At 26.9% G+C, this 63,389-nt stretch overlaps 5 protein-coding genes across 6 annotated transcripts; 4 read left to right on the forward strand and 1 right to left on the reverse strand.

The window, feature by feature from the left end:
* Positions 1 to 5,232: 5,232 nt before the first annotated feature.
* LOC135121030 (cAMP-dependent protein kinase catalytic subunit 1-like) lies at positions 5,233 to 11,804 on the forward strand (the record flags this gene model as incomplete). Its single annotated transcript, XM_064045339.1, has 10 exons — positions 5,233 to 5,322; positions 5,406 to 5,555; positions 6,621 to 6,694; positions 7,330 to 7,393; positions 8,554 to 8,586; positions 9,185 to 9,320; positions 9,541 to 9,601; positions 10,587 to 10,680; positions 11,382 to 11,480; positions 11,640 to 11,804. Coding segments are annotated over 10 exons (966 nt in total), but the record flags the coding sequence as incomplete, so codon positions are not given.
* A 1,394-nt stretch (positions 11,805 to 13,198) lies between these two features.
* Positions 13,199 to 19,555, reverse strand: LOC135121020 (copper-transporting ATPase 2-like). 2 transcript variants are annotated; one of them, XM_064045331.1, is made up of 24 exons: positions 19,493 to 19,555; positions 19,361 to 19,423; positions 19,214 to 19,285; positions 18,538 to 18,638; positions 17,421 to 17,569; positions 17,174 to 17,307; positions 16,904 to 17,007; positions 16,471 to 16,593; positions 16,273 to 16,414; positions 16,122 to 16,211; positions 15,758 to 15,897; positions 15,425 to 15,531; positions 15,232 to 15,366; positions 15,041 to 15,182; positions 14,890 to 14,989; positions 14,734 to 14,825; positions 14,564 to 14,669; positions 14,359 to 14,507; positions 14,181 to 14,300; positions 14,040 to 14,120; positions 13,810 to 13,983; positions 13,590 to 13,752; positions 13,461 to 13,534; positions 13,245 to 13,399 (listed from the first exon to the last, which is right to left on the reverse strand). In XM_064045331.1, the coding sequence occupies exons 1-24, from the start codon at positions 19,530 to 19,532 to the stop codon at positions 13,313 to 13,315; spliced, it is 2,688 nt and encodes an 895-aa protein (XP_063901401.1). In that variant the 5' UTR covers positions 19,533 to 19,555; the 3' UTR covers positions 13,245 to 13,312. The 2 variants fall into 2 exon arrangements, with proteins under 2 accessions (XP_063901400.1, XP_063901401.1); XM_064045330.1 differs by having other exon boundaries at positions 13,199 to 13,534.
* A 3,478-nt stretch (positions 19,556 to 23,033) lies between these two features.
* On the forward strand, positions 23,034 to 33,917 carry LOC135121031 (serine/threonine-protein kinase 4-like). The gene is made up of 13 exons (XM_064045340.1): positions 23,034 to 23,107; positions 23,166 to 23,287; positions 23,383 to 23,456; positions 25,569 to 25,677; positions 26,136 to 26,225; positions 27,455 to 27,627; positions 28,529 to 28,690; positions 29,653 to 29,757; positions 30,544 to 30,591; positions 30,714 to 30,851; positions 31,664 to 31,844; positions 32,593 to 32,624; positions 33,747 to 33,917. The coding sequence occupies exons 1-13, from the start codon at positions 23,034 to 23,036 to the stop codon at positions 33,915 to 33,917; spliced, it is 1,479 nt and encodes a 492-aa protein (XP_063901410.1).
* Positions 33,918 to 34,949: 1,032 nt separating this feature from the next.
* Positions 34,950 to 35,760, forward strand: LOC135121011 (uncharacterized). Its single transcript, XM_064045326.1, has 4 exons — positions 34,950 to 34,976; positions 35,035 to 35,359; positions 35,423 to 35,639; positions 35,692 to 35,760. Coding segments are annotated over exons 1-4 (612 nt in total). The 5' UTR covers positions 34,950 to 34,975.
* An 11,666-nt stretch (positions 35,761 to 47,426) lies between these two features.
* Positions 47,427 to 52,324, forward strand: LOC135121032 (COP9 signalosome complex subunit 1-like). The gene is made up of 14 exons (XM_064045341.1): positions 47,427 to 47,501; positions 47,559 to 47,637; positions 47,695 to 47,828; positions 47,971 to 48,031; positions 48,198 to 48,300; positions 48,474 to 48,568; positions 49,263 to 49,343; positions 49,641 to 49,763; positions 50,242 to 50,333; positions 50,406 to 50,508; positions 50,555 to 50,623; positions 51,785 to 51,863; positions 51,946 to 52,016; positions 52,166 to 52,324. Exons 2-14 carry the CDS (start codon positions 47,605 to 47,607, stop codon positions 52,322 to 52,324), a joined length of 1,203 nt encoding a protein of 400 aa, XP_063901411.1. The 5' UTR covers positions 47,427 to 47,501; positions 47,559 to 47,604.
* Positions 52,325 to 63,389: the final 11,065 nt, after the last annotated feature.

Genomic DNA, 63,389 nt, shown 5'->3' on the forward strand with positions numbered 1-63,389 from the left:
TTTAAAATCTTCTTTAACACTTTTAATTAATAGTTCTGCCTCTAAAAGTTCCTATACTTAAAAGATATTTGATAAGGTTAAAAGCACATGAAGTTAAAATAACATTTAAAAGAGAAAGTAATTCATAGTCTTAAAAGGAATCAATAACGACGACTTGATTAAAAGCACACACCTCTCTCCAATCCATCTTTGGAATAATATTAGGAAAGTAATAACCTTAACGACGAAAAATAGCTATAAGTATTTTATTACTTTAAAGTGCTTATGCACTAATAATGACACTATTCCTGTGCCAATTCTGACCAGTTTAAGTTAATATGCTTAAACTGTCTCTTTTAAAATATATTAAATTCAAGAAAAAGTAAAAAGCATATAACTTTTTAAACGCTCAAAGAAAAATGAAAGAGGCACACAGCAATAATACATTAAGAGTACACAAAAATATCTAATTGCTAACCCTTTACGTTCATAAATCAATTACCAAATTAAGCACTAGTTTTCTTCATACCCTCAGTGCTGTATTTTCACACGAATTTTTTTTTTTTGTACTATGCATCACCTTCTTCATGTCTTTAGATAGTTTAGTAGGGTATTTCATATATAAAAACATTTCCTTCTGGTAATGTTTTTTTCTAAAAACCAGGTAATTTACTTTGAGCTTATAAAGAGGATAACTTAGTGATATGGCCATGGCGGACGCTAATCTAATAAACTTTTACTTCTCTTATCTCTGCCTACGCCGTGTTGGAGGCGCTATAGTTAGAGCTTAAGAACTCTTTGGGAGCCTGAAATAACATTTAAAAACAATAAATCCGCTACGAAACTGACTAGCACCAATTACTACGAAGTTCATAATTACACATGTTTTAATGGAAATTATCAAGTGCGAGATTAAATAAATTATGGTTATAGGATTTTTATTGTAAATTATATAAACTATAGAAACTAGGATATAAGCATATGCAAGTGGATTGTATAACAGTATTCTAGTAATAGATTATAAGGAAATGACCGCCCTATTAAGTTTCATATATATGAACTTTTAAACGTAGGAAGAATATACGTCAGCATGGGTGCTAGACCAGCTGAAACAAGATGCAATGAATTGCGATATCCAGTAATAATTAGTGAAGTTTCAAAAACTCTTGTAAACATTCTAGGTTCATGTGTATCTTAAAAATGAACTCTTTTTACTAACCCACTAAGATATACTAGAAGACAAGCTTTTAGCTTTTCCTAAAATTAAGCCTTTTTCTATTGGTTAATAGTTTATTTGTCTTCTCTCATGGCCTAGGTCTATACACGATCAAAAATGATGAGTGCGGTTACATAATTACTTAGTTTTTTGTAAGGTTTCGCATTATTGCATAGACTAAATAAACCGAGCGTTAGTTATATTTAACATGGATTAAAAATTTTTAATATTCATGCTAGTGGTCTACTAACTGCTAAAATTGTTATTTTTGATTTAAAATTATATGGAAATCAATCTTAGATACCACCTCCAAAAAAATTACCTGTCCGCTAAAAAGAACTTAGTCATTTTGAGTAGTGTTTTTATTGAATATATCACACTAATTTTTTAAAATAATGTTAATATTTAAATTAAAAATGGTGTAAGACTTTATATTTTTTAATTTTTATAAAGCAAGTTACTCTAAAGTACAACAAAAATATATAGCAATTAAAACTTACAGAAAAAATTAGAAACAATTAGTACGAGTTGGTGTAAGGCGGAATAAAAGATTAGAAGAAATATAGTAAATCTTTTCTTAGATAATAATGTTTGCTTAAATTTTTTTTTTAAAAACCATTTCAACGTTTTTTTTTAACGTACAAACGAGTTATCTTATCAAATCAAGTTGTAAGTTTTAAACATTTCTACAACGATATTTTATATACAAAGCTTATCTCTTAGTATTCTTTTAAGTTAATGAAAAAATAATTGGAAGGCTATTTTACTTTAATTATAAAATACGAATTTAAAAGCTAACGTAAAGTTAATCTAAATTGTTATGATAATAGTTGACAACACCTCTACGTATTGAAAATAGCAAATTATACAATATTTATTTAATTAAAAGTTTAATAGATTACAAACACTTTCAATACTATGTAACTATTAACATAGAAATGCTGATGTGGTTAAGACTTTTTTCACTAGTTATAAAGTGGTACTTTACAAAGATGACTTCTTTTATAAACAACCTTAACAAATCGTTAAATGACTGAAAAAGGAGTAGTATCATAAACTGTTAACTACTTTAACCTGTTTATATAATAAATCTTTTAAATCATTAACTACTAAGTACTAATAATAATAAAAAATTGTATATTTCATTTTGGGAACGAAAAGGGACCAAAAAGTTATTTCTAGGATACATGAGTAAATTATAAAAAATATTGTTATTGGTTAAGACAAGAAAAACGGGACCATTGAAGTTAATTGAATAAAAAGATTTTAAAGAAGAGTCATGAACTTTTAAGTATAATGAGACTTGCATATACTGCCATTATCATATAACAATACTTTGACTAGCTTTCGAAACACCAGAAACATAGTAGGAGGGCAGGACACTAACCGTCCTTGTTTTTAACAAACTTTTTTTTTACAAAATAAACCGGAAAGGTTTGAGGGCAACTTATAAATATTACTTAAATAATAGAACTTTTTTCTTTACAGAATCTGGTAGTAAAAAATGTTAAAAACCAGTTTTAGCTGCTGAGATTGAAAATTAGATGGTTTAATTGCCTTTATAGTTATAAGAAATACAGCTGAATAGAGTATTTGTTTCGCTCATGTAAGAACGAGGTAGGTTCTGGTTTCATTTGTTTGTAACACGCTTATCTTCGTGTCATGCCCCGGATTTCCTAGTTACCGCAATCACCATTAAAGTAAAGGGATGGGACAAACGTTGTAGGCTTTCTAACAAAACTAGACGCGATAGTGCACTAAAAAGCATAATTAGCATCTCTTCTATCTGATTACAGATTTTTTATTCTATTTGCAATTAATTATATCTAAATAAATCCCTAAACACTTTTAAATTTGATATATTTTAAAAGAATTTAATTTTATTTTAATATTTTATAAGCCTGCAAGGTGTAGGCTATTGATTTTTATGTATTATTTGCAGTGATTATGTTAAGGCCCAATAATTATATTTACAGTTGAATATTTTTTTGTATTGTACTAGTACTTACAATTGTCGTTAAAGAATTATTATGCAGCAAAGCTCTTGTGTTAAGTTTTTAAGTCTTCATCCTAGTATCATCTTACTTGAATTATTATCCAGACCCAGCAAATTAAAGAAACTAAATTATACTTTTAGTACTGATCTTTATTAAGTTACCAAGTTGTTAACTGAATTCAAACTAAATACGGAAACCTTTTTAGTAAAGATAAAAATGTAATGTCCAGAAATTAAACATTATTATTGGATACAAAGTTTACTAATTTAGTTTGTGATAACCTTTCTGCTTTTAAGGCATTTACTTTTTTATGCTAGAGAGCTGTCTCGTAAAGTAAAATAAGTCAAGAATTTTTATCTATTATATATAAAGTCCTAATCTTTCTCTGAACTACTTCTCTTTCTAGAGTTTCTTCACAAAATTTAAAAATTAGAGGGGTTTTCCTTATACTATTATAAGTCTTCACTGAAGATTTAGCCAAAGTAGCTGAATTTAAATCACGTTATGGTAAAATAATTGGATAATATTAAGCTTTTGAAGGTAAATGGTAATTTTTAAGACGTTTATAACACCTACTGAAGAAAAGCAACCACGTAAGGTAGAAATTACCTTGTACTCACACCTTCCTTAATTGATTTTAAAAAAATATATTTACAAGCTCTTTTGTCAGTTATAAATATATATAAGAGAAACAATACTTATAATATTCTCCTTTTTAGGTTGTTGTTAAAGCAAACACGGAATACAGCAACAAGTACTTCAAAATCACGCAGCCGAAGTTTTCTAATGTTTTTTCACGTTTAAAAGGTATAAAGTAAAAAGGAAACTTTTTTGTTATTTAAATATTTTTTATCCTTTGATATTTATAAAAATAAGGCACGTTGACACGGGATAAGTACAGAATTCAACTCGTTTCTGCCGGTGAGGATGTAATTGTTGCACAGGTTCTCGTTGATGCGTAAAAAACTGTTACAATCTTTTTTTTTATTTTTAGGAAATATCTTCGATGATATTATTTAAATATTTAAAAAGCGCTTGATATTAAGGAAATGAAATAAAAAATAAAATATTCTAGTGGGCTCCTATACGACACTTCGCTTGTTGGGTTTAAAGCGTTACGAAAACTTTTAGCTGGAAGCCCCTCTCTTTTATTCTTAACACTGGTGGCAAGGGCAGCCAGAAGCAATACTTTACTCTTTTTTTTAGTTATATACTATAAAAGTATGTTCAACTTAAACTTTTTGTTAAAGTTATTAAGTATTTTTTAGTTTATAGTGTTATTTTTACTTATACTATTCAGAGTTTTGTAATATTAATTGTTATATTGTTTGAATTGTTTGGGCTCCTGCTCCGGATATGAAAACAAAATAAAACCATTTTTAATTTTTAAAATGAAAGTGTATAAGTATATCTTTATTTCTCTATTCTTGCAACAACTGAATTCAAAGCCAGTTAAAACTTTTTTTTTACTTTGTTGGGCCAAACCTAGTTTACTTAGCTTAAGCAACTTTTTTTTTTATGATAACTAATAAGGCTATAGCCCCCTTTATAACAAATTTAAGCCACATCATTAAATTAACTCGTAAACTTTGACTTAATCTCTTACGACATTTTAATAAAATTGAAGCTTACGTTAAATTTCATAGTAAATTTTTAAAATTTATAATTTTACAGGCCGAATCTTTTGAAGAGATTAATGCAGACTGGAAAATTTTGAATAAAATTCTTCCTGAAGTCTTTTCCTGTAAAAGTAAAACTGGCGAATTTACAGAGTGCCTTAAGTCAGTGCTAGCTGAGCGCGGTTAGAGCTACCAGCAAATTTTTTAAAAAATTTAATTTTAAAAGTTTTTTTTTCCATCAACTCTTAGTTTTTCATTCAGCCGAATCTTCAACGAGTTCCACAAAAGATGATGACGAACGACAAGTTTTTGAAAAAAAATTAAAAAGTTTAGCCACAGAGAAGAAAAAACACGTGCTTTAATCCTTTAATTTATAAAACTTTCGAGATTTAATTTTTTTTTATAATTAATTTAAAAAAATTTTCAGGATAGAGCTAATCTTACTTTAAATGATTTTGAAGTCTTTAGAACGTTAGGTACTGGTTCTTTTGGACGAGTTGTACTTTGCCAGGTTAAATTTTTTTGTATGTAATTTTTTGATTTTTCAATTTTGCGCTTAACAACTTTTTAATAATGATAATAAATTAAAAACAGCATAAAGAAACAAACAAATACTTTGCGTTAAAAATTATCAGGAAAGAAGTTGTAATTCAGCTTAAGCAAGTGGAGCACACCGCGAACGAAATTAATCTTTTGCGCTGTATTCAGCATCCTTTTCTCGTTAGCATTCAATACTTTTTCCAGGTGGCTATTAAATTTTAGAAATTTACAAATAACTTTTTTTTTAATTTTAATTTGGTTTAAAATTTTCTTTCATTTTTTATTAATCTTGAATTTTTTACATAGTTTATAATTATTTTTTTAGTTACATAAACTTTTAAATTTTAATTTATTTTTTTTCTCCTTAGCTTTCAACACTTTTCAAGTAGCAATTAAAACTTATATAATTTTTTTTTTTAATTTTAAAATTTTGTACAAAATTTTCTTTGATTATATATTAAATCTTGAAATTTGTCTAATTTTCTTTGATTATATATTAAATCTTGAAATTTGTCTATTGGTTTATATTTATTTGATTGGTTTTTTTGAATTTTCTAATTTCCTTATTCTCGTTAGCATTCGATATTTTTTTAAGTAGCGATTGAAGCTAGAAATTTTACTTATAATTATCTTATTAACCTTGAAATTTTTATGTATTGGTTTATAATTTTGTTTTTGTTTTTTTTTAATTTTTCTAAAATTCTTTCCTCTCTTCAGCTTTCGATATTGTTTTTCAGGTAGTGATTAATTTTAATAAATTTACTATTTTACTTTTATTATTATGAAATTTGGTGTTCAAATTTTGTTATAATTAAATTTTTTAAGTAGAAATTTTAAAAATTTGGTTTTGGATTATGTAATAAATTATATTTATATATTTATTAAATTTTGAATATTTCATTTTCAGAGTCATATTTTTCTAAGGTAGCGAATTATTTTAAAAAATTTACTTTATTAATTTCTTTAACTTAAAATTTGTCAAAAAATTTCTAAATTTTTTTCATTATAAAACTTTTAATTTTTATGAATTAAATTTTAATTTTCTTTTTTTTTCCCTTTTTCTCATTAGTATTTACTATTTCCAATAAATAGCGGTTAATTTTTAAAAAAAATTAATTATAATTACTTTCTAATCTCAAAATTTTCTATTTAATTTTACTTGCAATTACTTTTTTATTCTTGGAAGTTTATAAAACTATTCTCATTTTTTAAATCAAGATTATATTTTTTATAATTATAAAAAATTTTAAATTTTTGTAAACTTTATAGGACAACTCTTCTCTTTATCTTTGCCTTGACTTTATTAATGGAGGCGAAATGTTTACTCACATTCATAAAAACAAGTTAACTTTTACTTATAAATTATTTAATATTAAATATAGTAACTTATTAATTGTTCACTTATTAAATTTCAATTTAATTTTTAAGAATCAATGTAGAAAGTAATGTTTTCAATTATAAAATTATACTTTTTGATTTTAATTAGTGGAAGAAGTTTATAAAAAAAAGCTAAATTTCTTATTTTATAGATTAATAAATTTATCAAATTAAATTGTTATTTATTCACTAAACAATTAACATTCTAATTTTCAAGGTTAAAGTAAATTTCGATATTTCAATTATTAATTTATTTTTTATTATTATTTGTTTTTAAAAAACTTTACTTCATTATATTAAACAGTTTTTTAAGTCATTTTTTGGAAAAATTTTTCTTTTACATAAAAATCAAATAAATCTTTTTTTTCGAAAGCTTTATATATAAGTAATTAATAAATTTCCTACTTTAACTTTTATAATTTTTTTTAATAAAAAGATCTTTATTATTTTATGGTTGTTTAAGCTATTTTTATTTTTTTTAATTATTTATTTTCTTAATAATATTTCGGGGGCGATTCATTTCAAAATTTCTTTCTTTAAAAATTTTTAAAAATTTACTACTTTTTGATTTATAATAATTTCATAATTTATTTTTTTATAGATATTTTTCTCATTCGATTGCGAGATTTTTTGCGGCTGAAATTGTGTTGGCTTTGGAATATTTGGTTAAATTTTTTTCGTATTTTTTATATAACTAATTCTCTTTTTTCCTAACTCATTTTAAATTTTGTCGATGTTCAAGAAATTTACTTGGAATTGTTAATAGTTAAATTAAAAAGTTGTACTACTTTAAAGAAAAAAAAAAAATTTATTTCAATAGTTTTAAAAACTATATTCTTAAAACTGGCTATATACACTTATTTTATTGGCCAAGTGTACCTAATACTTTACCTTGATTCATTCATTTCTAACAAAGGTCACGTGTTCGTGTTATAATTTGTTTGTTATGAATTCTAAAACTTTTTATAAGATTTAGAAAATGTTACTTTTACCAATTATTATTGTTTACTTTTTGTATTAGAAAAGTTTTACGTCTACTAAAAAAAAATATTTTTATCATTTCATAATATTATATTTATTTTTTATAAATTTATATTTTCTAAAATCATAAGCTATTCGTTTTGAATATATTTATTATATTTTTAAATATACTTTGATTATTATTATACATACAAAATTGTTGTGGTTTTTCATAATAATATTATCACAAACTAAACAGTTTGATAAATAATAAAGTTTCAAACTTTTATATTAAAAGATATAGAAAGGTATACATCTTAATAATAAAACTTGAATGTTACTATTTCTTTTATTTTTAATAATTAAAATCATTTTCATAATTATTTTATAAATTTTTTATAGAAATAATATTTATTAAAAAAAAATTAATATTTTTATTTTTTATATATTTTTTGTATTATTTTAATATAAAAAAATATTCTTAATAAAATTATAGTGAAAAGTTTATATTTATTCGGTACATCATTGGTTTATGATATTCAATTATAATAATGCTGTAAACTTATTGGCTCCGTTTTATTCATGCGATTTGTGGAAATATTCCCAAGTGTAATTCCATAAAGCAAATTCATTAGTCCATATACTGTTTCAAACGCTTTTAAATTGTAAAATAATAATAAAATAAAGTTTACTAATACTTTATTGGTTGTTGCATACGCGGCTACGCATTTGATTGGTAAATGAAAACAACTTGCATTGTTACTTATCTTTTAATTTTTCTTATAAAATTTTTTGATTTTTTTATTTAATTTATTAATTTATTTAAAAAAAAATTATTGGCTTCTAATTTTCATTATTATTATAGCATAACTTGGATATTATATATAGAGACTTGAAGGTACTTTTTTTCCTTATAAAATATTTTTTTATTTTAATTTTTTATTGGCCAACTTTAAAATATAAATAGATTTTACTTATTATTATAATTACGATTGAAAATATACCATACATCTAATATTAATAGTTTTACTAATTATTATTATAATTACCATTAAAAAAGATACTGCGGAAGTTATTAGAAGAAGTGAGTGTTATTATTTTTTAAAGTAAAAGTATATAAAACACTTGCAATAGAATTTCTTCAAAACAAAGCCACGTGCTACTCTTCGTGTGCATCGCTTTTGAAAAATTTAAAGCACACGGCGAGGCGTTTTGTTTTACTTTATATTATTATAACTATTTTAATAAAAAGTTTTTATTTTTCTTTTTTATTTTATTTATGAGCGTGTAAAATATTTTTTATTATATAGGCAAGAACTTCATAAGAAGTGAAACTATTCATTTTAAAAAAAATTATTTATTAAACTTTTTATAATCTTCAGACTTTATTAAAACTTTCATATAACATTTTATATAATTATTATGAAATAAACTTTTATAAAGGGTTACCAATCCACCTATTTTGGTAATTACTAACTCTTATTTGATATTTTTAGCCAGAAAATCTTCTTATTGACTCTCAAGGCCACGTGCGTGTGACTGACTTTGGATTCGCTAAAAGAGTGAAAGATAAAACTTGGACGCTCTGCGGAACGCCAGAGTACTTGGCTCCGGAAATAATACTTTCTAAAGGTTTTATTATTTTATTATTACTACTATTATATTAATTCATTTATTCATAAAATTTTTTTATTTCTCTTTTTTTTTACTATTTTTAAATATATATAAAAGTTTTAAAAGTTTTATTAAAGGTTTGTAGTAAGTATAAAGTTTTTTTTAATATCTATTACAAGTTTTTTATTTATTTTTTTTGCTTGTTGCTATTTTCCTTTGTTTTATTTTTATTTTTCAGGCTACACGCGCTCAGTGGATTGGTGGGCCGTTGGTGTTTTGATATATGAAATGCGCTCGGGGTTACTATTATTTTTATTATTACTAATTATCATTATTATGAAAAATATAAAATAGTTAAGATTATAGTTTTTTTAAAAAGCTTTTTCATAAATTTTATTATAAAAGTAGTAAAAATTATAAAAAAAAGTTTTTATATATCAAAACATTTTTAAAATGACTATTACCTATTATTATTATTATATATAAAATGATTTTTTTGTGCTTTTTTATTATTATTATAATTATTTTTATACAATATAAAATTCTTTTTAAAACTTTTTATATATTTTTTAATATTATTTTTATGTTAACTATTTTATATTATTATTAAGATGAAGTAAAAAAGTTATTATTATTCATAAGTTTGCTTTATTATTATTATAAAAGTACAAAAATATTATTTTAATAATTTTTTATAAAAAAATTATTATTTTGAACTTTTTATATTTCTAATACAAAAACTGTTATAAATAATAATTATTAATATAAAAACTAAAAAGTTAATATTATTATTATAAAAGTAATAAAAGGATATTATTTTAATTATTTTTATATAAACTATAAGTTATTATTTTTAACAAATAAACTAACAAAGTTATATTATTGTTTTTATTGTTATTTTTTAGGGATTCGTTTTTTGTTAAGTACATCCAAAAGCGGTTTATTTTTTTCTGTACACTCATTTTCTATATAAATTTTATATTTTATTTGTTTTTTTCATGTATAAAACTTATTTATTACGAAATAATAAGTATATATTTTATAAATTTTTCCAAAGAAAAAATTTACAATAATAATTACATTCCACATCTACAAACTTTAGTCTATTAGTTGTTGGGTTTAAGCACGCGCAAACTTTCATTATTTTTTTCTATTAAAAAATCCCATTATATATATTTTAAACTCCATCGAATAATTATGACACCAATTACAAAATTTGCTTGTGAATTCAATATAAAAAAATAACCTTTTCTTATTGGCTAAAAATATTCATTATTTTTAAAGACATGCTCCATTTTATGACCCCAACCAAATGGAAATGTATAGAAAAATAGTCGACGGAAGTCTAAGTTTTCCAGTTCATTTTCTAGCAGAAGAGGTATTATTATTATTTTCTATTATTATTTATTTATCAGTAACTTTTAAAATATTGTATAAACTGTATATAAACAAGCACATTTCTGAATACTTTTTTAGTTTTTTTTATACTGCTTACTTATAGTAATAATTGTTTTATATTTAAAACAAAAACCTTTGGGTAAAAAAATATTTTAAACAATGTCTTTGGATGACTCTTGTTGGGTTATTATTATTATAATGATTAATTATATTGAAGAAAATAAAAACTTTTTACTTTTATATAATATTTTTTTTATAATTTTATTGTTATAATCATTAAAACGGCTTATTGAAGCCTTCATTATTTTTCTTTTATAAAATCTTCTATTAGTTTTAATAGTTCCATAAGTTCCTTTGAACATTCTCGGTTAAAACTATTTTGTTTATTATTGTTAAATTGTTCTACGTCCGTTTTAATCTTTAATTGTTTCGTTGAAGTAGTACTACCAACAAAAAATTAAATATAAAACGTAATAATAATTAAATAATAATAAAGTAAATATACTAAAAATAATCATAATAAAAATAAATCTTTCAATCCAATTTTTAATTTTTTTTATTTTAAACCTTGTCACGCTCTTTCCGAAAGTTTTTTGTTATTCATATTTACTATGCAATTATTTGCTATAAATATTTATATTATATTTGATTAGCTGACGAATGCATTATTTTTTATTGCAGAAATCAATTATCCAAGGATTCTTAACCTGCGACCTTACGCGCCGCCTTGGAAGCATGAAAGGGGGAGCAGAGCAAATAAAAGAGCATCCTTACTTCAAAGTTTTATATTTACTTATAAATATTTGCTATTATTTTTATAAATTCTTTTAATTTTTTTTATGATTAATAAAAAATTAATTAATTCTGCTAATTTCTGTTTTGGTGAATTATGGTAAAAGTATAATTATTTTTCTCAAGTTTAATTTTATTTTTAAATAGGAAATGAACTTCAAAGCTTTATTGAATAATAAAATTCGCTCTCCTTATATACCTCAAGTCTCTGGAGAAGACGACGATAGCCATTTTGACCAGTACGACGAAGAAGATTTATTTTGGGATGAAGAGGGAAAGGATCCTTATGAAGATATTTTCAAGCAGTTTTGAAGTTAAACTGATTTAGAAAGAAATAGAATTTCTGTTAAAAAAAATTAAAAATAAAATTTAGTAAAGTTTATTGGGTTTTAGCGGAAAAAGTAAAAACAAGTTATTAATGTTTCTTTTATGTAAAGTTAATAAAAAAACTTAACAATAGTAAAAAAAGTCCTATAAAATAGAATCTCAAAGCATAATTTTTTAACTTAATAAATTTATAATAATTTTAACAAATGTGCGAATTTTCTTCATACAAAAGATTTTAGCTTGCGACTCTCAAATTTAAAAATGTGGTAGAAAAATTGCTTTAAACTATTTTAAAAGTGTCCTGCGTGAATTTTGGTAGCTCAACTTGTTAAAGAACCTAAAAATGTAAAAGATTTACTTTATTTTTTTATACTGCAAAGTGCAATAGTTTACAGCTTAAGTTAGTTGAAATAAAAGTGTTTTTTAGTAGAATTTAAAAATACTTTTGAGTTTAATGAAAGTAGAAAAGCGGAACTTATTGTACTACTTCAGTTTTTATTTGAAATATCATGAAATAAACTTTTTTTAGGTGTTATAAAAGGGCTAACAAAAGTCTTTCAAGTGAAACTCAAAAGGTATTAAAAACTTCTAGTAGTAAAAAGTTAGGAAAAAGGTCATTAGCGTTTAATAGCAAACGTTAGCATCACTATTTTCTAGTGGTAGTATATAAAAAAGACGTATACTTTATTTAAAAATAACAGCCAATTTTGTGACTAATTTCTTTAAAAAAATTAGAAAAAAAGCTTGTGTAATCTACAAAAGTATATTTAAGTCCAGTAAGTATAAAATGTTTTTAACAAGAAAAGGTTCCATCTTGTTTTTATTTTATATTAGAATAATGTCTGCTTGTTATTTAAAACAAAAAATAATTTAATATCTTTTCGCCAGGTTGCTAGACAGAGTGTTATGCAAGCAGGCTCTTAATTCTAACAAAAAAAATGTTTAACCAAATTATGGTATTAAATGGAATATATTGTTTTTTTAGTGGAATTTTAAGATTAATTTTATTCCTTTAAAATTCTTCAAAAAAACTATTATCTAAGAAATGTTCAAAACTATTACATTAAAGTTAATTATACACTATTCTATCTTCAACGAAAAAAATTACACAGTATTCGTAATACTCTCGTATAGTGCACTTAGAGACCTACAATTTCTCTAAAAATAACCATAAAAACAACTAGAACTAATTGTGAACTCGTTTAAATGGGATTCTGAAAAGATTTCAGTGAACCTTGTGTTAAAATATTTTATTTTAATACTAATAAAAAAAGTATTAATATATTGTTCAAAGATGAAGCCTATAAGATGAACTTCATAAGTCGAAAACGGCCATATATTAAAAAAAAACTTTTAGTTGTGTAATCCTTTATTTAATAAATGCACGCCCAATGCAATTTAATTTTGTTTACATTTTTACAACAAACGCATCTCTTCCACCGCCGTAGAAGAGTACCGTGCTAGCCGCCGACGTCGTTTAAAAGATAACTTGGTCAAAAAATTGGAGACACGGAAGCACGTGTTTTTCCACTGAATACCCAAATTAACAAGCCACTCTTGCAGAGTAGATTTGGCACGACCTACTGGGCGTTCCAAGTTAGGCTTTTGGTAGCTCTTTAGTAACAGTGAAGATCCTATTACAGTGAGCGATGAAAGTATCATGGCAAGCGTAGCCAAAACGGGATTCAAGGCTATCCCGAAAGGTGCCAGCAGCCCTAATAATAATTTAAAGAGTATGCCATTGATGATTAGCTCTGTAAAATTTAAAACCGGATGCAACGGGCACAGCAATGAAATTATACATGACCGCAAAAACAAAATTGTAGCGAATCCGGCGCACCGTCTTTGTCGAGATATCGATAGCGTAGATAATGCCTGCGAGAGAGGCGGTGGTTAGCACAATCTGGGCGGCCTCCACCGTCATATAAGTGCCCTACAATTCCAAATAACAGGTATGCAGGGCAAAATATGAAGCTAAATAAGGGTGTACGCTTGCAACGGCTATTCCCAAGTCGGCCTGCGCGAGGGCAGGAGAGTCGTTCAGTCCGTCACCAACCATCCCCACCACTTCCCCGGCTTCCTGCATTGCTTTAACTATCGCTAACTTTCGGCTCGGGAGGCACTCGTAATAAGTCTTCTGGCGGGGTATGCCGAGCTCACTAGCCTGAGTGCCACTACAGTACCGCGTTGGTGGGGGGAAACAAAGTTTAAACCACTTACAATTCGGAGAGCGGCCGTCTGGTTGTCGCCTGTCAGAAGACAAACTTGAATGTTCATATTCTGCAATGTTTTAATCACCAGCTGATAATGATAGAAAAAATGTTTACTCATTATTTATAAAAAAAATTATGTCACTCGGACTTTGGCTTCGGGTTTCACTTGATCCACCAGCGTTATAAGTCCGGCTATATCGTTGTCTATTGCTACCAGGGAAGTTATGAAGCCGTTATCTTGATACTTTTTGACTTTTTCGGATACATCCTGTGAAATTTGATACACATTATAATAATTATAATCTGTGGGTTGGTATAAAAAAAACTTCTTCAGACGTAGCAAAGTTTTTAATCCAAGCGAAACTGCCTATGCGAAGTGTCCTTTGGCCAACCACACAACTCAGCCCTTCTCCAGGAAAGCAGAGGGGGTCTTGGGTTATTACGGCTGTCTCGTCATCGGACATTGACATTGTATCTGACCATTCAGTAAGCGTTATTTTTATTATCCTGTCGAAGGCAACAAGCATGAACTTGCGTAGCTAAGTATAGACTTGGCGAGAACGTGGTTGGAGTTTTCTTCGGCGAGTCGTACAAGTTTTAAAAATTGTTTCTGGTTCATACCATTGAACACTACTATCTACCAATGAGCTCTCGAAAAGTAAATGCCCACCAATAAGTTAGTGATCCAATGATAAGCGTACCTCGCACACACGTGGGAGGCCCTCCGTTACTGTGCCGGTCTTATCAAAGCACAATGTCGTTACTCGATTGGCACCTTCTAGCGCCTCTCCACCTAATCACGTGCACAAAAGATAATGTTTTATAAATTGTAAGGAAGACAAGATGGAAAGTTCGACCTTTTATTAGTATGCCGTTTTCCGCCCCCACCCCAACCCCCACTGCGACGGCAGTTGGAGCTGCTAAGCCAAGGGCGCAGGGGCAAGCAACAACTAGGACCTCTCAAACTCATTAGTGGTCATGTGAAACTCGCTTATTAACCAAGCTTACGGAGATGGCGAATTGGAGAGAGTAACGGAAACTGGAGGAACCAAAGGGGATAGCGGCAAGGCCATTGTTGCAAAGAAAAAACCACACTAAAAAAGTGGCCAGAGAAAGCCCAATGATGCAGGGAACAAAGTATCCCGCAATGCTTAGTAAAAAGTTAGGGGGAAAAATTATATAGTATGCAAAAATAATACTGATCAGCCAAGCGCTGGATGGGTGCTTTAGAGGCTTGAGCCTCCTTTACTAACTTCACTATTCGTCCTAAAGCAGAGTGGTCTCCGACATTAGTAACTTTCAAATGGACCACTCCCAGTTGGTTTAGCGTCCCGCTAATTACAAGCTGCCAATCAGAAATTACATTAGATATAAAAAGGAAACGGTTTTTACCCAAACACGAAGTCCCCAACATTTTTCACAATAGGAGAACTTTCGCCGGTTATCAAAGACTCATCCACGGAACTGCAGCCAAAGACAACCGTGCCGTCTGCCGGTATCTACCTCATAAAAAAAATATTTTAAGCTCGTATACTCCCCAGTAAAAGTTTCTTTAAAAGAGCGCATAATAAAAATAGTTACAATTCCTTTAAAAAATATTAATGAAAAAAATGTGAATCTATTAACGACACCGCCTTTTATCTGAAAAACTGAAAAACATACGTAAGTTTACAATATTTTCTTTAAGTTTACTGAACTGCGCAGGAAAAATAGTAAGACGCATACCTGCTCCCCAGGAAGAACTTTCAAGAGGTCGCCACGCTGCACTAAACCAATAGAAATTGATTTTTCAGTGTTATGAATTAATAAGCGGGCGTTAATTGGCTGAGAGTTCATTAATTTTTTTGCGGCATCAGATGCCTGAGCTTTTAAGGCGATGCATTAAAAATTATGCAGTAAATGCAGTTGTAGGGTAAACAATAATATTATATAAAGTTTTTAAATTTATATAAAGGCGCAATTGACAAGAAAAACTATGAAATTAAAAAAATATTCTTTTAACTCTATTTGTGGCTGTTTATAAACACGCTTATGATTGGTGAAATATACAACCATGTGTGTGACGCCCTTTTCATAAAAATATAAACACCTTTTGCTGCACACTCAAGCCAGCGGCCAAGCGTAGTAAAAGTAAACAACATGACAGACATTTCAAAGAAAACTTTTTCTGTCCCCTTTCCTTATATAGTAATCATAAAATAATGGCAAACTATTTTAATTTAAAAAAACCATAAAAATACTGAATAGAACGGTCCAACAGGACACTGCCGCTGAATATAAATAAGCCACGAGCGAGCCGGTAGCAATGAGAACATCCATATTAGCGCGGCCGTGCTTAAGCGAGTTGTATGCAGAAAAAAAAACATTTTTTCCAGCGACGACCTGCGCCAACGAAGTAATAAGGATATGAAATTCACGTGAAATAATGAACTGTCCACCATAACAATGGTTGCAAAGGCCCAAATGAGCATGTTCATAAGAGAAATTCCGCTTATCGGTTCAATCATTAAAAAGTGGTAGAGTACAGCAATGCGGGAAAAAAGGTGCATAAGCAAAAAAGTCTATATAAAAAAAAAAATTATAATAAAAGTTTTTATATAAAAAGGGCACTAATGCAGTCTTATTTTCAGTATTATATATTTAATGTAACCAAATTTTTTACTAAGAATGATAATATTTACCCAAAAAAAGATATTTCATATACTTTAGAATGTAATCATTTAGAAAAGTACTCAATTTTATTTTTTTTATAAAAAATAATGAACAGACCTCTACAGATAACAAAAAAAAGTACCTCACAGTATTAATATTTATTCATAAGAAAATTATAAACAGTAAAAAATATATATACAAACTAAAAAGGAACCGAACTGGAATAAAAAAGGCAACGCTGATTAAAAAAGAGCGCCTCCATATAATGATCTCTGAGTCAGTAGAAGAAGTCTCTCCGTTTGCCTCAACACGTGCTCTGTAGCCTATAAGATGCCAAAAACTTAACAGTGGTAACCCCCACACGTTTCCAATAGGACAATAGTCAATGTCATTATTATTATTACTATTACTATTATTATTATAATTATTATTATCACTATTATTATTATAAACACTATTAAAAATACACAACATTCATTAAAAAAAGACCCCAGCTTTCCAAAAGATCTACGATATCGCGCGGACCGAGCAGTTCTTCGTCAAAGCGCACGTGGCCTTTGCAACTTGGATAAAAAAGAGTCACTTCGCTTATGCCCTCCACATTCTTCAAAAGTTTTTCAATGCTTTTATTATTTATTATTATTATTATTATTATTATTATTATTATTATTATTATTATTATTATTATTATTATTATTATTATTATTATTATTATTATTATTATTATTATGCTTACGCAGTAATACAGTTAGCATCAATTACGTCAAGGAGAGAAAAGTTTAGAACTCCAGCGCTGTTTTCCCTTATAAGTTCGACTCCAAAGCCAAGATTCCTTATAAGTTTGCAAAGCTCTGCTTCTTTTATAAATTTCTCGTTATACCAAACCTTTAAAAAAAATTAAAGTAAAAAATATATAAATAAGCTTTTTAATAAGTGAAATTTTAATATAAAAATCGTAGAGAGAAAAACTTTAAAAATTTTTATAATAAACTTTATGCATAAAAAGAAATTTAAAATGAAATTGAAACGTAAAATCTTTTTAATCTTTAAATTATAAACAGTTATTTAAAAAAAGTTATAAAGAAAATATTTGGAGTCTACTACTTTAAATGAATTATAAATTTTAAAGTAATTAATTTTTTTGAAAATTTTTTTTATCCAAGTAAAATTAATTGTCCAAAAGACGTAAATCTTATAAGTTATAATAATTTATATATTAAATTTTTAAAAAAAAAATTAACAAAACAAAGAATAATCAACAGCATTACGAAATTTAAAAATTGTGACAAAGAAATTCTCAATTTTAGTATTTAAAATTAAATTTATTTAGATTAACACTTACAAATATTTAGAAACACAAGTTTAAAAGACTTTAATAATAATAAATAGTATTATCATAATAAAGTGTGCCCCCAAAATAGCTGGAATTTAAAAAAAGAGTTACACTTTTCTATTAACTTATTAGTAATACATAAAAAAATAATACTAAAATAAAAATTTCAAAAATTAAAAAATTGAAAATTTAAAAATTTCTTTTGCATTTTTAAATTAAAACTGTACGAATCAAAATTTTAATAATTATCTTTAAGAATTATTTTTAATTTTCCTTTTATAAAAAGTTTTATATCCGACTCATTGTTATTATCAAAGTAATTATTGTTGTTATATAAATAATATAAATAATACTGTTAAAAAAATTAAAACTTAAAAAAGTATAAAAAATATAAAAAAAGGAAGAAAAAAAATAAAACATAATTTTCCAAAAGAAAAGTAGTTAAAAAGAAATTGAAAAATAAAGTTATCAAATATAATATCATAATTATATAAATAATAATGTAATTTTTTAAAAAAACTTCAGCATTTCCAGAAAGAAGATTCACGCGAATGTCATAAATTGAGATGTTATTCTTTAAAGTTTTTTCTATAGTTCCTACGCAGGAGGCACAGCTCATTCCTATTTTGATATTAATAATAGTTTATATATAAATTGAAAACATTCTTAAACATTTTTAAAGAGTCGTAATTTAAGAAATGAAAAGATCAATCTTGCTTTATTAGTAGTATATTTTTTAAGTTTCATTATTCTACATTTATATAACTTATTTTAATTAAAATTTTAAACATTTTTCGAATAATTGTTAGCATTATGAACTCGTGAATAGAAAGCTTTTAAATTAATTAACTAATTATAATAAAGTAATAATTATAAAGGAGTATAAACATATAATCACGATGATTATTTTATTAAAAATTATTATTTAATCCAATTATTAAAAATAAAAATCTTTTAAAATAACCTTTTTTTGCTAATCAATTCCATAATTAATTTATAAATATTAAAAATTACTTAATTCCTTATTTACAGAAACTTTTATAATAACTAGCTCTTTATAATATACTATAATCATAATATACAAATCAGGTAAAAAAATAAAAGATTCACATTTTTTTTGGTAATATACAATTAATTTTACTTAATAATATTAATAAAGTTTAGTATGAGCACGGCTTTACGCAGTACAGAAGAACCTGAAATAAGTAAACTGCATTTTTTAATTGGACCAGCAGTTATGAGAACCCCATTTGAATTAGAGGGGGAACCTTTAAATAGTAGAACATTATCGTTTTAGATTGAATGGTTTATATAAAAGTATAGTATAAAATTAAATAAAAAACCTTGTGCCAATAATAACTTTTTTTGTAAAGGTTCTTTATCAAGTAAAAGATTCTGCGGATTTCCTGATTTATGAAAGAGAGAAAAAATTAATAAAAAGCAACGTAATTATTAATTAAACTTATCTTAAATACCTGTAACTGGGGAGGAAAAGGGGATTGCTGTACACTCCATTATTATTTGTAACTTGAAATTAACAAGCTAAAGGAAAAAAAAAAAATTATTTAAATGAAAGAAATAGCACTACTGAAGTGTAAATAAAATTTTAAGGCTAGTTTACTTAAAAGCTTTTTTTTGTAAAAATAAATAGTAGGGATCGAAAGTAAAAAGGTTAAAAAATTATTGAGGATGTCTACTATCTACTACAAATTAAAACGTAACCTAAAAAATTTTCTCTGAGACAAATTTAAGTTTAGCACTCAAAAGCTTTATTTAACCCACGATATGCAGCTTTAGTCAAGGTTATAAAGCTTAACTAAAATTTTATATTTTATTTTAAAAACTTCGTAGATTTGTTAGTCAATTTATTCTTAAACATTATGAAACCTTGAATACTTATACGTTATTGGTCCTTCTTTTTTCGTGAAGATATAGTAATAATAACTATATACCCTTCTATTAACTCTATTTAAATTGGAGCGTTGTCAAAAAGCTTCTTTACAAAACTACTATTCATACTCTGTGGAATGAAAAAAATAAATGCGTTAGGTAGGAGCGTTATTTTAATTGATAAAACTTTTATAGGCTCTCTATATGGTAACATGGAAACATTCCGAGGGTAAAAGTTACTTGCGCGGTTTTTAACGTACAAAATAACCGTTTTATAGTGCCACATTGATCATGTAGTTACTAAATTTTATAAAGGAATGTAATATTCACAAAAGGTTTAGCCCCGAAGTAACTATAAATTTTTGTTAAGAGTGTAATAATCACGGGAAGTAATTGATTGCTTGTTTTATTTATTTATTTTTATAGTTAGGTACTTTCTTTACTGTAACAAAAAAGCAAGTATATTACTTCGCGTATAGCCACACAAGTTTTATAAATATTATACATAATGCTTTCAAGTAACTCAAAAATTATTTAGCGCAATTTATAACGTGGCGAAAATTAGAATAGCATATATAAAGCTTCTACTTATAAAAAAGGGACTTATAACTCTTTAAGAGCAAAAGAATATGTGCAAAGAGGAAAAAATTGTAGTTAAAAGAGTTTATTGAATTTCTTATCTTTTTTCTACTTGGTAAGGGTATGTTAGAATATACTTTTTTCTAATCAATGTATGATTAATGTTTAAGCAAAGTCACTTTAGTGTATACCTGAAAACAAGAAAATTACTATAATTTTATTTTCACTCGTTGACAGTAGGAAGTGTAAATCTATTATGCTATATTCTGTGCATGAACGCAAAACATTTCTTCAAAGAGGAAATTTTTTTAATTTAACTAAGTAATAAGTAAGCACCCCTATAATAAAAAAATAAATAAGCATATGTAAGTACATTATGCTTCTACTTGATACAAGCAAAAAAATCGGTAAAGTAATTTTATAGAGCGTCGCTGTCGTCCGTTTTTTAAATTTTTACAAAGACGTTTTTAATATATTTCTGACTCATTCTAATTACGATACTGCCTAGAAGTTATTATATATATTTATTTCTATTGGCCTTAGGTTCTGGCTGACTTTCTAAGTAGCTTATCATGTCCTTCTACTAGGTATTTCTCACATCGGGTATATAGCCGTCTCTCTCGAGGATATGCTAACCCTCATACAATTTACATAAGTGCGCTGCTATAGGTAGTTACCCATTAGTAACTTACAACGGGCATTAACTTTAGCCTATAAGCTTCACAACTTGCTCTAAGACAATTTAGAGTTAGAGTTTTCTGCATTTACATTTAATATCCTTATTCAAGCTTTGCTTAACTTGAATTTTTCTTTTTTATATTTTGTTCAATAAATTCCAGATACAAAATAACATAAAGGAGGCAAGAATAATATGCTTATGACTTAAGCCTGCACCTGTAGCTTAAATTTCTTTGGCAAATTAATATAGTTGCGAACAGTGCGTTTTCTAAATTACCCACATTAGTTGTAATTGCGTTTTTTAGCATTTGAAGGTATCGAAGGCTTATCACTTTAAAAGAAGGGTCTGATTTTGTTACATTTTTGTAACTAAACGTCTTTTGCTTAGCTTTTATAGATACTAGTGCCATTTTCCTCTGTTTCTTGTTTCTAGGTGCTATTTTAAGCTTTTGGTTATGTTCTCGCTGTGCACAGTTTTAATTAAGCGGGTCTTAACTCCGCTCTTGTTTCAAGCACTCATTAGTTTTACTAAATTGTTTTTTGTTTTATATCTATCCCTAGCTCTCAAACCCTTGCAAATTCCATTAACTCACGATCTCCGGGTCGTGACAAAATACGGACGATTTAGTAGATTTGTAACTATAATAACCGATGATCCATGCTCTGTTATGTAATACGGCATGAGTACCAAAACAATTTTTTAAAACTTTTTTTTTAAAATTTAACTATTATGTGCAGAGTTTAAAACAAAATAAATAATACGGTTCAGAAATGTTTAAAAAAAAAAAGCTATTTTAGTTATAAACAAAAATCTAAAGTTAGAGTTAAAGGTTTAGATTTACTTCGACCAAAACCGTCTAACATATTTTAACTAATGAAATTAAAAAAAAGTTAAAGAGGAAATAAATTCTAAAATTTTTCGCAATATAAAATTTTAATTATATACCCTTTCTTTCAAACTAATACGTTTTCTTATTGGGTTCATCTTACCTGAAACTTTTTTATTACTATCACTTGCAAAAAAAAAGTCGCTAGCTAATGCAAAACTGGCTTCAACAGGATTAACCACCATTCCACCTAATTTTTATCGAACTGGTTCGTGTGTAAAAAAACTACTACAGTGCTGCCTAATTTAACTTTGGTTAGCTTAGTATTATGCACTATTTTAGTAAAATTTGTAGCTATCTCTTAAACCTTGTACTCGAATAACTAGCAAGGAGCAACTAGTGGGCTAACTGGTTTATGGTCTAATTAGGTAGCTAACTTTAAAAATAACTGTTGGGTCGGTGAAATTGAAGGGATGTAGACTGCTACCTAGATTTTACATTAAATTTAAAAATGTTACCATTATGCTAATTTGTCATAATACTTAAATCGAGACAATCGTGGCCTTGCAAACATATCGAACTCCTTACGCAAATATTAAATATTATGAAAGACTTGAGTATAGCGAAGGAGATTTAACAATTTAAATAGTTTTCTAATAAGTTTTAATAGATATTTCGAATGATTAATATTGATTAAACTTTAAATAACCGCATCAATGGGTACCACAATCAATCTTTATGTAATCCATGACCTTTTGTTGGTACAGCGTCTAACAGCATATGACAGGGGGCAAACTTTTTCCTTCAGTCGGTCATATTCCTTAAAGAGTGTGAGAACAGTTGTTGGGGTTGAATTTAACCGCTTTTTGCCGCTATACAAATATAAATGTTAATTTTAGTCGTACTGACTAGAAAATTTTATTTTAAAAGATAATCTAATTTTATTACTATTTTACAAACGCTTAGCTGCTTTTCTTGTGACTATTTTTTCCATACTTTTGCATGACCAATACTATGGTTGTACTTTTTTAAAAAGCTCGATATGCCTCAACTAAAACTTAATGAAGAAGACAACCCGAGCGAAGTTTTTGAGTTAATTTCAAAGCTTGGTGAAGGGCACGCCTCTATAGTTAACTTTTTTAAGAAATTGAACTCAATTACAAAGTTTATATAGGACTTATGGGCGTGTGTACAAAGGGTTACACAAACAGACCAAAACTATTCTAGCAATAAAGCAACTTCACTTGACTCCGTTAAATTTAGAGAAGGAGGTTGAAGATAAACTTAAAGAAATTGGTTTATATGTATATATTAGTATAAAAATTTAATTCTCGTTTTGATTTACACTAAGGTACGTAACATACTATAAAATATGATTTATATCCCAATAGCCGTCATGCGACAACTTAAAAATGAATTTATCGTACAATATTATGGGAGTTACTACCACGATAACTTGCTTTGGGTAAATTTGTAGAATTTTTATAGCTTTATTAACTGTTTCGTAGTTGAAGTTTTAAATTAGATTTATTCAGAATTTAATATTTTTAATTAAAATTTAAGAAATTTGCAAGTCTTTGTTTCAATGTTTCTTAACATTTTTACTTACTGGTGTAAATTTAAATTAGAAATTATTAAGCTTATAAAGACGATGTAATTAATTTGACTAAAGCTTGATAGTAAAACTTTAGGCCTTTAGCTTGTACTTTTTGGATTTTATTTAAATTGTACAACAAAAGTATTGTAAGAGAAATTTTTTAATTAAAGCATTGAAATAATTTTTAATTTTTTTAATTTTATAATACTTTCCTACACTCTTGTTAAATTTTAAATTATACCATTCAATTGAACTTTTAACAAAAAACAAAACTGTAATTCTCTTTCTTACTTTAGAATTGTTTATTATATAATATTTCTAATTAACCTCCTTTTTATTTTTATTAAGTTTTAACAAGTTTCTTTAAAAAATTATTTAATTCTTTTTTTTTTTGTATTTCAGTTAAATTTTTCTAGTGCAACTCAAAATAATTTTTTACTTTTATAAAAAAGTGGACATATAAAACTTGTTTTTATGATGGGCTTAAGAGGAAATAATATAAACTTAAGTAAAAGTGATATTATTATTGATATTTTATTATATATTAATATATTCTCTTGCTACTTTATATTATAATTTAATATAAATAATTTCTAAATTATTACTATTATAATAAAATTTTAAATTAATTTTGCATACGTGTAGGCATTTTTAAAAATTTATTATATATGAAGAAAAAAAAAATATATTTTATACTAAGTTACTCAAGTTAAGTCTTTCACTAAATTTTTTTAATAAAGTTTAAAGTAATATTTTTACAATAAAGTTTAAAGTAATATTTTTATTATATTCAAATTATGAAATCTTTAAATTTTTTAAATAACTTTAAAATTCATAATTTTTTGAAATATTTTTGGTAGCTTACATTTTTTTTAATACAAAGTATTGGATCACTTTTGAACATGTTACATAATTTTTTTTTAACTTTCATAAAATTTTGAAAAAAATTATTTTCTATAAATTTATTAGAAAAAATTTTAATTTTTATTCTTTTTTTTTGTTTAAATCTAAAACTTAGAAAAAAAAATTTAATAAAAAAATATTTGTTGATTTTTAGACTCTTGCACTTTATATAGTTTATATAAACTTCTATAAAATTTTTAAGAAAAAATCAATTTATTATTATGAAAATTACTTATATTAAAAAAACTCGAGAAAGAATATATGTTATTTACAAATCTATGAATTGAACTCAAAGAGTTTTAACTAACTTTTATAATGGCCTTTTACGCCAACATATAAATAGATTATAATTTTTTATAAAACTTTATTACTTATTTATTACTATTAACATTATGAAGAGAGATTTTTATTTGTTATTTTTATTAATTTTTTCTTATACTTTATTTAAATACAACTTCTTAATTCTCATTATTTTATTTTAGAATTGCTCCCCAGTACAAATATTAAATTTTATACTTAATTTGTTTATAGTATTTAATAACTTTTCATTTACTTATTGTTATTAAACTAATTATTTTATATTTTCTTATTTTTAATTACTATTAAATTTTACTACTAGCGAAAATGAGGTTAATGGCTATTAAAAATTTTATACTATTATAAAATTATTTTTAAAATTATATAGTTTATTTATTTTTCGATTTTTATTTTTATTACTTATTGTTTCCATATTTCGCCAACAAGCAAAAAATAAATTCCTTTTTTTATTTATTATCAATAAATTTTAATTATTGTTTTATTATTTAATTTTACTAATTTTATATTCGCCTCACATGCGAAGATACACTAAGACTATTACTATTATTAATTTTTATATCATTAAAAAATATTTAATTCACTTTTATTATATTTTTTTAATTATTTAAATATACTTATATTAATTATTATTTTTATAAATTAATTTATGTTTAGTGTTTACAAGTTTAACTTTTTATCTCTCACTTCTTGCTAATTTTGCCTACGAGCAAAAAATAAATTATATATATATATACCTTTTTACATCCTGTTTATTGGCAGCTCGTGATGGAGTATTGCAGCGCTGGAAGTGTCAGCGATGTTATGCGCATGCGCAAGCGGGTCCTAAGCGAGCTGGAGATTCAAGCTATTGTTCATTATTCTTTATTAGGTTTATTATAATATTATTACTCCTTATTTTTTTATTTTTTTGTTAGACTATTTATTTATCGTTTATTTATACATTACTTATTTATTAAAGTTTTTTCCGACTTATTCTTTATATTATCTAGCATTTTCATAGATAACTTTACTTGATTACGTTATTATGGTATGTAGCATTTATTTTATTTTTTTTGTTTCATTTATTCTTATTTTAGTTTCTCATTAATTTTTTTATTAATTTATTTTCTTTACCCTAGCTTTTCTGTATTTTTTATAAAAATGTTTTAATATTTTTTTTAATTAATACTTTAGTGTTGCGGACAGTTGTGTTTTGAACATTCTATAGATTATTTAGTATTTTCTTTTTATTTTGTACTACTTTTTAAATTAACCCTATAATTTAAATTTCTACTAAAACTTTATTTATTTATAATTAGTTATTTCTCGTTTACTTATTTTTTTAAGGATTATCATATCTACATGAAAAGTTAAAAATACACAGAGACATAAAAGCATGCAATATACTGTTAACTGAAGAGGGAGTTAGCAAATTAGGTACTATTTTTACGTAGAAACCAGCTGTAAAAGTTGAAAAAATAAATTATATAATAATAATAACATTTTATATAAAGTCTCCATATACTAGGAGTAATTATATATAAAAATATTAAAATGTTATTTTACATAACTTGTATGGTAAGACTAATAAAAGACGAAAGCTTTTAAGGGAATTATAATAAAGTATACTGATTATTATAAACTATTAATTCTGGTTAACTAAAAAAAAATATATTTTAAACGAATTATTAGGGTATAAATAAACGTAGTTAAAAAAGAAAACTATATTATATTGCATTAAAATAAGTAAAATATTGTTAATAATTTTTCTAACTATAAAACGAAAACGAACTTTCAATTTTATGTTATTATTAAAGAATGTTAAACAAAATAATAAAATTAAATTATTTATTCAGAAGTGAGAAATTAGTAATAATAAATTTGAATAACGTTATTAAATTAGTTTTTACCCTATTTATAAAAATACATTATAGAAGTGAGTCTAAAACTATAATTTTTTTGTTATAAAATAATTAATATAAAATAGAAGACCAATAAAGCTATAATATAAAATTTATAACTAATTTATGCAATTTTTTTTAAAATTTTTTACTATTTTTAAATATTCAATATTTCTTTTTTTGTTATTATTAATATTCTTTATTTATATTTATCAAAGTTAACATTTTTTGTAGGCTTTTTTTAATAAAAGAGAAAAGCTGTTTTCTATAATACAACTTAAGTTTTTATTATTCGTTTAAAAATTAATTTAAATTTTTACTATTTTGCTAGGTTATCGTCCATTTTATAAATAATTAGAATCTTTTTTATAATTACTGATAATAATATAGTAACAAACTTTGTTGCTATTATTTAAAAATTAAAAGTATGTTAATTATAATAATATCAGACGTATTAAAAATAACTTTTTTTTAGTATTTTTCTTTTCGCTTTTAAGCACTTTTTTACGAATAATGTCTTTACTTATTACTAAATAAAATTTATACTTCCCAATTATATATTTTACTTGTATTAATAATTCATAAGAACTTATAATCACTATATTTATATACTAACTTCTATATGCGGTAATATAATTTTATTTTTATTGTTTGACTTATAATTTTTTTATTACTAGTTAGGGGTTTTATTGTTTATATTAGTTATTATTAATTAATTTCAAGTTTAATGAAATTTTGGTGACTATATATATTTTTTATTATTAGCGGACTTTGGCGTGACTGGAGAATTAAAGGACGCCACATGCAAGCGCACGACTGTTGTTGGAACTCCTTATTGGATGGCACCAGAAGTTTTTCAGGAATTGGGATACGACCATAAGGCGGATATCTGGTCACTGGGAATTACTTGCATCGAAATGGCGGAGGGCCGCCCTCCTGTTATTATATTGTTTAAATAATATGAATATTTTTATATTTTTAACTACCAGTTGTTACTAGAAATGTTATTTATTTTTTTTTTGTTATATTTTTAAATATTATCGATAAGATGTGTAGAAATTTTTCTATCCTAATATTTTGGCATTCAGAAAGTATCCTATCATTTATAATAACGTAAATAAATTATAACTTTTTATTAAAGTAAAATAAGTAGTAAATGAAAAAGTTGTTTTATATCCATTTATTGTAAATTAAAGACGTAATTTTTTATTTTTTCTAAATAAAATAATAAAAGTTAATATTTTTTGTTTTTTTTCTTCTATTATATTATAATTAGTTGTTGACTTTACTACATTAAGAAAATTTATGAATTAAAATTATAATAAATTCTTTTTTATATATTCTTTTTCACACACTCAATATCCTTTTATTACAGTTAGGAAAATATATAAATATTTAGTTACCAATTTCTTATTATTTCGTATACAAGTAAACTTTTTTTTAATACTTTCAAATTTGTATACATTAAACCTTTGAATTTTTTAAATTATCTTGGAATTTTTGACTTTTTTTGTTTCATTAACTGAAAACTATATATAGTAAAGCATTAATTTTTCCGAGTATTGTTTTTTTCCTTCTAAATATTGAAAGAATATTATATGTTACAATTAACTCATTTGTATTAAATATTGAAACTCTACATGAAATTTTACATATTAGGAAAGAATATAAAGAATTTTTTTATTATAAGTAAAGAATTAATTTTTAGTTTTAAGATGTTATAAATGTTTGTTAATAGTATAAAAGATTTGTACTTTACAATAATTTATTGACATATATTGTTAATAAATGATCTCTTTTTACAGATAATTTCTTTAAAAAAAATTTTTTTCTTTAAAGTTTTCCGAGTTCCATCCTGTTCGCGCGATGTTTATTATCCCCTCGAAGCCTCCTTCTACACTTCAGAACAAAGAAAAATTTTCAAAAGAGTTTAATGATTTTATTGCAAGATGCTTAAAAAAGATACCATCTGATCGTCCCGATGCTAAGGACTTACTAGAAGTAATAAAAAACTAATGATATTATTAATAATATTAATAATATTAATATTTATAATATTTTAACAAAAATATTTGCATTGATACAATTGTGACTGTGTTTTGATTTAACTTTGTTTCATAATTGCAATCATTTATATTTACTCTAACTTTACCCACCATTTGAAATTCTAATATAATGCAGTTTTTGTCAAAGTTTATCAATGTAAATATTTATATTATAGAAGAAATTAATGAACTTTACATAAATATAGTGATATTATTTAAACAATTTTTTAAATATTTATATATTATTTAATGAGGGATAGACTTAGTAGGGCTTTTACATAACAATTTTTTTTAATGAATACACCCCCAAAAGTTTTTTGTGACCAATTTATATTATAAAGATACAAATATGTTTATTTTTGAGATAATAAGATTATTAGTATTTTTGAATAATATATAATGTATAGTCGAATATAAGTTTTTCTGTAATAAGAGAAATGGTGAATAGTAAAATTAATTAAATTCCTAAAAAATGATATTATAAATAAAACGCATGTTTAGTATATCTTATTATTTATAAAAGCTATTAATGTTTATTACAAAAAGGTAGTATAAATATTTATTTTCATTAATAATTAAAAAAGTTAATTGAAACTAGTCATTAAATATATTAATAACCGTAGAATTTAGAATAATTTTGTTTACTAAGTTTTTTACAAAAGAAACAAATGTTTAATTATTAGGAGCTTTTACGTATTAATTAATATTGTCATAGTTTGGAAAACTTATGTGTAAAGTTAAAAAAAAAAATTAAGTTTTTAAGTAGTTATGATAAAAAAAACTGAATTTTTTTTTGAGATCTGAATAAAATATGTAATAATTATAATGAAGGCGAATTAGTGTGAATAACTGCATTATAAAAAGCATTTAATTTTTTCTTTTGAAAAAATATTCTGATTATTACGATTTTTTTTATAGGACCCATTTCTTCATAATCTTAATTTGAACGTGCTAATTGAAACTTCGCGAGAAGCCATGATACTTTTAGAAAGTAAAGGAAGTTATCTTAGCAGTGATGAATGTGTAGGTAGTTTGTTTAAAGACCATATGATATTATTTATAAGTTAATAATAATCTCTCAGTATATAACTGCGATAATACGAAATAATTACATTATTATTATGTTTTAGAGCTTAAAAAAACATTAAGTATAAGTTGATTTACAAGTTAAATTATTATTTTAACGATTTTTAAAATATTTTTTATGAAAATTATTTACATTATTTTTTTCACTCTCGTTAAGTGCTTATGCCTGTTTTTATTATTATTATGAGTTTATCAGTACTTTGCTAATTATTATAGTATTAATACTTGTAGTATTTTTAAGTTTACAATCGAATAAAAACTTAATTAAGTATGAAAAGTAAAAAAGATTAAAAACCAATAATTACTATAATTGGGAATATATATTTAAATGTATATAAGTAAATTATTACTTTTTCTTAAAATAAAATAGTTCATTTAATAATACTTTTCTTTAAGCTTTTAGCAGTCTTTGGAGTCTATTATTAATTATATAAGTACTATTCTGAACTTTTTATATGTTTTAGTATTTATTACATAATAACAAGAGGCTTTAAAGAAAGTATAGCTTTCATGGTAGATAACAATAACAAAACTTACATGTTTATTTCTACTAAATTTCTTTTACTATTATATTATTGGTTTAAAATTAATTTTTTTTATATAACTGCTATTTTATTAATTTTATTTAGTCTATTTTTAAAAAAAATTTTATAAAGGTTATTCATTCAAATTACTTATTAGTTTTTTATACCAAAAAAAAATTTTAAAAATGCATTTATATAGAGCGAAAGTGAATATTCGGATAATTCAGAAACCATTCACAAGAAAAGCGTAAATATATAATTATAATAAATGTAACTTTATAATATCAGTGTTATAGTTTTATTGGAATTTAATATATAATATATGTGTTATATACGAAACGGCTTTCACCAAAATTTTTATATTATAAGCTTTCCGAATCGTTGGACGACTTGGACGCCGGCACCTTTGTTCTCAATACCGATTCGTTAAAACCCGCCGAAAATTTTACAAGGGCAAAATCTTTTTCTATAAATGGAGATGAAGACTACGAATCCTACGAGACAATGGCATACTATTATATAAGAAACTTTTAGAAATATCCTAATTTATATAAATTATTATTATTCTTGATATTGATATTTTGAATACTGTAATAATGTATAATTTCACTAATTTTGTTCATTAGTATTACAAGATTATTAATTATCGTTGATCCATCTTCTAATACTAAATTTAGTGCGTCTTTAGTATGATTAGCACTTTTTTAAAGAGTTGCTAATTTTGTAGGAGTTTATTAATAATATTATCTGTACGAACGAAAGTAACCTAAAAAAGTTTTAATATTAGTTGTAAGAAAAAATTATCCTGCAATAACTTGAAATATAATTATAATTGATAAGAAGTTACATTTGAGTGTTTTAAGCGCATTATTATCATTTTATAGAATTTTATGTTATAATCTAGTTTTTATATTATTTTTTGTTTTTTTTAAACTTTTATTAAATATGATAAATTTTATATTTATTAATCTAATATAAATTTATTTACTAAATATTTTTTGGCACTGTTCTTGTTCTTTTAGTAAATTATATATAATTTTAGATAAAATTTATTTTAATTTAACTTTTCTGCTTTAAATATTAATTATAATATCTTAATCTTGTCTAAATATTATTTTTTAGTACATGAACTTTTACGATTAATAGAAACATTAAAAGGAAAGATTATTCCTAATATAATAATAATGATAACTATAAAATATAAATAATAGAGTATTATTAACAGGACTATTTAAGGCAAAAATAAAATTTACTTATAGCAATAATACTTAAAGTAAATATTGCAATTAATTATAATAAATAATGCCAACTTCTTATAGGTGATTAACCGTAGAGACTCCGGTTCCTCGCTTGAAACTGCTACGATTGTACAAAAAAATAATACAATTGTTAATAAAGAAGAGCGCTTGAGCGACGTGCAAAAGTTGCAAAGGAAGCAACAGGAGTATATGGCAGAAATTTCACGGGATATTCCACGTAGTTCCAAGTCCCTCACAGATGGTTGGATTTTTTTTTTAAATAAAATTTTATTTTTTTAAAATAAAACTGAGAGCGAGTATAATTCTAATTAATAAGAACATTAAATTATCAAAGCAGTAGATTTAATACGCAGAAGAATATATAAGTTACTATAAATATTATTATTAAAAAGTAACTGGGTAATTCGTTACTAAATACTTGAACTCTTTATTGTATAAAAATTGGCCGATCCTTTTGTTATTATTTAAAATTTATATATAATAAAAACATGAGTAATGGACCTAAAAAAACTAGCTTAAATTATATACCAGTCAACTTATAAAAATAGGGAGAAAAATAAATGATCTTTTAATAAATAATAATTTGAACTAAATAATAAATTTAGAAAAATACAATTTTTAATAAATAAATAAAAAATAGTGGAATATAAAAAATGCAAAATAATAAATTGGTTAATCAGTTTTAAGTTAGAACTTTAAAAAATGTTGGAAAGACTAATAATCTTAATAATATTAATAATGAAACCAAACAATATATTTGTTTAAGTTTCAGATATTTAATCATAACAAAAAGTTAAGATAAACCTGCAGTTTTACTTTACTAACTTACATTTTTTTAAAAAACTTCTAAAAAATTAATTTTATTTAAATGAAATGAAAGTTATTAGTAGTACTTATAATAAAGTTACTGATCACTTATGTAAACAATTTAAAATTTATATAATTTCTTTCTAATTTTATTTGCCTCAAATAATACTGCTGTTAATAAGGTGAAGATGACGTCTTTTGTCCATTGGAAGAAGTAGTTTTTTTTAACTTTACTAAACTGTTTATATATAATTTTAGTTTACATACAAATTTATCTTATTCATTTTTTCTTTGTTATTTATAAAAATTTAGACATAACATTTTTGGGTTTTTTATCATTTTTATATAATTATAATAGTTTTTATAAGTGATTATTATTTTTTATATAAAGTTTTATTTTCTATGTACTTTTGCTATTATAGTAAAATATTTGATCCCTTTTTCTTAATTTTAGTATTTTTACGTTAAGTTTCTCTAACATTAATATTAATAATTTACTTGCACGGATTATACTAATATTTTTATTATTATTATAATTTTAAATATAGTAATAATAAACTCACTAGAGGATTTATTTTTAAAGTTATATCATTAATAAAGTTTATAAAAATGTTGAAAAGAATTCTGCGGTGCATTTAAAATATTGTTATTCATAGTAATATAATTTATTAGTATTATAAAGCATAATTTTTTTTAGTAGTTTACAAAAAAGTTCTACCTAGAATAATTTTATTTCGAAACTTTTTTATTTACGAACTTATTTTTTTATAATTATTAAACACAAACTTTAAAGTCTTTAACGCATATTTATCGTGTTAAATAAAGTCTCAAAAAAACAATATTTATATCAAAATAATTATCTACTTAATATTATAAACAAAAATAGTAAACTTTATAATTTCACATATTATTAAAAACTTTAATGTTTTTAAAAAAAATTTATTTGTGTTGCTGTATTCTTTTTTAATTATAAGCTTTTCGTAATATTTTTTTATATAACTTAATAAAAATTTTTAGCAACTTTTACTTGTGTTTTGGTAGAGTTCACCGCGTTTAATTTATAATTACTTGGATTTTCTTAGTACTGGACATCATACTTTCATAGTGAAGTTTAAATTTATTTATTTAATATTTCTTCGTATCAATAATATTATAACTTTTAAAAAACTTCATAACGTATTTCAAAAAACAGAATGCCAAATGTTCAGTGAGTTTTTATAAATTTTTTTATTTAAATAATTAAATTCATTATGTATTCCACAGTTTCCTAATTATTTCTTACCTCTCATTATATATTAAAGCCCTTATTTTTTCAAATTTAAATATATTTATTTAGCTGCAAAAATTAAGTTTAGAAGCCTTAAAATTTAAGCTTTACTCTCTCTGCGCACATCGTGATAAAGAGTTAACGCTTTTAAAAAAGAAATACGAACTTGAAAGGGTTGCAATCATGACGACCATTCAAAGAAGGCAAAAAACCGATCAAAAAGAAAAAGATTCAAAATAGTTATTAATAAAATAATTTAAAGAAAATTCAGTTATATTGTTTTAAAAAAAGGAAGTGTTTATTAAATAATCAAATTTTTTTAGTATTATTGCAAAGTTATTAGAAATGATGCTCAATAAGAACACGTGAACTCAACAGTCGAAAAAGCAAGCAAAAATTGAACAAATATTTTTAAAAAACAAGTAATAATTTTTTTAATAACTATCAACTGTGTTTTTGCGAATCAGTTGTATAATATTTTATACCTGAACAACTACTTTATCAGTGTTCGTTAAGGTAATATATATAATATTATATACAGTATTAACAACAAAATTTTAAATTCTTCAGTTTTACTTTAACAAAGCAAAATCTCTCTTTTACACAAAAATTTCATCTATTACTTGAGCTTTGCCTAAAGTTATAATAGTGTAAGAGCTATTAAATCAATATAAACCACAAGAAAATTATATATTTTTATTTAAATAAGTATTAAAAGGTAAATGAAAATTGTGCCTTGAAAGTTTTTCTTAATAAAAAACAGTGTGCAAGTAAATCATACATAATTTTAGATTTTATATACTTCAAAAAAGAAACTACAACTTTCAAAAACCAAAAAACTAAAGCGACTTAGTATAATGGAAAAGAAAAGTGTAAGCCTCCATACGTAGACCGAAATAAAAATTAAAGAGCACAAATAACTATATGAAGCGTTGCATATACGTAAATATTAAAGAAAAGATGGGCTCTCACAAAGAAACTTCCATTTTTTAGAACTTATTTAGATAAATAAAGTGAGGGGAACAGCTCTCATAAAAGGAGATAAACATGGAAACCACGACAAAAATAATATATCTTAATAATAAAATAATTTTAATAAAAAGAAAAAAACAGACGCAGTGAAAAAACTAACGACGACTTAAAAAGTCAGAACTTAAATAGAACAGGGAAACAGGTCCTACCGTAAAGCAAAGAAAAATACATCACGTGTATCACCATAATTTTTTAAATTAAAAAAAAAAATCAGATTTCTTGCCCACGTCCACTCTTTTCGAGAATTTCACTTTTCTAGTAAAAAGAGTTACCGCTTTTTCTGTTACTAATTACATTATTAATTTCTATTAAATTTTTTTTTTAGTGACCACTTTTGAAGAGCAAAGCCAGTATTTAGAACCTAGTGAAATCAAATTATTTCAGAGATGGGATATTAACGAAGTGGAGGTGGGAGATCTCTCGTTACAAGATTATTTAGTTCCTAGTAAAAAGTGTGCAGTTTTCTTCCCGCACACTGCTGGTCGTTACGCGGTGAAACGGTTTCGCAAAACGCAATGCCCCATCGTTGAGCGTTTATTAAACGCTCTTATGATGCACGGACGCAATAATGGTAAAAAGTTAATGGCTTGTAGAATTGTCAAGCACGCTTTTGAAATAATTTATTTACTTACGGGAAAAAATCCTCTTCAGTGAGTTACCTTAAATTTTCTCTCCTTTTTTTTATTTACTTTTTTGCTTGCGTGTTTCCACAGGATTTTGATTCACGCCATAATTGCCTCTGGTTGTCGCGAAGATTCGACACGCATCGGTTCTGCTGGAACTGTACGCCGCCAAGCCGTGGATGTTTCCCCGTTGCGCCGTGTAAATCAAGCACTATACTTGCTTACTTCGGGAGCTCGTTTAGCTGCTTTTCGTAATATGAAAACGATAGCCGAATGCCTGGCCGACGAGCTTATTAACGCTGCGAAGGTTTTTAATAATTTTTGTTGGGTTTTTAATTAAATAAATTTTTTTTTTATAGGGGTCCTCTAATAGTTACGCCATTAAAAAGAAAGATGAATTAGAGCGTGTGGCTATGTCTAATCGATAATTTAGATTATTATTAAATAAATTATTTTGGAGTAAAAAAAATTTCTACTTTTGTTAAGAGCACTTTTTTATTGAACATGTTTTTATAGGCTGGAATTACGTTGCCATATATTAATTATTTATATGCATAAATTTTAAGTTTAATCTAGATTATTTCTGTATATAAAAAATACAATAGATTAATTATAATAAAACCATTAATGATTAAATCTTCATAAGTACAAAAACAATTTAATAAGTCAGTCATATAGTCATTGCGCACAACCACGGCGAGTTAGATAACACACGCAGCAGTTTATTTTTGTCCCTCTGAAGCGAGGAGCGCTATTGCCGATAAGGCGCAGGTTTAGACAGGTGCATAATTCACGATCGGCCGAATGCACAACGCATATAGCCTTCGCTTATCTCGTAAAGAAAGTCTATTTTTTCTGCACAATAGAGGATACAGCATTTGAGCGTTTGCCTTGATCTTTTTCACCACGAAATTTCCATGCCGCTGAAAGTCTATGATGTCGACAGCACAAGGCGTTCCCTTGTTATAAGAAGGCCTTGCTTTTTGCTACTTTAAAGGAAAGTCCAGTTAGCGAGTGCGTCGAGCTAAAGTAATTTGTGCTGTCGTAGTAATGGGTGACCTTGATGTTGGACGAATTATGACATCGGCGTCAAGGTCGACCCGCGTAGGAGGGCGGACTAACAGAGGCATATCGCTCGTATAGAGGGTGGTCAGCAGGGGTGATAGAAGAGTGTCTTCCGGGACTCCCGCTTCGAGTTGGCGAGGCGGCGATAGCATAGCGCCACTCGCACGCTGAAGTCCCGAAAGTTTAGGTACGGCTTGAGCGCATCTCGAAGGATGCCCAAATCGTGAATTTGGCTTCGATACCTTATTAAAATGTTTTCATGCCTTTTATTGTAAGTGCACACTTCATAGCAGGGTGAAAAATTTAACAGTAAAACGTGTTCCGCCTCCTCCTCTTCCTAGTTTATGACTCGCTTTACACGTTTCCACAAGTCACCTTCGACCTCCCTACCATTAGATACCGAAAAAGGAACCCGCTTCGTTGAGTATAAACTGTAAATTACGCCCACAATTCTTAATACTAGCATGATTATTCATAAATATTACCTGTCGCTTAGCTCTTTTCTGATATACCAATGCAGGCCATTAACGCCTGTTCATTTTTAACAAGATCATTACCACTTAGATAAGGCGCCGAAGCAGTCAGATTAGTGCGTTGTCGTATAGCTATCTAAAAGGTGGGAATGCCCTCTTGAGTAATTCGGTTATTTTCTTTAATAAGCAAAATACCGAGAGAGCTTTTTCCGTGACCTTCCTTTACCAGGGTCGTCAAGAGATCCAGCGCACAGTTCTCTTGACTTTTGATAGTGAAATGCCATACATTTACTTAATGGTTTATACATTTGCATTAGAAATAAGGTGATATATCCATACTTTCCTATACCGCAAGTTTGCTTCGTTCATCAAGGCAAAAAGCACAAACTTTACCTCACAAAAGTTACCACCCTTATCTAAGTACAGTGTAAGGCGCATAAGCTGTACTTTATTTGCAATACTATATCTGGTATACATTTTGGTTTGGAAACTTATCACTATTTAAGCCCCCTTAGATCTTAATTTTAAAGTTAACAGCAAGTAAGCCATACACTACGTGTTACATGTTGTATGGTAAACTACGTGTAGTAGGGGTACATCGTTTTTTCTTTTAGTCAATGATTACTTAAATTGCTCCTAGTTATAACAGGTTAAATAAGTTCTATTCGTTTAAATTTAAAAGTAGGTTAAGTTAGTATTTTTCGTTATGAAGCAATGTTTTAAAAGGTTTTTGTTAAAATTTTAAGACTATTTATGCTTATAAATTAACAGTTTAACAGCTTATTTGTTTAAGGGCCGTTATGTTTTAATCACCGTTTAAAATAATATAAAACAGTCAAAATAAGCTATTAAGTAACACAGCACAATTTCAAAAACTTCTCACCTTTATTTATTTATTTGCTACAGTCGTATTACGTAAAATAACTTAAACTGCTTAACCTATATACCCGTAGATGAGAGGTTCAGAAGGATTCTCTCCCTGCAAGGAGGTGGCTTTTAAAAGTCATTGCTAATTAAAAATGAACATCCAATTTAAATTACTTTATTAGGACTTTTTTCTCAGAATTTTAGAATCATGTGAGGAAGCCTTCAATGACTTTATAAATATTATATTAATAATATAGATACTATAACCAATATTATTACTATTTGTTCATCGCTATTAACATAATTATTTTTTAGTAAAAATTTGCATTTAAATTTATTATCGAACATTATCGAACATATTAAGATGTTTCTGCCGTTTATATTTGGGAAGTGAGAGGGACTACAATTAGGGGATTAGCTAGTAATCTATTATATGACTTTCAAATGTTTTTATGCAGACCTCAGCTAAGCTCTTATAAAAAAATTTAAAAAATGGTTTCAGTTCGCATTCACGATATAATTGGAAGAGATTTATATACCAAGGAGCTCCTGTAGACATTCTTAAAAACTTATTTTGCATAAGTTGCGGTCTCCCTATGTTGAGGCCAGGGAAGAGCCCAAGCTACTGACGCATAACTCCTCACCGTCTTGAAATAGCTTTATAAATAAATAATTTTTTATCAAGGTTAAGGATACTTTTGCATATAAGCGGACATAAAGCATGTGTAATATTTCTAATTTTTTTAACCAAATGTCAATATGGTTCCATCTATTTAAGTTTGTTTCTATAATACTACCGAGGGTTGACTTAGTTATTTCCAGGAGAGGGGAATCATAAAAAAGAAATGAGTCTTGTAGTACTCTTTTCTTTCTTTTCTTTGAGATAAGAATGGAGTGGCTCTTTAAAGGATTAACGGTTACTTTGCACGTTGTTAACCAATCTTCAAATAAGTTAAAGTAGGATTGCGTGTATTTAATTAAAAGAAGGGGAGATTTTGAGCTGCTGTAGATAACAGTGTCATCGGCATATAACGCCAAGGAAGTTTGGGAGGTATATCAGACATGTATAATGAGAATAAAATAGGAGACAATAAAGATCCCGGAGGGACCCCAGCGTTAAGTAGTTTATAATCTAATACAGTTCCTACATGGGCCATGAAGGATCTACTGCTAAGGTATGATTTTATACACTATCGTTAATAATTGTTTCTATGCCTTAAATTTTTTCGTAAAAATCCTATTCTTTAATTAATAATTGGTTATATTGATCCCTTATATAAGTTTAGATTGAGATCTATTTAATGTAGTTTGTATTAGAGGAAATGCTTTCTTATTTTAGTCTTTAACGCTTTTTGAAGTTTAAGAATGCTTTGAACGATTTTGCTCGTGACCCCTTTTAGTGCAAAATAGTTTAAATCTTTATATGAAATTTTCATGATCACTCCACCATAGGAGGTTTTTTTAGTGTTTGAGTGACTATAAAGGATACTTTATTTAGAGACCTTAATTTAATAATGCGGAAACTTTCAATCGATAAAGAAAATGATGTAAACTGTCTTTTCGATCAAGGCAAGCCTTATACTAAGGTCGCTCATGAATGTGGTGTCAGTAAGGCCAAGATATCCGGATCAAACCCCAATATGATCCGAATCGTCCTCGCAATTAACCTGGGCGTCCAAATATCATGGAAAATCGGGATATAGCTCGACTTGTACGACAAGTGACATTGGGTGCAATTGAATCTGCACAGAAAGCTTCAAAAAATCATATAAACAACATTATATAGACCAATTTCAAGGTCGACTGTACGAGAGCATTGCATTCTGCTGGTTTCCATGCGAAAAAAAAAGTTAAACCCATTTGACAACCGTCGCAAGCGACTAAGATGAGTTTGCGAAGAAGTACGAAAATTTGGTCCAATTCTGACAGGGAAAAAAGTAATTTCTTCAGACGAGACCAAGTTCAATCGATATGGTTCGGATGGTATCGGCGGTGCTGGAAGAGATCGGGCGATAATCGAATACTTGATCGCCAGATGGTCCAAACGTACAAACATGTGGGAGAATCGATTATGATTTGGTCCTGTTAACATATAAGGGATCCGGATAATTGTAAAAGGTGACAGCATCATGCAAGCGCGCATCTAGACATTATTAAGAAAGATCTACCCGGAACATGCGATAGGTACGGCATTGGTGAAATGGTTTTTCAGAAGGATAATGCCCCATGTCTAACTGCACTATCGGAGAGATCATGACTCTAATTACAATCGTTCCAAGTGCTTGGCTGGCCTCCGCAATTTCCTGATCTCAGTCCCATTGAGCTTGCATGGGGCGCCTTGAGAGAAGATTGGGATTATACGAAATCAGCTCTTGCTAACTTGAACGAGCTTTAGACACGTGTACAATCAGAATGGGGGAATATAACATGGGATCAAACTACAATCCGGTTGCCAGTATGCCAAAGAGAATACAAGAAGTGATTCTGCCGAAAGGGAGCTATACTAATCATTAAAACCTCGTTTGTAGAATTAAATTTTCTACGTGCAAAGTTGTTTCTATAAACTTTTAAATTTACAAACTCATATTTTTAGAATATTAAACCTATTTAATATCAGGTATTAACAAAATGTAGCTAGGACATAAAAGTGCACTATGTATAAATTTTAAAGTAATCCATTGCGTTATTGAGAAGTTATTCTATATTAAATGAAAAAATGCAAAACATGGTATCAATTTTGCACGATAGTGTAATCCGTACAAAGTACGCTGGTAGTGCACATTTGATCATTTTGTATAGGGGACCTTTATGCCATACCTCGTCGAAAGCTTTCTGTATGTCTAAAAAACCATTAAGAATGGATTTCTTGTTATTAAGGGCATTAGTTGTGTTTTCCACCAACCTTAAGATTAGTTGAGTGGTGGAGTGACTCCTTCGAAAATCAAAATGACAAGCTAATATAAGGCTTTCATCATCAATAAATTTGTGCAACCTTAAAAGAAACAGCCTCTGCAATTTTTCCTAAGCAGGAAAGTAGCCTAATAGGGCGATAATCTTTAGCGTAGTTGCTTGGATGTAATGTCTTTACGTAATGTCTAATATAAAAACAACTTCAGCTTGTTCCCCTATTAAAGGAAAATAACCAAAGGTAATAATCGAGTTGACGAGCTCTGTAATAATCAACTGCGGTATAGGAAGATTTTTCAGCATTTTATTTGAAGTTTTACCAATTACAGATTGTATCTCATTTATTCGGAAGGGCTTCCGAGTGAGTAGTCGACCCCTACATTTTCTCCACCTTTCTAAGGAACTTACCCTATAAATATACAACAGCTATTATTAAATAGATTCTTATGATTATTATCTCCCTGTAAGACCTCTAAGTTAAACCCGTTTCTGTACATGAGGTTATTGGTCTTTTATTCCCGTGGTTAATTAATGCAGTACTGAAGGTAATTTATTTAACTGAGCTCAACAAAACGCCAGGGTTGGTGGTTATTTTAACAGTTTTTTTTTTGGTCAAAGGATATTTATAATATTATTGGTTTTTTCAAATATATTAACTTTATTAATTATAATATGATTTACAAAACTGTTTATATAACATTAGTGTATAAATAAACTTAAGATGATTATAAAATTAAAAGTATTAGCTAAAGCTTGCAAGAAAAATAAAAGAAAAATGATATATGGTTGCTCTTGTGGTTTACATATATAAATTTTATCTTATTTTTTATACACAAGTTAGTATGCAGAAGTATTCACATCTAACTATTATTTTTTTAAAAATTTGATTTTATAATCTCAGTAAAAAATAGCACAAATTATCACTAATTAATTTAAAATAAACATCAATCTTAATACCAGAGATAAACGTTACTTATGCTTAAAGGTATTTAATTCAAAATAAATTTTAAGTATGGTCATTCACAAAAAAAAAGTTAGAAAAACCGAGGACAGCATGATAAATTGAGGAAACATTATTTTGTATTTTGTTTATAACCTTTGTGCGAAATGCTCAATTTCCATTTTACCGTGCTAAATGCTGGTTGCATGATATAATATCTTTACTTTAGCTATATATACCTCCCTCTCCCCTACTTAGGGCCCGCAGCTTCACTATGATACTGGAACGGGAGACTGCAGGGTTTCAATCCTTTCTTATTTTATCTTCCACAGTTATATAGCCGACGTGAAAAAAAGAGCCTACAACTTTTACTTCTAAGTTTTATAGCTTAGTCTTTTTGTAAAACACTTCCATACAAGCTATTTAAACTATATATAATTGTTCTTTAAGCTAATTAAGCAATAAATCTTATTATGCCACTACTGAAAATATTTTATGATCAAAGAAACAATAACGATTAATAAGAAAAAAGAAATATATACATATGTGTGTGCACGTGCATATCAGAGAAGCGATATTGTTAAATCCTGCTTTGGTCCAATTAAGATGAAAAAATAAAAAATTTAATCGGACAGTTTGCTAAACCAGAGCACACAGTTTTATATGATTTTTTAAAATCGTTAGCTTCTGGGTCTTAGGACCTTTGAGCTTTATATATATATATTGGCAAATAACAAGAAGTTATGTTCTTAAGCTAGTTAATATATTAGATGCACTTGCAAAACCAAATAATGGGTTAATCCCTCGCCATGTTTTGGCAAGAAAGTTTGATAATATAGTATTACCCTAAAATATCTCTTGCTTTATAAATTATTTATCAATTCTCCTTAACTGCATAACCATTTAAAACTTAGAAAATTATTTTTAGGTTTTAAATTTTTTATGCAAAGAAATACGTATTACTGGTTTTTATTTTGACCGAATATAACAAAGTTTTTAATAAGAGATTCCTAATAATTTAGATAAAGCCTACAAAAGTTTTACTGTATATGTTATAGGTAGGTATTTTTACTTGAGAATTATTTTTTTTTTTTACATTATATCATGAGAAAACTAATTGAAAAATTCTATAAATTGGTACTTATAAAATTTAATTATATCCTTTTATTTTTATAAAATTAAATTCGAAATATTAGTGGATGCCGATAAACTTCCACCTATAAAATTACAGAAATGTACCCAACAAGTTTTCCAGCAAAGCTCAGAGCTCAATAATACTCCCGCTGACAACTTAAAGGCAAGCGACAGGGCTGCCTCTGTTTCGAACCTTGGAGTCTACTGTTGTTCTGGTTTACTTCGCAGTTATAATGAGCACTCTATTTGATAATACTAAAATTATTATGCCGCCTTTGAGCGAAAGAAAAGAACTTCTTGAGAAGTTATTAAAAAAAGCTGCTAATGATGTTTTCGGTATTTTACTAGTTATTAAAAGTTTTTCCTCCTTTAACATCTATCACATATCCCGTTAACGAATATTTCTAGGTTCCGACATTAAACTTTTTACCAATCTGAAGCCGTTTGTTATTTCTTTAGAAAGTGTGTGCTTTCAAGAAAGTCATAATAAGGAGCTATATTATGCTAGATTAAAGGGGTTGCTTCCTGTTTTTAGTTGTGGGTTAGAACTTCAACGTCTTGCTGATACCCGTCAAAAGGTTTTTTTTAAAGGAAATAAGTATAACCTTTTAACTATGTATTGTTTTTTTCGCCTTTTTATATATTTTTCTAATGGGCTGACCGGTAGTAAAATAAAGTGTAGAACCTTTTGTTTGTTAAGTACAATTCTATAGATATATGAAAAGTATTTGTAGAGAGAGTATGCGAGTGTATTTACGTGACAAAGCTGCTATTGCGGTGCAAATCTTAGCTTATGCTAAAAATTCATTTTATACTTAAGAGTGATTTATATACTTGTAGAGGTAAAAGTTTTATATATTATTATAAACGCAGCTGGTCACTCTGTTGGTACTATGTTGGATAAAAGCTTATCTACGGCGGGCTTACTTTGTAGCACGATTTAGTCTATAACTATTTTTCAATTGCGATTAATTTTTTTTTTTGGTTCATTTGCTGCAGATTATTCAAGAATATAAAATAAGACTAACAAAGCTGAATCAAGATGGAATGCAACTACTGACTAGAGTCCGCCAACAAGAACTTATGTTAAAGCAACAGTTAGAAAAGATTTACAGCGATATGTCACTAAATCTTCAATCCAAGATTCCTCTTGAAGCTTCCCAAAACCTTTTAACCGCTGCTGCACAGAATACTATAAAAGGTCGTTTAACTGCTCTTAATAAGGAAAAAGATCAGCTTGACAGCCGGCAGCAGTCCATTTGTAAGCAGTTGCTATTGACTGCAAAAAGTAAGGAAGAAAAAATACAACTAAGATTTACTTTACTGTCAGACAAGTTAGAAAAGTACGTAACAAGCAATCCTCTGCTTAATTTCCCTTCAATAGTTAGTCAAATTTCTCTATTGAGAGGCGAGTATTGGCGTAATAAGGGTGCTATTAATAATAATATCTATACTGTTAATAATAATGATAATTATGATAATAATAACGCCGATTTGGCTGGAAATCTAGAAAATGTATATTTATTAAAGAAGAGACGTGCAAACAGTAAAAGCATTACACAAAGAGATAATAAAAAACTTAAAGTCGATAACACTACTGTACTCGATAAACAAATGGACGTTTCAAATCCTGAAAGACAAAACAAAGGCACTAAAAATTTGAATAGTAACAGTAGTAATAAACTTAACGGTACAGAAAACGATAGTAACAATACTACTAAGGAAGCTAAAGGAAGTAATAAAATGTATAATAAAGCTAACAAAATTAACGGTACGGAGAGCAATACTACCAATAATGACAATCACGCTATTGATAGTAATAAAAATCATGTTATATTTGAACCTGATAGCAATCCAAACACTACTCTGGAAGAAATAAGCCTTTTGGGGAATGCTAATGAAACGAGCTCAAACGGCTTATCGTTATATCCTACCCCTCCAGAAGATTCTAAGAAGTCGGGAAACTCAGTAAAAACCAAGTTAATATCTTCTAATACTCGTACTGTGCCTGAAGCTAAAAATCAAACTATAACACCCGCTCACGGTAATCATTCTCCCAAGAGCATCCCTAATTTACCTGTTCTTAAAATAAAAACTCCAATCCTGGAAGATTGCGAAAGATGCAGGACTCTTTATAAATTGGCTTATCCTAATAATTATGAACTTGCAACAAAGCCATCTCTTCCCAGTATAAACAAGCCCTCTGAAATTAAGATGAATGATAGAGAAGTACAAGCTTACTGGGACGCTATTGAAAGCATGCGTATCTATGTAAAGCCTTTGGAAGGGCTTCTTTCTACCATAAGCACAGCCTCTGCTCCTAAACTTATAAGTTACATAAAAATACTTAAGGCCGATAGGCGGACCGAAGCACCAACAATAAAACTGGAACAGCTTTTAACTGTTCGACAAACCCTCGAGAATCATCCTTTTCTAAAATTAAGTAATCCGGAATTAAATGAAAAGGCTGAAACATTAAATGAATATAAAATTTGTGAAGAGGATAATAATCAGACGCTTTCAAAAAATACTTCTATGCAGGGCTCTCGTACCACCAAGAGTAATATTTTTTGTGAGAGACCCAAGAGTTGCTTGATTAGCACGTTGATTGACGCACTTGAAGAAATAAATCTCTGTTTAGGAACCTTTAAAACCGCTTATGAATTTTTTAAGCCGTGGGTATCGTAATATTAAAATCTTATTCAAGTATGTTTTTTTAAGTATAGGTCGCCATGCGAATCTTTCGGCTTAATTGGGTCTTAAAGAGCCTGTAGTGAAAGATACTAATTTTATAGACGTTTTACTGCGAAACATTTCAGAATTGGAGCTGTCTAAATCCAAAGCTTATATTATATATGTTTTCTTTTTCTACTATAAATAAACTGTACTCAATAAAGTTCAAATTACTCATAAAATTTTTTTTTTAGCATATGCATATTTACTTAGCTAACATAGAGTTACACCAGAAACATCGCTGGTAAAAAACTTTTCGTATACAAAAGTTTGCATCCAAATACTGGGAGGCTACGTAGCCCACACAAATTTCTAATAAATAAAAAATTAGGAGCTCTTTAATGTGTCATTAATCATACTATTATTTGAAGTTCAATATTTATATTTTCTGTCCTTAGCCTGCGCTCCTAAAGTAAATCTTGCGCAAGCACACAAAGCACCCGACCTGTTTGTTCAGTAGTAATGTGTACTAGGAATTCTTTTTTAACGCTTTATAGTGAGTCAGGGCATAGCATAGTTTGAGAGGGTCAGGAAAGGTTTAATTAAGGGTTATCCACTAGTGAAGTATTTTCTCTGTTTCATTGTTTCTTGCGCATTAGGATAAAAAATGTTAAAAAAATAAATGTTTAATAACTTGTAGTTATATGGACCGACAATTTAGCAGCTTTTTTTTCCATTGCCCTTTAATTTAAATCTGGAATGTCTTCGTTTCATACGCTCACCAGCCTTGCATAAATGCTAGTTGGACGGCTCCCCTTTCCTTTCATGTTTATCGTTCCTTGTTTACAAAAATAAAACTGTCTTAAACTGATTAATCTACAATATTTCCTCCGTAAGGTTTGAAGGTTATCTTTATATAGGAACATTAAAAAATTAAAAATTAATATACATATAATTCACTTTTTACGGTTAATCTGAGTTATTTATCCTCACAACGACTACTACTATTACTACAAATACTATTATGATATAGTCAATGAATTTTTATATTTTTAGTATAAACTTATTACTTAACATTTTTTTGAAATACTTAATATTAGTATTAAAGACAATTTTTTTATAGAAAGCTAGCTTGCTACACTAACATAGCGCGTAATTTATTTTTTTAACATCGTTGTGTTTACCAATGTCGCTGATGACTTTCTAATAAATTAATAGGTTCTAAGTAATATTTTTTACACTTTAGTCACCAAATCAGCTAATAATAATTAAGAACCTCACCGAATGTGTTACAAAAAGCAGAAACTATGCTTAAAGCGCGCCCAGAAAAACTTTTACATTTTTTAGTTGTTTTATTTAGATTTTGTTTAATTTCAATTTTTTTTTAATATTGTGAGTTCTTAATAAAACAACCATAACAACTTATATATCACCTTCTCTGCATTGTTGGAACAAGAATAACTTGGATAACTAAATAATAGTCGATCTTTTTTATGTGCGGTCCTCATAATTATGTAAAAAACCCTTAATCATTCGAGCTAAATATATATTTTGTTTTTGTTATCTTTATCGCTATTTGAATATACTTCTACGCTTTTAAACCGATTTAGATTATTAGTATGTCTTGAATTCGTAAAACAGTGACCGAAATCAAATATAATACTGAAACTAAATATAATACTGAAACTTTCTGTAGCTCAGCAATTAAAGTAGACGTAAAAATTTTTAGGTCATAGAAAAAATTAGCAACGAAACGGAATAGGACTTACTGCCACCTCAGCAATCACGGATTTGAAATATTAAGGAGTTTTTTTTAAAATAAAGTATAGTAAAAAGCAGGTTTCTTTAAAAAATACTTAAATTATTATGTTTTTAAAAAAAAAATTGAACCTTGTAGTGCGCCTTTAGGGGATATATTAATGTTACAGTTTTAAAGAAACAAAAAGCCTTATAGAAATTTTGTAAGTAGCCCTGTTAGAGGGTAAAAGTAATTCTTATTCACGGTCACGATTTTTGTACTGTATTGAGGCTAATCACTACTTTTCCGTCCTACTTGGAAGGAGGAAAATTTTAAAAAAACTTAATGAAAAGAATCTATCAAACATTTTTGGTCACGACTACTTTTTATAATTTTAACTCCTGCGCATCGCAACCTTTTTATAAATAGATTAAGTTTAACGAGGCCTTCTACTTTTAAGTAAACTCTGCAGCCCATGGAAGATCTCTTAACGCTAAAGATAATTCAAGTTTTATAAGTTTTTTACAAAAATTATATTATAATTTTCCTGTTTACTAATTAACAGGATCTTTCCTTGTCTGCAGAAAACTATAAAGATTTTCATCAAGTTTATAAACTTCTTTTTGTTGCTAAAAACTTCCCTTCTTTGTCACGAAACTGTTTGAGTTTAGCTTTGGAATGCGTAAAACGACAAACACTGTGTGTTTTTCAGTACAAAAAGATACACGAATTACTTTGTTGTACAGGGTTGATAGCTTAAGTTTATAAATTGCTTGTAAAATTTCATCTCCTTAATCTTTGACCCTTGAAATAATTAAAGGCAAAAGCATATTTTTATAAGGGAGCCGCTTCCTATTGACACTCGGTGGGTTACGAATACTGAAAGTTATGTAAATTCAGAGGTAAAAATACTAAACCTTAAAATTTTAAGTTTTCTGAAGATACTATTATTTAATTGAAAGTCATAAAGATTAATAAAGTACTTTAAAGTATATAATAAGTTTATTTTTGTAAATTACGTTTTTAAATTCGTCTTAATTGCTTAAGTTTACATGATTGCATCTTTAGCTTATCAATTTGAAGAATTCGCTGAATTTGAGTGTAAAGCATCTCGATACAGTTAAACAACAAGAGCTTCATCACAAATTAGGCATTTTTTATTATAGCACAGGTGGGTTTCATAAAAAAAAATTTCACTGAAAGTTAAATTATTTGTTAGTTTTTTTAATAAACAAAAAAAAAATTCACTTATGGTAATCAATTAAATTCATAATTAAAGTAAAAGTAAATATTAATGCTTGCTGTAAAATACTCACACAGTATATTGTTAATGTATTCACTTAGGCGAGTTTAATTCAGCAATTCAGCATTTTAAATATTCTCAAAAATATACCTTGTCTCTGGAAAAAAAAATAGATTTGGATATTAATATCTTAAACGTACTTTAAATGTGTTTTTAAATTTTGTAAAAAATATTGGAGGTCAGTTTTATATTTACAAAAATTATTTATAAATAAAATTTATGCTAATTTAGTAATTTCAAATAAATAAGTTAAAGATTATTTTATTAAAAAAAATGTTATTACGTTTTCTATTCTTATTTATTATACTTATTTTTATTAATTAATTGATTTTGTACTTTTTTAATTTTTTTAAGTTTTCTAGATCCGTGATATTTTTTAGTTTATTAAATAATTAAATTTTTTAATTAAATAAATAATTTTTAAAAGGGAAAATTTTAGAAATTTAATTTTTATTAGAAAATAATTTCTTTTTTTCTCTCGTATAACTTTTTTTTTATTACTACTATTTATATATTCTGCTTACCAAATTTATCTCAAGAATTAAGTTAGTCTTTTTAAACTTTTTAATATTTTCCATTTGTAGTTTACTTATTGTAATTTTTTATTACTTTAAAGATTAAAAAAAAATTTTACTTTCTTTCAATTAAATTTGTACTATATCTTCTTAACTTTATAACATAATTTTAAACTTAATGTTTTATTATTTCCTAATTTTTAAATTTTTCCTGTTTTCATATTTAAAAAAGTTAAAGAAGTTAAATTTTACGTGAATAATTTAATTATTTTAACGTATTTTAAAATTTTTTAATTAATTTATTTTTTATGTAAGTGTTACGTGGCTATGAAGTCTTATAAATCTGCTGCAATGTTATGTAAAAAAGTTAAATCCAAAAACAGCAAAACGCTTTTTGTAAGATTCCGATTTTAATTTTTTCGTAAAATACTATCTTACAATATTTTTTTTACTTTTAAAGACTTAATTTTTTACTAAATAAGTAATTAATTTTACTAATTTAATTATTACAAGAAATTTGAAAACTGCTTACGTAGTAAAATTAGTACTATTAGCATTAATTAATATTAAGTATTAACTTAAATCACTTTGCATAGAAATAATTATTTCTATTTTTTTTTTAAAAAAAGTTTTGTTTTAAATCAAATTTTTAAATTATATAATTATTATTGTAAAAACTAAATATATTACTAGCAAGCACACTTTTTTGAGGCCGTTGAAGGACTCGCAGCACTGACTATGGGAAACTTTTTGCATGCTGTGATTTGCTTTAAAAATTGTTGTTTTGAATCTTTGCAAGAACATCCGCTTCCAATGGCAAGATTTTTTTTTTTAATCTTAAATAGTTTAGCGGAGCATAAGCACTGCAATTTATTGGCCACGTAGTTTCTGGCCTCTTGATTTTTATTGGTTGAGGGGACACACTAATACTCTTTTCTTTTGTTTTGATTAGTGTATTTAATTTAAAATACTCTATTTTATGGAAGCTCATTGGTTCATTTATAAACCAATATTATTCCTTTTTTAAATATTTTAAAAAGTTTGCAAATCAATTCCCTTTTGGCATTTACTTGCACAATTTATTTTATAATTTTATAATTTTATTTCTCATCCACAATTTTTTTGTATGTAATATATATTTTTATACTTTATAAAAGTTTATATATATTTAATTTACTTTGTATACTTATAGAACTGAGTTTTATAACGTTTACTTTATATTATTTTATTTCTCATCACGTATTTTTTTGAATGTAAATTTTTCATACTTTATATATTATACTTCTATATATAGCTTTCCAGCTGCGATATTGGTCTTTACTTAGGTCTCTGCGCATTGGCTTCTTATAATAGAGAAGATCTCTTCAAGTTGTTCAACGATCCGAAGTTCTATTATCATTATTATTATTATTATCATTATTATTAATATTAATATTATTACTTGTTTTTTCTGTAAAGCTGCCGAGAATTTATAGAATTGGTTTCCCCTGTGAAAGCTTTACTTAACAACTTTTATCGAGCTTTTTATAGTTCCTGCGTAGTAGTTTTAAGGGAGCTTCAGGTATTATTATTTTTACTATTATTATTATTATTATTTATTATCTTAGATTGAACTTTCAGCTAATATATATATTGCTGAAGTTGCACCGGAACTGCTTTTACGCATAGAAGAAAAAGTAATTATCGTTATTATTATAATATTTTATTGTAAAAGTACAATAAAGGTTATTTTCTATAATTGCAACTAATTTTATAACAATTCTGACTTTGTCTCTTTTTCTATTTATCAAGTTTAAATTTAATATTAGATTTAAGTTATAATAACCAGTATTTATTTTATTTTTACCTTTAGTAATAAAACTTGAATTTAGGTTTATCTTTTTTCTGTATATTATTTAAACTTATTTTTTATCAAATTAATATCCTAATAGTTATTTTTACTTTTATTTTTTTTTTTTTAATAAATTTTTAATTTTATATTTAAGTTTTATTTCAAATTTATCTCTATTAAATTTTTATTTATAATATTTTTTTACTATTAGTTTTTAAATAAATTTATTATTTTATATTTTATTTTTAATTTTTTTTATTAAAATTTACTTTTCGTTTGATTAATTTATAATAATTATTTTTATTTTTAGTAATTTAAAATAGACTTAATTTGTTTTATTTCTTTTAATTTAGTATTTTATTTAAACTTATTTTTAATGAATTTTAAATTGTAATTGTTATTATTTAATTTTTTTTAATAAATATTTAATTTTTGTTGAAATGTAGTTAAATTTATTTTATTAGAAATAATAAAAATTTTTTTACTTTAGTTTATTAAAAAAATGTAAAATTTATATTATTTATTTATTTTTTATTAAAATCTAATTTATAATATTAATTTTTAGTTTTAGTTTTTAAATAAATTTTTAATAACTTATCGTTATTATAAATCTAATTTAAATAATTATTTTTACTTTTAGTTTTGTGAAAATTTTTTATTTTTATTTAAAGTTATTTCTAATAGAATTTGAAAATTGTGAAATTAATACTTTAGTCTTTTAAAAAGTTATTATTTAAGTTTATTTATTTTTAGTTGAATTTAAATAAAAATTACTTTTAGTTTTAGATTTAAATAAATTTTTAAAAGTTTATTTTCCTTTGGAATCTAATTTATAGATTATTTTTACTTTTAGTTTTTTGATTTAAATTTTCTAACTTTTATTCAAATTTTTCTTATTGGAATTGTGAAGTTATTAAATCTTTTATTTTTAAAAATTAATTATTTTTATTTTTTATTATTAAATTATTTTATTAAAATCGAATTGTAATGAAATTATTACTTTTAGTTATTAATCCAGTACATCGCTCCTTTTTCTTCTCTTAATATTCATAATATGGCAACTGTTTTTCAACTAAGTTATAAGGGTTATTACTATAATTATTATTAATTTTAATTAACTTTAAAAAAAAATTCACTTTAATTGTCCCAAATTTTTAAAAAATTCAGAACTCATAAGTAAATTAGAATCACTTATCTTAAGCGAAAAAGTTGTTGCTGTAATTGAAAGCAGCGATTCTGTAAAGTTGAATATTATATTTATTGCCGTTCATCTCTTTACTTTTCTATACAATTTTTTATTTAATATTTAATTAATCAGTTTTAACTAAATTAATGTAAGACTTGATCTTTTTATATAACATTTTATATGTTTTTTAACTTTTTTCAGACTCTCATACGTTCAAGCTTATCTATAAGCGACAAATTACTTACAAAGACTCTCAATCTTTCTGAAAAATTTATACAGGAAGCTCATCAAATTCTATTGAAGATGGCTATACTTCGAGAAAATCTCAAAGATGACACTGCTAAGAAAAGAAAATTATAAAATTTAAAAAAGTAATCAAATAATAAAGTTTAAATTAAAATTTTAAAAAAGATGATAACCAGCCATTCTAGTAAATTATTAAAGTTATTAATAAATTTATGTTATTTACATTAAATAGGTTGTGTTTTAGAAAAAAAGAATTAAATTAGTTTGAATTATGAAGTTCTTTTTTAAAAAAGATTATTAATTAGTAAAGAATTTTGTACTTCTAGCACGGTTTAAAGATTTTTATTTACTTTTAATTACTAAATTTATAAAAAAAATTTATAAAATAAAATTCAAACGATCTAAAAGTCCGTATTAATAAAAATTAAAAGTTATGTGGCCCCTTAATGAGTTGATAATCCAAACAATTAGTACTCCATTGTGTTTGGAAAGAAAAATATGCTTCCAATATTATTATTATCAACATTTTGTTTTCCATATCTTTTTCATATACAACTTTCTGAAAATTATGCGTTAGAATACGAACCTTGCTTAAACTTTTTAATATGTTACAAATATAAAATTAGATTTGGTGATAAGTGCGTTTTATTGATTATTGTAACTTGCTAAGGCGAAGAAGAAATTTTAAAATTTTAAGTGGTAGCTTTAATTGCACAAAGGGCTAGTCTAGTAAAGATTTAATCCGACTACTGTAATTAAAAGGATCTACTTTATTAACTGTTAATAGGATCTAATTCAGAAGGTACCATTTACAAAGGTTAGCTCTATAAAAAAAGCTTAAAAAAAAAGCTTGTTCTTTTTTAATTATTGATACTTGCTACTCGCTGAAGAAGCATTTTGCCGTTTATAATAGTTTAATTTTCCAAAATGAAAACGCTATAAAGTTAAAAAAATGACTTACGCGAAGATGAATATAGCTTATGCTGAATCAATAACAAATTCCGAGTAAACACAGATGACCCTACATGGCTTGTACTACCCACAAAAAGAACAGTTTTATTCGCAAGTCAAAAAAAGCTTTTTTCCAAGAAAGTGAGATGTTTGTAAATATTAAAATAGGTCAATTTCGAAATTAAGTTACTGAAAAATATGCTTTAAAGCAGTTTATATTAAGCAAAGTTAGTTGTAAATCGTTTTATACATCTGAAAAGTGGCAATTAACTTGTAGATCTTTTAACTTTCTTCTGCTTAAACGATCTAAACAAGGAGTGCTAGCCTTCCTAGCAGTTACTCTTGCAAAGTTTTTGCCAAAGAAGTGCAGCTATTTGTTGCGTACCTCTGGTCAAGTGCGGAACTAATTACGCCTGTTTCAAAAAAAAATCCTAAAGAGGTTGGTTGTACGCCCCTATTTTTTTTTAATAAAGTCATAGATTCATTTTGACTTGCTTAAATTTTTTTTTCCATACCTCTAGCTAGTGTAGAATTATCTAAAATAGTTACGCCTGTTCTAAAAGTTGTAAAAGTAAAGCCGCGCTTTTACCGATACAAAAAGTTGATTCCTTCGTTCACAATGTCTCCTTCTAGTGAGAATTAAGCTATTAAAAAATATTATTTATAAATTTATGTAGATAAATCCGACGTAAAATTAGTTATTAATAAGTATTATCGAACTTTACAGGCCGACGCAACATTCTTTTGAGCGTTATAACTTTCCAATCCGATTATCTCATTATACACACACGTATAACTGGTTGCCATTCTAATAACATTTTTTCACAAATATTACAATCAGGTTCCTAAGGCAAAGCTTATTGTAAAAAATATCTGGTGCTGTAAATGTTTTAAGTGCTTTAGTGTTGTCTTTTAAGTTTTGACATATTTAACATATTAATTTTGAGCTTTATAGCATTTATTTATTCTGAGTTGTTTTTGTTCCTAACTTCTCTTTGGTGTCGAACTCTATTCTTTCTATTTTATAAGTGTGGCTAGCTTATTTATACTAAACCTTGTTTACTTTTGTTTAATCTCTTGTTCTGTGTACTCCTTAATAGTAAGTTAATATCTTTTATAATTTTATTAAATTCATACCTTTAGGCGCTATTATATTTTCATAAATCATTACGTTTTTTAATTATTGTAAAATATTTATAATTTTCGGACTGTTGAAGATTTTGACAGGCATTACAGCTTGCTGTTTGTCTCGTTAAGTGATTCTTTCTGTAAGGTTCTACCTATCCTATAATTGGCCAGCTTTTTCTATTCAACTATTCCTTTCAGCCCTTAAGTTAGTGTATATGGCTTTATGCAGGAATATAAATTCTCCATACTCGAGTAGACGTTTAATTTGTTTCTCTTAATAAAATTTGGGTGCTCCTCTTGCTCCAGTGCTCTGTACTGTTGTACTCTCTTCTATTATCTTCTTTTTACTGTCTTATAATTAATAAAGTTATATATATATATATATAGATGTTTATATAATTATTCTTTTGGTATCATCCCACCACCTTCGTAGAAATAACCTTAATCTGTAGTGAGTAACAGCTTACGCACAAAGCAAAACTAAAAAAGAAGAAATGCTCTTAGACATTAATTTGAGCATATGCATCTAAAAAATCGTATTCCGAGCTTTTCAGTTTTTTAATAACCAAATTTAATAGAAATATTCGAGATACTCCCCCTAATTCGTAAAGTTAGTTTTATGGACCGATGAAGGCTTTCTACTTAAAGTAAATTTTAGTTTTCATGGATATATAGCTTCAAAAATAGACTCTTGTGCCCTACAAGGTAATTTTAAAAAGTTATATTTAACAACTATTATAAAAATAGTTGAGTCTACCATGATGTTTTCTATTTTTAATTAATACGCGCTAAAGCAGAGTTGCCTAGCAATTACGATTTCTAAAGTGCTTTTATTTATTACATTTTTTATTAAAAAATTTATTATAAGAAATTAAAATAAATCCTTATAACTTTATAAATTTGGAGCTAATCATAGTTAATAAATAATAACTTAAATTTAAAAATCATTAATTCAAGTAGCGTACACACCTAATGGAAAACAAAGTATGTTAATAAGTCTACAACTTAAACCCAAATTGTATAATTAATACAAAGACCTCTTTTTTTTAAGTTCTACTCCGCAAAAATCTCCAAGTTAGGCTGAACACATCTAGCGGAGTAGCTTAATTATTGAGGTAATGTTTATTTTATTTAACTTTTACTAAGAGGAACCCTACTATGAAACGATTTACAGCAGTTAACTACGCAGGTCTACCTCTAGTTTCAACTAGTTAATTATATTTTTTAAGTAACCTAAGAAGGCCGTAGAATAATATCTTACAATTGAGTACCCTCATTCCCTCGTAATTTATTGCATGTAATAAAAAATGGTCTGGATGCAGTTATACGCTAACTTTAATGGCGATTTTCTACTTTCAAAATAGTAATACTTTGATATTTGATGCTTGGAAACAAGAAGATCTTTTTATAACTTATTACAAAATTAATTTTGTTTTACATCAAATAGAATTTTTATTAAGTTTAGAGCTTTTAATAGAAATTTAGCCTTGCAGATGGACTCCTAGATTCAACGCTGAATCACTAATTTATAGTTATAAAAATTTTAATCCAAGTTTTAATAAATTCAATAACTTGGTATATATAAAAATCCATTTAAAATATAGTTATTTTTTCTGGCTTAATTCTTTTAGAAAACTTCAGAAAATTAGAACTTTTTAAATCAGTACACTGCTTGTAGTCGGAAATTACCACCGGTGGGCTAAGTTGCTTTAAGCTGAAAAAATTTAATACGCATTTTTAACCAATCAACACATTATTTTTTGTAGACTTTTAGTGTACACCCAATAATCTTAATTTTTTTTTTTTAACCATCCTTTTTTGTTAAGCTTTTTAGCAAGCGAAGCCAGCAGTGATATAAGATCGACTACCTTCTACAATTTGAAAAAAAAGACTTACTTGGTAATCTAAAAAAGAGTAAGAATTTTCAATCTCATTATGAACATATTAGAGAATGACGAAGTTTACCCTTCCATGGAGTTAGAGTTTAATGAGGAAGGATTAAGTAAGCATAATAAAAAGGAAGAGCATTTTAAACAAGAATCATGTTTACTTGATAGAGAAATTGAACTTAATAGCATATTTTGTCGTAACATAAAGTTGTCAACGTCTAAAAACAGTTATAAGAAGAAATCATATATTTATGCAAGTAGAAAGTTAAAATTAATATGTAAAAGACTTCCTTATCAATTTCTTTTAGCTCAAGGTTTACTATATTGCAATTAAATACAAATAAATTTTTACAATGGCCTACAGGTACTGTTCCTTTATGGTGGCCGGCTTTTGACAAAGATACCTTAACGGGTTTAAGACATGTTAGCTGCCTCAATGTATGCTTTTTCGATATAACATATAGATTACTTTATAATTTTGTTTACATGCATTTATTAGACCTGCAAGAACACCAAAAAGTAATAATTTTTAAAAGAATTCAAACAGCTTATGATATAATAAACTATTTGATTAGGACTACTTTCTTTTTTCTTATAAAATTTTCTTAGATATTAGCAAAATATAAGAATTTAAAAACTCCTTTTCTTTCTAACATATGATTACAAATAACACCAAAATCTCTCTAAAAAAGCGTTGTATGAACTACTGACGCAATTTAACCATTATTAAACGAACTAATTATTGTAACAGTATTATTTATTTACATTAAACATAAACTAGTCTTAATAAAAAAATACAAAAGGTAATCAAGTGAAATATATTGATGGGTTGTCAACACTTTTGCTAGCTGTTTATTACTTTCAGCTTATTGAAAGCTTTTAGTGTTTTCTATTAGGTTATAGATTTAAATATATTTATCTGCTCGAAAAGTTTAGTGTGTTATCTTTTGTAAAGTAGCAGGCTAAACATAGGCATATTGATACAATTCCAAACTGCTACACATCTTCACGAAGTTTTTTAACTGTTTAGTACAAATATTATTTCAATCTTGTAGTTGTAGTTTTTTAAGAAGGGCTTTATATTAACGCTTAATGTAAGTTTCTCTTAATAAATTCTTATGTAATGTGACGATGAAACAGTCGCTTTAAATACTTCTTTCTTTTTGTTAGACTCTAAGGTAATAGTTTAACTCCTAAATAGTATAGTAGTATAGTGAGTGGTAGAAACCCCGACTTGATACTTCTAAAGATATATTTTTTTTCTTTTGACAACAGTGATGTCTAGTATTAAAAAGACAATTACGACTATGTCCAAATAAGAATAACCGCATAAAAAAAATTGTACTGGTTATTAAAAAAAATATATATTATAAACCAAAACTAAAAGGGCCAAAAAAAGGTTTATATTTTGTATATTACTTAGTTAAAAATAAATATGTGTTGTTACAAAGTAATACCTTCCATTTAGAGATGGTTTCTCTCATTTCTTACGAATTTGCTCGCTTGTTAAGTTAAAAAAACGATATAAAAATTTTGGGAACTACTGGAATGCCAGTATTGTAGTTATATGTCTTGTAAAATTATAATTATATTATGGTTTTTAGCTTTCCTTACAGACTTTGATTTTTTTTTGAGTCAGAAAGTAAACCGTCTGTGTTAGGGTACTTAAACCTTTACTGACCGGTATCTAAAACTTTAAGCCCTTTAAAATTAATTGTAAACAGATATATATATATAGATGTACAGAGGTGACTAAAACAAAAAAAGCACTAAAAAAAATTAACACGACTGCCGGTTTATTTTTAGTGAATCTTCATTATATACTAACAATAAAATGAAATTATCAATAGTAACCATAAAATTGCCTAAAAATGGTAATTTGGGTTAAAACTTTTGAACTGGGTTCTTTTCCTCAATAGTCTGCACTTGAAACTCATGTTAGATTGATCCCTCCTCTTTTAAAGATGTTGCTTTTTCGTTATAGTAAGGCAGGGCAACTAAAATTTGTATACGTAAGTTTTTAAAAGGCTGATCAACAATGTTTTGCTATGCTTAATTACAATGCTATGAGTCTTCTGAACGTTATTTTCATAAGTAAAGTTAAGCTTTTAACGTGGTAACTAGTGTTGCCTACCCCTTTAACGGGTCAATCTCTCCTAGCTAAGGGCGTTTCTTTAGGAAGCTGCAATGGATCTTAATATCTTAAAGTACAGTTTTACTAGTAATATTATTAAATAAACAGATAGTATTAGTTTTTGTAATAAGGTTGAGAGTCCAATGCTTTGTAGGGACACGGGTTTGCTTCCCAGAAGCAGGCAAGTACACGGAGTTTTAAACTTTCCAGGCTTAAGAGAAAATTTGATACCTTCTGGATTTTAACTCTCATTTGACAACCTCTTGCCACCAATATGATAAGTCGTGGTAATCTTTTTTTTTGCTTCCCACCACGAGTGGAAAAGACGCTTGTAAAGTATTATAAATACTTATAGGGGGTAGCTTAATTAAAAACACTTTTCTTTTCCTAAGTCTCGTTTTGCCCTCGTAGCCTTTTTTTATGCACATCACTTTCGTTATATAGGTACACTTAAACAACTTTTATCTCTCTGACTTTCCCGAGTGTTGAATCCCAGAGGGTTTGGGCTCTAGGGGCCTTGCACAACTTTCCCATCATAAAGGTAGTAATAGGGTGGTGTCTATTATGATCTTACAGCATACAATTTAGTTGACACCTAATTTAATTGATACATTAAATTAATCACGTGCGTTTAAGTCATTAATTTTTTGTGTATATATATAATTTTACGTTTGGTGGGTCGGGGGTCGGCTCCCTTCTTTGGTGCGAAACTTTTAACCGGGAGAGAGGGAGGGGGAGGGTGCCTGGCTTGCGGTGGTGCTGGCTAGTGTCTCCGGGTTGCCTTGGGTCGTGTGCCTTGGGCTGTCTCTCCTCTCGTTGTTGTTTTTTTTTGGCGGTTTTCCACCATGACGGAATGGCCGGGGGCCAGCCCGGTAATTTCCGCTTTTCAGTCCTTCGAGGGAGTCATGACAGAGGCGGTCTATGAAGAGTGTGGGTCTCACTGTGGCGTCATAAAAAAAAATGTCAGGGTTTTTCTCTTTAAGCTCCTCTTTTTTTTGCCTGTAGTTGTTCGGGTGGGTGTTTTTTTCACTCTTTGCTTGTTTGCTACCCACGGTCCGGCAGTTCAAAAAAGGATCGCATAGGTCGATTTAAAGGAAAACCGTGTAGACAGACTTTAGTTTAAACCTTACATATATTTCATCAGGTAGTGTCGAGCCTGTGTACGCTTAAAACGTGTTAATCTTTCCCAGTTCGTTGCATTTCCTTTAGATGTTGCGGTTAATCTAAACTAGTATTTCAGCCTATATGCACTTAAAATTATGCTAAAAAATTAAAATGTACTTCTCTTAGGATAAAGAGTACTACAACTAGTCTTTAATTTAATATAAATAAATAGCGTAAAAAGTATTTGTTATATACAGGGCTCAGCCTCTTTGATATAGTTGCCGTTAATTATACAAGTCATTTAAGTTACCTAAGGAGGCGGGCTTTTTATCTACTGAGGTTAATAGGGATAATAACTGGGGAAAGGTATTTTGGAAGACTAATACAGTAGGTCTATTGCAATTTAAATATATATTACCCTAGAAATAAAAGTTACTAATAACTTAAAAATGTAATAGTCGGACATTAAAAAGTAAACAAGCAAGGGCTTCTAACAAAAAAATAAAGACTTTAATTCAAAACTTTGCAAGCACGAGAATAAAGGGGTTAAAACCAAGAGGCTATAGAAACTGGAATATTCATAAAGTTAAGCGGCAGGAATTTTATTATAACAAAGGTAACAGATTCAGACTCTTATGTGAAATCAGAACAAATTAAATAACTGTTTAGAAGCTTGCATATAAGATGAAGTATATTAGAATTTGCGATTGTCGTAATAAAAATTGTTTAAACCAACTAAATCAAAGCTGAGCTGTAGTCACTGGCAGAAAGTAGTAAAATAAAATGGCCAGCGTTGTTATACCGCCCAGATTGTGAGTAAAAAATTTTATAATGATAACAGTTATAAATAAAACTTTTCAAAAATGTTTATTTATAATTTTAGTTATAAAATTTACTCTTGATATTTAATTACTGATAACAAAATGTATTAATTTTTTTTATATCAATTAAATATAAATTTGTTATAACGTAAAGTATTAAAAATTTAACAAAATAATAAAACAAAAATTTAAATAAATAGCTATGCAAACTCAATGTTACGCTTGCCAAACAATATTTATATAGACAAAACATTTTCTGGCTCATAATCACGGCAGTAGCATATTCTTAAAAATATAAGTAATTATTTTGAACTCATTTAGAGTAATAATCCTTGCAATCTAAAATATTGCAGCTTTACTCAAACAACTAGAAGTTTAATGAAATTTAGTTTATGAGAAAAAATAACTGCTAGTTTACAAAGCTATATTTTTAACTTGAACGAGTGCCAGGAAACGCTATATATAAATATAAAATAAACCTAATTTTATCCCAGTAACAAATTTTTATTTAGCCATAGTTAAGCTTAGTTTTCTAGAAAGTCAGTAAATATATAACTTCTTTATCAATCATGTAAGTTGGTAACCCAATTTTCTTATTTTTTAAAGCTTCTTTTACTTTATAATTTTAGACATAAACCCAAAGAGAGTGGGAAAAAATACTTACAATATTCAAGATTGCTCAATAAAAAGACTAACGGTTGCAAACTTACTATTATTATTGCTTTCTGGAGCTTATTTTAAAGGAGCTTAAAGTAAAGTATAATACGACAATTTTAAATTAAGCAAGCGCCCTGTTTTAGAAGTTTTATATAAAAACCTTTACAAACCAATACGGGTTTCGCTATACGAAATCTTAAGCTAAGGAGCTATTTTAATCCAGCTCGATAAAGAAGTTTCAAATACTCTTTACTTGCTTCTCATTCAAATAACCCAGCTAAGGAAACTTGAGGAAACACAAAAGTTTAATGGTAACGCTCTAACTAATGGCGCGGTGTAGCTAATATATAATCTTTTATTAAGGATTCTCTCTCTCAAAAAAAAAATAGTTTCGAAGAGAATTTTAACCAATTTTATAAGGAAAATTTTGACCAGAAGTTACTTTTTCAAAACGTATATTACTTTATAGCTTTCTTTTTCGTTAAAGAGCCCCATTGTGTATTGTAAAGATATCCAATTCTTTAAGGTTTCCTCCACGGAGGATATGGTTATTTTGCTGGAGAGCCTAAATGAGTTCCAAGTAAAACTTGAACAAAAGTTAAAGCGGGAGGTATCTTAACTTGAAATTTTTTTGTAACAGTATTAACTGGTTAAGGTTAGGTTTTTACAAATTATGATATTTTGCTTAATCAAGCATCAAAAGTAGAAGCTTTGGATGACAACTCTCAAATAATTTTTAAAACAGTAGAAAGTTTGTATAAAACGCAAGAAGAAGTTAAAAAAGATATAGAAAATTCATACAAGAAAATTTCTCAATTATATAAAAAAATTCAACGTCTTCACAATGCCTCGGAGTTATTAAGAACAGTGAGGAGGTTTTATTATAGAAAGTTTAATCTCAAAATTTTAAACTCAAGAAAATTTAATTTAGACTTTTAATTTTAATAAATTCTAAAAAGCTCGAGGAGGGAGTAGATGACGTTAGAAGTAAGTTATGTATAATTTTTTTTATTTTAAGCCAAGAATTAATGTATTTTTAGAGGCTCAGTGCATTCATGAGATCGAAAAACTTCCTTTAGATAAAGTTACTACTATAGAGGTAATAAATCCTATTATCATTGCAGTTAACGCAGAAAAAGAGAAGATTTTAAAAGCTGCTACAGATCAACTGTTAAATGGAGTACGTAATTATGAAAAAGGAGATATTACAAAGGCGCTTACGATTCTTGTAAACTTTAAAAAAGTTGAGGGTATAGTGGTGGATATAGAAGAGAAATTTAAAATTTCTTTTCTTAAAAAAGTTAAAAAGCGTATTTCTTCAGAACTTAAAGTAGATGACTTCTGGAAACACTTGAATAAACTGGTAGAAACTCTAAATGAATCCATTAAAAAGCTAAATTTTATTGAAGATGCCTTAAATAATAAGGTTATTCTTTTTAATAGAGAAGATTCTAAAAAAAACTATTCTGATAAGACTTATTTTCTTGCTGAAAATTTCCAAAAGTATGGCTGCCAAACGTTATTTGCCTCCTTAGATGATCTTATAAAAACATCTAATTTAAAAAAAGAGATTGAAACTGATTATCCCAAACTTGCTCAAACTCTTGGCTCCTTCCTTATGCAAATTTCTTTTCCAAATGCTTTTGAGAAAAGTTTTTTGTCTCTTTTTAATGATCGACTTCTTGTAAATGTTAACAATATCACTTCTGGAGTTGCACAGCAGAAAAGTCTTTCTACTATAAACGACAACGTGACTGAGCTGCTTCACACCTCTTTAAGAGCACTACGACACTCAAAAAAAGTGCCTGATCTCTTTAAAGGAATAGTCGATTCCATAACCATAAGTTTTGACTCTCTTCTAAAAAAATTGAAAACATTCACTCCTGAAAGAAAAGAGGCATACGCAGCAATAGACACGAGCCCCTCCTCCCTGCAGATACGCGTAATAGCAGTAGCAAACATATACTTTAAAGCTCTCAGAGTATTTTATTTTTTTGCTAAAGAAGCTGAATTCCCCTGCTACAAAAGTTCCTTTACGAGCATGTTGACTAACATTAAGCAAGCAGTAACACATATACTCACCCATTTGTTCGAGGCCACTCTCGCCTATATGAAAAGTCTTATACTAAAAATGCACAAGGAAGACTACGATGCGCCTATTGCAGGCGAGTCCGAGTATATTATAAATTTAAAGGCGTTTGTAGAAAACTATGAGGCAAAGTTTCTTTCCCGCTTTGAGCCTCCTGAACTTCTACTCTCGTGGAGGAAAAAGTTAGTAGTGGCTTGCTGCGAGTTTTTTATTCTAACTATCTGTCTGCTCCCGTCTGATTCCCGGCCTGAAAGCAATGTTATTGGCGACATTTCACTTTTTGAAAGGGTAATGAACATCATGCTTGCCCCCGTTTCACGCCGCGTTCATCACGTTTACTTGGCGCACGGGCTATTAATTGGTGTAAAAAACCTTTTCTCGTCTGAACTGGAGCTACTGGACAACA

The sequence above is a fragment of the Zophobas morio genome, unplaced genomic scaffold, assembly GCF_036711695.1.
Source record: "Zophobas morio isolate AGI-343-1 ecotype UQ-CSIRO unplaced genomic scaffold, CSIRO_AGI_Zmor_V1 ptg000478l, whole genome shotgun sequence".
Lineage (NCBI taxonomy): Eukaryota > Metazoa > Arthropoda > Insecta > Coleoptera > Tenebrionidae > Zophobas > Zophobas morio.

Excerpts from the sequence above, each read along its gene's own strand:
- LOC135121031 (XM_064045340.1), top strand. The coding sequence starts at position 23,034 with ATGCCTCAACTAAAACTTAATGAAGAAGACAACCCGAGCGAAGTTTTT. Across the intron at positions 28,691-29,652 it reads ATGCTAAGGACTTACTAGAA|GACCCATTTCTTCATAATCT; the intron begins GTAATAAAAAAC and ends TTTTTTTTATAG. Across the intron at positions 32,625-33,746 it reads TCTTTTGTCCATTGGAAGAA|CTGCAAAAATTAAGTTTAGA; the intron begins GTAGTTTTTTTT and ends ATATTTATTTAG.
- LOC135121020 (XM_064045330.1), bottom strand. The coding sequence starts at position 19,532 with ATGGAGTGTACAGCAATCCCCTTTTCCTCCCCAGTTACAG. Across the intron at positions 16,415-16,470 it reads CCTTTGCAACCATTGTTATG|GTCGTCGCTGGAAAAAATGT; the intron begins GTGGACAGTTCA and ends TCGTTGGCGCAG. Across the intron at positions 15,532-15,757 it reads AAGTTCTTCCTGGGGAGCAG|ATACCGGCAGACGGCACGGT; the intron begins GTATGCGTCTTA and ends TTTATGAGGTAG.
- LOC135121032 (XM_064045341.1), top strand. The coding sequence starts at position 47,605 with ATGGAAGATCTCTTAACGCTAAAGATAATTCAA. Across the intron at positions 47,638-47,694 it reads TAACGCTAAAGATAATTCAA|GATCTTTCCTTGTCTGCAGA; the intron begins GTTTTATAAGTT and ends ACTAATTAACAG. Across the intron at positions 48,569-49,262 it reads TGGATATTAATATCTTAAAC|TGTTACGTGGCTATGAAGTC; the intron begins GTACTTTAAATG and ends TTTTTATGTAAG.
- LOC135121011 (XM_064045326.1), top strand. Across the intron at positions 35,360-35,422 it reads ACGGGAAAAAATCCTCTTCA|GATTTTGATTCACGCCATAA; the intron begins GTGAGTTACCTT and ends GTGTTTCCACAG. Across the intron at positions 35,640-35,691 it reads AGCTTATTAACGCTGCGAAG|GGGTCCTCTAATAGTTACGC; the intron begins GTTTTTAATAAT and ends TTTTTTTTATAG.